General features: G+C 40.2%; 1 protein-coding gene across 1 annotated transcript; it reads left to right on the plus strand.

Moving 5' to 3' along the window:
* Positions 1 to 10447: 10447 nt before the first annotated feature.
* Positions 10448 to 57130, plus strand: DPY19L2 (dpy-19 like 2). The gene is made up of 22 exons (XM_066353963.1): positions 10448 to 10826; positions 13475 to 13499; positions 14836 to 14923; positions 17729 to 17866; positions 19440 to 19560; positions 22744 to 22837; positions 24857 to 24914; positions 26542 to 26633; positions 27191 to 27290; positions 28925 to 29002; positions 29741 to 29827; positions 32833 to 32892; positions 36348 to 36428; positions 38892 to 38993; positions 40018 to 40089; positions 41414 to 41460; positions 43471 to 43495; positions 46673 to 46792; positions 47649 to 47823; positions 51823 to 51922; positions 55031 to 55156; positions 56973 to 57130. Exons 1-22 carry the CDS (start codon positions 10448 to 10450, stop codon positions 57121 to 57123), a joined length of 2319 nt encoding a protein of 772 aa, XP_066210060.1. The 3' UTR covers positions 57124 to 57130.
* The last annotated feature ends 3818 nt before the right edge of the window (positions 57131 to 60948 follow it).

A 60948-nucleotide genomic window follows, 5' to 3' on the forward strand; every position in this document is an offset into this window, starting at 1 on the left:
GTGGCCAAAAGTACTTGCAAGAACTAGCTAGTTAGCGGACAGCCAACTGACTACTGAAAAGCATGAGTTCTTGTACATTTGGAGTAAATTCAGGGCTTCCCCTCCAGGTTGTGACGGTATTGACAAGCGTGGCTAACGTCCGGGTGCTAGACCCTGCCAAGGCGGCTTTATCTCACCCGAAGAAATTAATTCATAACTTAGTAGGGCCTGCGTATGTGATTTGTTTTTCAAAGCATTTATCCATAATCTAAGTTCTGTTACTGCCTTTACTTAGTAAAGCTTCCCCCTCCTCTGCCTTCCCTTAGCAGTATAAGGATAAACATATCCAGCTTTTGTCTAAGACATCACAGATTGCTAGGCGACAGGTCTACGTTAATGAGTTGGTAGCAACGGTGTGTTTTCTGAAAGTTCTACCACCAGTCCTGGTAGGTGGGAAACATTCTGATGATGACTCATCATCTAGCAAAACCCCTGGGTAGGGCTGTGGTGTCCGAGTCACACTGATTTCTAGGGTATTCCATGATCTCCCCTCCCCCGCCCTTATGCTCATTGCTGTCATTGCACAACATCCCATCCCCCCAGACAAGAAAAAGGAAGCCCTGGACAAGCCCAGGAAGTAACTATTCCTGAAAATAAAGTCCCCGCACCCCCCACGCCCATGCATTTTTCAGAAAGACGTGAGGATAGTTATCCCAAGTCTGAACTTCACATTAGCTTCTCAGGCTGTCCTGCTTATATTCAAGCTGACCTTTCTTGAGGAAATGAACCCTCCAATAATGTGGGCGAAGTGACTTTACCATCCCATGACATACGTAGTCCAGCTTGGCCATGACTCCGTAACTCAAGGTCAAAAATTCAGTTATGTAACGTGCAGGGTCCCATGTAAGGAAAACAATATTTTTTACTCAATATTCCTGTCCAGTAGGTAAGGAAAACTGTCTCCGTTATTAAACATTTAGGCACTTGATAATTATTACTACAGGTAAACAATGTTATACCCCAAATCTAGCCTGCGCAGACCAAAATACCTGTACAGCACTGGACAGAAAGGATTTTCAGTTGGGTCCGTAGAGAACCACTCTGGGGTCAATGGTGGATTTTATACATTTCTGTGTTTCAGACTGCAAGGATTTTATGTAAAGAAGCAAAAGGAAGGTAACACACTTAAAACTTGAGAAAATCAAAATCCTTTCCTCACCACTGTTCATTCCCTGCCAGTCAGGAAATATTCCAGTACTTTCTCCAGCATGCTTAAATGTGCAAAGGTTCATTTATAAATATTTGATAGGCAAATGTTCCAAAAATATTTCCTGGCCCTTCTTTCTCTGTCCATGCCTTAAATAATTCCAGTTCCCTCACCCTGATGATAAGGAAATAAAAACATTTTGGTGAAATAATACATCTGGACAAAAAAATACGATGTGTTGTATTTTACTTCTGGTACATTATAATACTGTATTTAGTTGTTTTTTTTGGTGTGTGTGTGTGTGTCTTTCTTAATTTCAGAAACCTAAAAGAAGGTCTTTGATTTCCTAAAGGAAAAAAATTATATTAGCCTTTTTAGGAGATTCTCTCACCATTCTTTGTTTGCTGTGTCCATTTGCTTAATGAATTGCGTGGGAACGGTCACTGTAATGAAGTGTGTGTGTGTTGGGGCCAGGGGAAGGGCATGGGAAATGTTTTATGAAGAAAAAAGACATTATAAGCCGAATACAATGGAGTAACATCTAACGGAAGTTCTTTTTAAGTGCAATATATTTATTTCTGCTAGAAATGTATTATCAACACTATGTAATATTTGAAAGCATTACCTGTTATTTGTAAACAGCTTAAAATTATATATTACCCAAAGTTGTACAGGAGTACAAATGTGTGCATATTAATTTCTTTCATTAAAAATGGTGTGGTTTTGATATATCATATATATATATATATATACACACACACACATTTACACCTTTCATTATCTGACACAGTTTGCTTCCTGACTTTTGGTACCTGTTTTTCTCATCTGAAAAATAGAGGAGGATTAAGTAAGATCAGAGGTCACCACTGGCCCCTTCCAGGGCATACACAGCCCGCTGGATTACTACACGGGGTTTTAGTTTTGCCTTTGAAAACCTGTAGAGAAGACTTGGCTCTCAAGTCCACGCCAGTTCCAAATTTCCTACACCCAGCCCCCTTGACTTCCTGCTCTTTCCCCGATGAGCCCTTAGAAAGCTGGGACTTTGCACCTTTCTGCACAGAATGATAGGAAGAGTCCAGAAAGCCCCAAGGGCTCCTACCTCCCATTCCTGTCCCAAGCACTTGGATGTGATGTAATGACATTACACAGCAGGCTGACACAAAACAAGATTAGCCAAATTCAGCCTTAATCCTTCTTCCACATGACAGTCCTTCAGACTAGCTGACGTTATCATGCCTGCTGCTTTCAGAAGTCTGCTTGATTACCCTTCATTTTCTGTGCACGCCAAACACCATGCTTGTAAAAATCTTTTGTTTGAAATAATTCTAAGCTTCCAGAGAAGTTGCAAGAAAAGCATAATAAAGAAACCCTGTATTCCTTTTTACCTGGATTCACCAATTGTTAACCTTTTGCCTCATTTGGTTTATCATTTGCACTCACACTGAGTACTGCACACACACACACACACAATATATATGAATTGTTTTTTGAATCATTTGAAAGTTTTGCATGTCCTGCCCTATTATCCCAAAGTAATTCAAAGCGTATATCCTAAAACCAAGAAGATTCTATGAAATAGCCACAGTAGAGTCAGCAACTTCAGGGAATTTAACAAAGGTGATTCACCATCCGTGCTCCAGTTTTGTCGCAGGACCGGATGACGTCCTTGGTAGCACGTCGTTCCCTTCGCCACAGATCACGGACTGCATTTTGTGCTGTTTCTTTAGTCTCCTTTAATCTGATACAGCTCCTCAGCCTTTGTTCGTCTTTAATGGCAAAAAAAAAAAAAAAAAAAATCCTATTGTTCCACGGTTTATCATTACAATCCTTAGTAATCTTGACACATAAATCATCCCAGATCTGGCCATTGGGAGCCCCTTGGACTGGACCCTGTGTCCTTTTGATACGCCCTGGGTTGTTGTTTTTTTTTTTTTTTTTTTTTAACACTTCTTCGGTTTCTGGCACAACACGTTTTCCAGGCTCTTCTTGAATCTTTTGTGTCCCAGTTCTGGAACCAGCCATTTTCATAAAAAGCCAAGATTCCTTTTACTTGGGGAACTGTATTAGAAACTAACATCTGGGCGCCAGAGATGCGCAATGGGGTATATGTGCTTCGAGGCCCCTTTTCAGCCAATAGGAATACATAGATGTACATAAGCATATGCATTTAAGTGTGTGTGTGTGTGTGTGTGTGTGTGTGTATAAAATGTCTTGAAAGTCATGAGTTTATGCCAATACCTCCAATCCCGTGTGCCCCATAGAGCCCTTCTTTGCTTTGCCCCATTCTGTACCTGTATCTGCCTTCCTCCACAGTGAGCACCTCACTTCCAGTATCATCAACGTGCCCTTTGCTCATTTCTACCATCCTTCGCACCTAATCTGACATCGCCTTGCTCATGCAACCATAATAATAAGCACACCTCCTACAAAGAGTTGGGGGTTTGTTTAAAGCTTTTCTCTTCCTTCTCAACTAAGGGTCTATTGTTAAATGACCTGTTCTGCATTTTCTTGAATTAGCTCCTTTTTTGCTGTCCTGCGTGGTCAGGTTATTCATTTGCAGTACAAGTGGGTTCCTTTGTTCAGCTTGCTTACGGTTTTAAGGTTGTTTTCTTCTTCTTCTTCTTCTTCTTCTTGATTTCTTTTTTTTTAAAAAAATAACATCAACATGCTTCCAACAACAACAAAAAAACTAATAGAACTAAAAAATAATTACAGCAACATTGTAGGACACAAGGTGAATATAAATAAGCAACTGCTTTCCTACCTATCAGCAATGAACAATGGGAATTTGAAATTAAAAATACAACACCAGTTGTAATAGTAACACCAAAAAAAAAAAAGAGAGAAAAGAAATACTTAGATATAAATATAATAAAATGGTATGTACATGACCCATATGAGGAAAACTATAAAACACCGATGAAAGAAATCAAAGGCGATGTAAATAAATGGAGAGAGTCTGCTTTTGTGGATAGGAAGACTCGGTATTGTCAAGATGTCAGCTCTTCTTCAATGGACCTGGAGATTCAATACAATCCCATTCAAAATCCCAGCATGCATTGTGGCCATCAACAAAACTAACTCTAAAGTTTAGATAGAGAGACAAAAGACCCAGAATATCTAACAATATCAAAGAAGAACAAAGTTGGAGGACAGACGGGACCCAACCTCAGAACTTACTATAAAGCTGCAGTAATAAAGACACGGTAATATTGGTGAAGAAATCGACAAGAGGGTCAACAAAACAGAATGGAGAGCCCAGAGAACACGCCCACATGAATATAGTCAACTGATCTCTACACAGACACTGCAGAAGATAAACAGACGGCAAATGAACGTGAAAAGACGCTCCACATCACGTGTCATTTGGGAAGTGCAAATTAACACAACAATGAGATAACACTACACAACTATGAGAAAATGGAACGAGAGTAGATAGATGCACAACCTTGTGGATGTACCAGTCAGTGAACCCTACACTTAAAAGAGTGTATTTTATGGTATGTGAATTATATCTCCCTGAAGCTGTTAAACTGTAAAAAAAAAAAAAGCCAGCAAATCTTTTATTTTCATTCTTTAGGGCCCAACTTGTCAACTTTGAGGACTTCCAGGGGAGTAAGTCTTGTGTACTTATGAGTTAAGAGTTGTCTAAAATCTTCTCCCTGCCTCAATTTATTTTATTATCTGTTGTTGTTGTTTTTTTTAAAAAAGATAATATTGCCTATTTGATAGCATTGTGTGACCTGGGGCTCTCAATTTATATTAGTTTATTTTTACCCCGTCATTTTATTTTTCAGGAAGAATAAAGTTAGTTCTTTGGATTCTCTGGGAAAGAAAAAGTTCATATAAATAATCCTCCATCCTGAGTCTGATATGGTAATAATTACTGTCTTTTATGAAGCATTTACTATATCTATACACATTATATACATTATCTTACTTAATCTTTGCAATGACTGATACGAGGTTGGAGCTATTATTATTATTCCCATTTGAAGTAGGAAAAAACTGAGGCTTAGAGAGATAAAGTGACCCACAGCAAGTGGGAAAGTCAGGATCGAAGTCCTGTCTGTACTCATAACTAACGGCACCAACCCCAGAAGCAACTATTTCTAAATTCTAAGAATGAAAAAATCTTGCCTTTTGTGAACCCAGGTACCCAGCTTTAATTAATAAACATAAAACCGGCATAACTCAATGCTTTTTATCCTGTGGATTATAAATGGCCACTGGTAAGTGTCTCAGGAAGAGTTTGAACAGATGGCAGGCCAGAAGGGAATTTTACAGTTCCATAGTCATCTTTTGTGGGTGGGCAATATCCACGTGGGAGCAGGACCCTGCTGCCCTAGCAATACTGTGCTGGTCTTGGTGTGAACATTTACTACTTAGGGACATGTTAGTTAAGGACATGTTTCCCTCCCCCTTATACTCTAGCTGCCAACTAGGCATCTAGGGCAGTGGTCCCGAACCCCCGGGCCGCGGACCAGTACCGGTCTGTGGGCCATTTGGTACCGGTCCGCAGAGAAAGAATAAATAACTTACATTATTTCCGTTTTATTTATATTTAAGTCTGAACGATGTTTTATTTTTTAAAAATGACCAGATTCCCTCTGTTACATCCGTCTAAGACTCAATCTTGACGCTTGTCTCGGTCACGTGATACATTTATCCATCCCACCCTAAAGGCTGGTCCGTGAAAATATTTTCTGACATTAAACCGGTCCGTGGCCCAAAAAAGGTTGGGGACCACTGATCTAGGGGATAGAAGTGTTTAGGAAATCGGGACAATGGAATCCACTGTACTTAGAGACTGGACAGCAGTAAAGGGAGGGACTGGAGGAACAAAGCCCGGGATGCGGTGGAGGCGGGGTTGGGTTGAATGGGCTAGAGAAAGAGGAGACACATAGGCTTAGCTCACGTGGGTTGGCAGTGAGAGGTGTAGCTACTGGAGGTCTGGATGGGGGATGGACTGTGAGGTGAACTGCAGAGAGACCCTCCGGGAATCCGTGCTCAGAGCTAGAGAGAGGGAAGTGCTAACAAGAAGAGAGTTTGGTGCAGGGCACCGCATGACTTGACAGGTACATCTTTCCAGCTACCTAAGTATATATACATATCCCAAGACTCATTTAAGTTTAAAAGACTTATGGTAACTACAGCCATGTAGCCCAAAGACTTTATTTCATAGTTGAGGAAATAGGAGATAGTGAAATAAACTTCCCTGTACACACTGGGCCTCCTCCAGCGATATTTCTAGACCACTAGGTCATAATCAAAGTTAAATCTTGAATCAACCATAAATATTATGTGATATAAAACATAGCACAGATGCCTTGTGGACCATTGCTGTTTTTGCTGTTTTACACTTAATCTGCCCATTTATAGTATAGTCTACAGTTTACTCTTTAATATATTCTAAGACTTCTGGTTACTAGTATTGAATGTAGTAATTCTTGGATTAGTCACTTTGGTGGTAAATAAAAATAACCTCAATATGTTAGCGTTTGTACACAGAACTGTCATCACTGAGTTCATGGAACAATAGACTGTAGGGGTGTGGTGTATGTATACAAATACTGGTTGTCATTTAACAATGCGGTGGAGGCTGGGTGGGTTGAATAGGCTAGAGAAAGAGCACTCTTCTGCTGAAATCGGTGTGTAAGTAGGTAACTGGGCAGTTCCCCCATGTAGGGGGTAAAGGAATTCTCCTTATTCCATTAATTCATAGATCGCCTCCCTTCCTTTTAATGAAACATGCCTGTTTGAGGCTGTTCACAGTCAACAAGGTCTCATATCATCTTGATACCGGCTTGGGGAACAAACCAGACTGTGGGTGTAGGAGAAAGCCTCAGTTTTAAAAGGAGAATAGGCCCCTCATGGACACAGAAAGTAGACCAGAACTCCTAGAAATTCCGACTGATTCCAGATGCCTTTCCTCCTTTGAACATTTGCATAACGTTGCGGTGGTATGCAAAGCACCACACACAGGTGCGTTTCCGTTCAAGCTGTTGGCTCCACTTTAACGTGGGGAGTTTCCATTTCCTCCTAGGAAGAAGCGTCTGCATCCAGCTGGAGCTGAAGCAGCTCTACAAAGTAATCCAACAGCAGTAAATGGACTATTTAAAAATGAGCCAATCAAAATATGGAATGGTTTTAGACCAGAACAGTTATTTTATAAAATATGCCTGTGCAAATCCATTTATTTCAGTGGGGGTAACTGACCTGGAGAAAAATTTTAAAATAATCTTTTAACAAGTGAAGACAGACAGACAATTAAAAAATAAATAGACACCAAGAGGCACATACCTGTGGCTATTCTTTTTTTTTGGAGACAAAAATAAAGCTCCATAATTGAGCAAAAAGGTTTTTTCATCGTTGTGAATATATAGGAAGTCTTGCAAAAGTATAAGATATGAATCTCACTTTACCTTTTTAAAACTTCTTAATTGAAATGAATAATATTACTGAAGAAATTGCTCTAAAGGAGTCTTGGCTATGTGGTTCAATTCTAGCTAACGTAATTATGAGAGCCTAAGAAATCAGTTACCATCTTTGGGACTGATGATGACAGACTAGAGGTAAACACTTGGAAGCCAACTCCAACTCACTGAACCATAAAAGGGAAAAAGGTATTTCACTGTAAAGGAAACTGTGAGACAACACAAATAAAAACTAATCTTTTATGCAGCAGAGTAGCAATTATAGCAGGGGTCGGGAACCTATGGCTCACGAGTCAGATGTGGCTCTTTTGACGGCTACATCTGGCTCACAGACATTTTTTTTTTTTTTCCTGAAGCTGGAAATGGGGAGGCAGGCAGACAGACTCCCGCATGTGCCCGACTGGGATCCACCCGGCATGCCCACCAGGGGGCGATGCTCTGCCCATCTGGGGCATCGCTCTGTTGCAACCAGAGCCATTCTAGCACCTGAGGCAGAGGCCACAGAGCCATCCTCAGTGCCCGGGCCAACTTTGTTCCAATGGAGCCTTGGCTGTGGGAGGGGAAGAGAGAGACAGAGAGGCAGGAGAGGGGGAGGGGTGGAGAAGCAGATGGGCACTTCTCCTGTGTGCCCTGGCCAGGAATTGAACCCGGGACTTCTGCACGCCAGGCCGACGCTCTACCACTGAGCCAACCAGCCAGGGCCGCAGACAAATCTTTAATAATAAAAAAATAACGTTAAAAATATAAAACATTCTCATGTATTACAATCCATTCATTTCCTTCTGCTCATGTTCATAGTTGCGGGTGGCTGGAACCAATCACAGCTGTCCTCCAGGACAAAACCAAATTTTTATTGGATAATGCATAATGTACATGGGTCGTTGTATGGCTCTCATGGAATTACATTTTAAAATATGTGGTGTTCATGGCTCTCTCAGCCAAAAAGGTTTCCGACCCCTGAATTACTGTGAAATTAGTGTTTTAAACGATCAAATTTCAGGTGGGAAATTTTAAATTTTCAAAATAATGTTTATTGAATTACCTCCCATATAAACCAAGCTAGACAGAGATGCAACCGAGCTATCCACTTAAATTTATATCTATATATTTGTGCAAAGTTAAACATTTAAAGTCAATTTTAAAATTATCTGAATCAATTAAAGCAGAGTCATTACTGTATTAAATGGAAAACCAAATTTGGCCATGATAAATATCTTGATTACTTTGATACATGACATATGCAATGTAATTATTTTTATGCAGGGTTACATTTGGAATGTCCCTAAATTTCATATTTAGTAAACAAATTTATTACATGAACAGTGATTTTTCTTTTAAATGTGAATTTAAAAACTACCTAAATTTTAAATTCTCACATGCAAGTCATTATTGCCATCTGCTGGTTATATAGTTTCATTGCATTTTTTTCTTTTGCAAAAGTTACCTATCAGCAGCACTAAGAGACAAAAGGGAAACGAAAGTGAGTTTTAGATATAAATGACTGCGTTCAAAATCTCTAAGTAAAAGAAATAATTTGCTAAATCAGGAGGCATCTCCATTTCAAAGAGGATAGGCTATATTTGTATTATATCAAATTTAGAAGTATTATATGAATTGTCAGTTCACCGCAGAATAAGTATCGGGCATACTGTTTTTTGTTGTCATTAATAAACATATAGATAAAATATGACTCAAACAACTGTCCATTCAAAATTGCTAGGTCAAATTAAGTGACGACTGTTAGACAAGTTGTAAAAAGACGAACATGTGCCAGGGTTCTATTTAACCAAATAAAAGCTACTGAGTGCCATGTTTTCAACACCTCACATAAAGGAAATCAATTCTCTCCTTAGTAAGAAAATGCATAATTATTTAGGCAACTGTTGGACAGTTTATTGAGTTAATTAATAAACCTAAAACTTGTATTACTGTTTAATAGTATAACTTAATGATGAAGCCAGGTGAGGAAAAAATTAAAAGTAATACTTGTTATACTCTGAATATGATCCATCTAGAGCAAGATATAGGAACTTTAAAAAAATTAGCACGTACTATGTTTTGGGTGCTTCTTCAGCATTTTTCAGACGAGGAAATAAGTAGAAGAGTGGCTAAGTTCTTAGCTGAAACCACACTGGTAATCTTCCACAGAGGAGTCCTTTACGTGAAAGTCAAGATGGAGCCCAGCATATAGTTCATTGTGTGTTTACCGTGTGACTGAGTCCTATATCCTGCTTCCCTTCCCTTTACTGTCCCATGAGCACTTTCCTTTATCATTAAATATTCATTCAAGATGACTTCCATCCATTTAGTAATGAATGCTGCACTGTATGAATGTTCTACAATTTATCTTTTGATAGTGAGGTTATTTCTCATTTTAACTCACAGAAAGAACAGTACAATGAGCCTTCTTATAAAAATATTTCTAAAGGATACATATGGCCATATTCGTACTTTCAAAGGGTAGGCCAGGGTAAGATTATAATTTATTCTGTTAGGACACAGAATGACCAAAGGCAATTGGAAACTGCAGGAAACACACTGATGAAAAAGGAAAAGCTAGGAAACAGATGCCGCGCACGTGGGCGCCTGGCGCGGGGCGCTGCGCACGTGGAGCCGCGCTCGAGGACGGCGCCCGAGCGGCGCGGGGCCGCCTGGACCTCACACCCCCGCCCCTCCCGGGGGCTCGGTCGCCTTGACGACCGGGCGGCGCGCAACGGCGGCAGGACCCGGTCGTTGAGGCTGCGAGCCCCTGAGGACGCGCCCGACGGGGCCGGGTCCGCGCCGCACGGAGAGCCCGCCGCCTCCGCACGGGGACTATGAGAAAATGGTCGGGCCGACGAGGAGTAAGTCCAGGGAGGCGGCCCCGGAGCCGCCGCAGTCCTCCGGCTCGGCGCAGGCTCGGCGGCGGCGCCGGGCCCCCGGGGCCGGGGAGCCGGAGGGGGAGGAGGAGCCGCAGGAGGCGGCGGAAAGGCCGCGGCTGGCCCGGCCCGCCAGCGGCGGCCACCTGCCCGGGGGCGCCCGGCCCTGCGCTCCGCGGAGGACCCGGAAACTGAAAACGCAGAATTCCGTGCAAATGGAAGGGGTCGCAAAGACCCTTCTTTTCCGTCGCTTCCAATTCCTCATCTATGTCCTGGATCAGCTCCGCGACAAGATGCACGTATTGCGGAGACGTCAGTACTCGTTCCGGGTAACCCTCGGCATAGGTGAGCCCAGCAGGCCGGGGAGAGCCGGGGAAAGCCCTTGGGTTTGGAGGGCGCTGGGTGCGTCTTGGAGAACTTCGCAGCTGAACACGCAAGCCTAGTAGAAGTAATGACAAGGGTCAAGCTCTGGAAGAGCGCTGACAAGAATCCCCAGTCCCCTTAGTTCTTGTTTTACAACATTTCCCAGGGTTTTCAGGCATGGTGATCACCTGGAAGTCACCAGCAAAACAGCATCTTTAACCAGGGCTGTAAAAGTGAGAGAGAGGCTAGCTCTTGAGGGGCAGATGTTGTGAAGGGTGGAGTTAAAGACACAAATTTGAGACGCTAACTGGAAGAGAGAAGAGATCGATTCTCTTCTGAAATGGTAGGGAATAGAAAAGCAAAGATTACAGGGAAACATTGAAGTGAATGTAAGAGAAGTTTGGGATGCGTGTGTCAAATGATCTTTGTTTCAGTATAGTGTAGCGCTGTGTCACTTTCAGACGTGAGGTTGGTGGACAGGATACAGGAGTCTGAGAGACATGCTTTTTAGGACACCTTATGCATTTTGGATATTGGCATTGTTACACCTTATTGTTTTATCAGGTGTGGAATGTGGGGGAAGGGGAGGGAGAGACACAAGCATATTTTGAGGATTTTTGCAAAGCTAGACAGATTTAACGGTATTTTACTTGTCCCTTTTCTTTAAATATAACTTTTAAGAGTTTTCACGGGTATATGTCATTGTCTGGAGAATAAGAGGATACAGATGAAGTTGAATAGGACAGGCTCTGTGTATTTAGAGGGGCATCTCTTTCAAGGTGAGAGAGAAGGTAGAGGTTTGATTTCAAAGTGGTTCAGAGTATAGTATATATTGAATATTAGTAGAAGGAGTTAACATCTGTAGTGGATATATACTTTTTCTGTAAAGAGCCAGGCAGTAAATTATTTTAAGCTTCAAGGGCTACGTACAGTCTTCATTGCCTATTCTTCTTCCTCATTTTGATAGCCTTTAAAAAGGTAACAACCATTTTTAGCAAGTAGACAAGATAGACAGTGGGCTGTAGTTTGCTGATCATGGTATAAAACAAGTAAATCTTCTGAGATGTTTTGAACAGTTGTAGAAATGAGCCCTGGATGGTTAGGAATATGGAAGAAGACCCGGAAAAATATGATTGGGAGTCTTCAACATTGCAGTGTTTTAACGTTATTATTGAGTTGTTGACTAATTTACACTGGTTTTGTTAGCCAAGTTGAGTAATTTTTTGAATTTTTAAGAGGTTAATAATGGTGGTAGTGTGTAAAATGACTTGACAAGCATATTTTGCGACAACCATAAGAAATACTATTATGAAATCTTGGAGGGGGTCTTGGAGGAGGGGACAGGACATCAGAAACAGCTGGGCACATTCACTCCTCCGTGACAGTGTGAGAGTTCATTGTATCCAATCTTTGGAAATCAGCCAAAGGTTTACAACAATCTAGAGCACATTTATTCAGGAAAAACTGCTGAAACTCTGTAAGAACAGCAGGTTCTGTGAGGTTTTAAGTTGACCTCCTCCCATTCCTTCTCCCCAACTCCATGCTATCCCTGAAAACAAACAGTCCCAGCCGCGGGAGGGGACAGACAGGGTTAGAGCTCCTCAGAAAGCCCATCCCCACAGCAGGTGCCATGATGTCATGGGCGGACCTGTCTGGCAGCTCCCTGATCCAGCTTCATTACTAGGACATTGACCTGGGGATTCCAGATGAGCCTCCCAGGCAGGAGTCTGAGAGCTCTTCAAGGTTCACTAAAGGTTTGCATTGCCCAAAGGGGCTTCCAGGTCTGGTGCGGAGGAAGCATCTTGTGCATTCGTCACATTCTGCTGAGCACGGCGAGAAGTGATCTAGTATAGCTTCTGTCGGCAAGAGTCACTTCTGAAAGGAATAACCAGATCATGAAGTGTATGTGGGCTTCTTTTTAAAATTTTATGGAAAGTTGGCCCTGGCCAGTGGCTCAGTGGATAGAGCATTGGCCTGGCATATGGACATCCCAGGTTCGATTCTTGATCAGGGAACACAAGAGAAGCAACCATCTGCTTCTCTTCCCCTACACTTGCCCCTTCACGTCCTCTTCCCCTCCCACAGCTAGTGGCTCAATTGGTTTGAGCATGGCTCAGGGTGCTGAAGATGGCTCCTATGGAATCAATCAGCCCCAGGCACTAAAAATAGCTCGGTACTAGAGCATCAGCCCCAGACAGGGTTGCCAAGTGGGTCCTAGTCGGGGTGCATGCAGGAGTCTGCCTCACTGTCTCCCATCCTCTCACTTAAAAAAAAGTTATGGAAAGAAATAGAGAGTAACAGGCAAGTGACGTGAAAGTGAGACTGAAAAACCAAAAAAAAAGTAAAAATCATCAATAATTTCATCACTCTTTTGCAAATGATGTGAGACATAGTCTTCCAGGTCTCTTCCTTTGCTCCTCAAATCCCCCCTGCAGAGGTAGCACTCTTCACAGTCTGTTTTATGAGCTGGAATTTTTCTTATGTTAGGTAGACAAATTTAGTTAGCCATCTTGCTTGTGTGTGCTCTCTCCAGACATATTAAGGAATGCATTTGAAATAGTTGTTAAGGATATATTATAATTACCGTGAGAAAGCAGCTTTTAATGACTTTCCTTTCTTTCTCTTTCCAGCTACCTTTGTGGGAGTTTTACACTGGTAAGATCTGTTTCAGTTTGAAGTAAATAGATAAAAGCATATGAATTAAAAATTGCTGCCACTGTCCGCATGCAGTAAAACCATAACTGCTGGGTGTGTGCATCGAATATCTATATGTGCACCTGTATCAGTTGACACATGCAGATTACTCGTTTTTGAAAACCTCCTATATGAAGCAACATTTATAGAATGAGTGCATTTGGGGAATAGCAACATGCCTTACAATACTTGTGCTTTACCAAAGGACCCACTACTGCATTTCTTCAGTATCTAGATGTTCTAGTGGACTCGGCATGTTCACTTCATCTAAAAAACCCCCTTGTTTTACAACAATGGGATGTTAGCTGCCATAGCTTAGAGATAAGGTTTTAGTGGCACCTGTCAATTAGAAATGAGGTAGAAATGACGACAGAGATTCTGCAATGGTAATACCACGTTAAATGGGGCTTCCATGCATGGGTGCCTTATTTTACACAAGTGGTTTCTTTGTGACACTCATATGTAATATTATATTTTTCCTCATACATAATTGTATTTCTTCCTGACCTCAGGGATTTCTCTTCTTGGGAGGAAGGGGATTCTCTTCTTGGGAAGAAGGGGATCTTCCCCTTGTCCTGTTGGGACAGTGCTATTCTGGCCATTTGGTCTGCAGGGACACTTTGACATTAGAACTAAGGTGTAATGGTAAGAAATATTTCCCATAGCCATTGGTACCTGGGCATGTACCCCATACGTAAATAAAAGTGAGTGGGAGACAGGGTTGATATATGGAATTTTACTTTTTTTTCTCCTTCATTGGGAGGCATCTGCTATGTAAATAAAGGAAAGCATAATTTTGCTCACCACATATGTTCTTTACTGCCGACAGCTGTTTGCATCAGTTGCCCTGGTAAGACATCTTGACGTGCAGTTCTGTGTGCTTTGACACTTGACAGCTGATTCATTGTATGGAATTATCCTTCTTTATGATTGCTTTCATGTAAAGTAGTTTTATTGAGAATTATATTCCAAATGCTTTTCGACAGTTGCAGAGACATTTTTCATACGTGGTACATTAGAAGCACTTGTGAAACTTAAACCCAAACTTACCTCTGTTCTGATAAAGAGGCCCGGAGTTCAAGGATCTGGGCTGTGTGCGGCACTAGATTATAATAAATGCCTGAAAATGTGCAAGGTAGAAAGCAAATCATCACGTTATCTCAGTATTCATTAGAAAGGTTTATTCCTTTTACCTCTTTGTGGTTTTCATACTTTCTCTATAACTTAGTTATTTTAGGATTTATTCAAAACGTTCTCATCCTTACAATATGGTGTTTTATTTATTTTTTTTTTCTAGGATACATTTGGAAACACTTTTTGAAAATGATCGACACTTTTCTCACCTCTCATCTTTGGAACGGGAGATGACTTTTCGCTCCGAAACGGTTAGGTTCTTTTCTTTAATGAATTAATTTGTGGTTTACTAATATTAAGTCTATGAGGTGGATATTGATTACGAACTGAAATTCTGGTAAACTGCACTGTCTCTCAAGCTAAAACTTAGGTTTATTACTCAATTAGAAAGTGTTTTAGGATGCTTTTCTTTTAGCTCATTTTTCTCTCCTTTCCTAATACAGACTTCTTAAAATGATAATAAAGACCAATTATAATATTTGAGGAAGAGGAGAACAAAGGCAACATTTAAAAAGTGACATAGGGGTATCAGATGTGATCAGAAACTGCCTTCTCTTGCGTTAGAGTTGGGCAGCCCCACGTTATACGTGACATTTTTTCTTTTTTTTTTCTTTTTAGCTCTCTTAATTTCAAGATCATCTCTTTTAAGAGGTGACTTTACAGCCTCTTTAATCATTGTTCTGTTATTTCGTACCTACTCTCTAGAATGGAGATAAGACCATCTGCCATACACATGTCACCTAATTGTCGTGATGATTAAATGGGATAACAAAAGCAGAATTTGGCAATTAGGAGAGACCAGGACGGTCCTCCAGAACCGCTGATTAGGGGCCGAGTGAAGAACTCAAACTGATGCTCTGATTCTATAGCCACTACTTTTTTTAAAAATTGTGGCTCAATTAAAATAAAAATTTGAATTCACATTGAAAAACTTAGAAGTCAGAATTGACCATTATCACTTTGTATGTGTGTAGTTCTGTAGCCTTACATACATTTCCATTGTGCAGCCTCCCCGCCCATCTCCAGAACCTCTTTATCATCCGAGAGATCTGAGCTCAGAGATTCTAACTTCCCCTCCCCTCCCCCAGCCCCTGGGAACCCCCATTTCACTTTCTGTCTCTGGACTTTCCTGCTATAGGTATGTCAGCCACTACCATCCATCCATTCATTCATTCATTCATTTATTTATTTTGACAGAGACAGAGATAGAGAGTGAGAGAAGGACAGACAGAAAGGAACAGAGAGAGATGAGAATCATCAACTTTTCGTTGTGGCACTTTAGTTGTTCATTGATTGCTTTCTCATATGTGCCTTGACCGGGGGGCTACAGCAGACTGAGTAACCCCTTGCTCAAGCCTGCGACCTTGGGTTCAAGCTGGTGAGCTTTGCTCAAGCCAGATGAATCCACGCTCAAACTGGCGACCTCGAGGTCTCGAACCTGGTTCCTCCACATCCCAGGCTGATGTTCTATCCACTGCGCCACCACCTGGTCAGGCTATTATTTATTTACTTATTAACTTTTTAAATTTATTGTTAACATGGATTCAAGTGTCTCACTCAATATAACACCCTCACCTCCAGCAAACGTGCCCCCTATTATACCCCTTCTGCCCCCCTCCCTGGGTTTCCTCCTCCTCCCTCTGGGATTTGCTGTCCTGTTATCTGTATCTCTGTGTTATGTATATATAATTTCACTAATCCCTTCACTTTCTCTGATCCTGTCCTCTCATCCCCCTTCCCTCTGCTCCCGTGACCCCGCCTCTGCCTCTGTTCTTTTCCTCAGTTCACTGTATTTATTAAATTCCACATATAAATATGAGATCATATGATATTTGTCTTTCTCTGCCTTGGCTTATTTCACTTAGCATAATAATCTTTAGGTCCATCCAGGCCATTGCAAAAGGTAAGATTTCCTTCTTTTTCATGGCTGCGTAGTATTCCATTGTGTATATGTACCACAGCTTTTTTATCCATTTGTCTACTGATGGACACTTGTTCTGCCACTGCATTTTAAATCTCACCCTATCGCTTTCTTAAAGCTTTGAAAAATTGACTGCATGAGCATGTGTATGGCATTCCCATTTTTAATATTTTATAGGCATTATTTTCAAAGGATAAAAAAAGGTTGTTAACTAAAGCATGTAGCTGTGGCAGTGTGGACTTTGATGACAGGTCAGTGGCTGCAGAGGGCAGCTCTGTGCTTCCTTGCATGACGGCCGCTCAGTGAACCTCTTTGGTTCTGGGTAACCTCATCTGGGCCCCAGACGCGACGCCAGCCATACAGGGGTTTTATTGAAAATTAAGGAGACAGTGAACGGAGCACACAGCACAGCTCCTGGCACACCAGCAAAAGCTGCCGTGAATAAAAACATAATTATGCATTTTCTCTTTCGGTAAATAACGCCTTGTGCCTGTTAGAGATCCTGTCGTTGTAGTATTGCCTGTTGTCCTCATGAGCAGGAAGAAACATCCCTAAATGAATTCTCGTCATTATTGCACACGCTGGAATGATGCACTAACTAATCTCCACAGCGTCTGCGTCACAAGCGCAGTCAGTTGATGTCTGGTTGGCGCTGACTCCGTGCTGAGCTCTGAGGCGAAGCTAGGCAGCAAGTTGGGAGCAGAATTTCCGTCTCATGATGTTCATGTTCGTTGTATGTTATTTCATAAAGAGCTGGGGGAAAAAAGACATGAAGATCACTCTGTTAATGCCAGGATTAATCAGATCTGAACCTTAAGGCATCTAGAGTGGGGGTAAAGTTAAGCGTGGTGAAATTGAAGTATACACATTAAGGCATGGAAGAAAAGTCCTTAAAAACATCCAACCATCCCCTCCAGTGCTCTTTCAAACCCACACAACTTCTGAAACAATAGGACAGCGGCAACCTAAAAGGTGTGCCTTTTGCATCCAAGAACGCAGTCTTAGCCAGGGAATGTTAGGAAGTCTTATTATTAACCCTTTCCTACAGGAAAACAAAACACCTGTTCTGAAAGGAGTTATAAAACACAAATCATTTTCAGATTTTACTTACATTGACCATTTGTGTCTTTTAAAGGGACTTTATTATTCCTACTTCAAGACCATTATCGAAGCTCCTTCGTTTTTAGAAGGACTGTGGATGATTATGAACGACAGGCTGACTGAGTATCCCCTTGTGATCAACACAGTGAAGCGATTCTATCTTTATCCAGAGGTGAGTCAGATTGCGGATAAATGCTTTGAGGGTGGTTCTTTTTTCTTAGATAAAATAGTAAGTAAACACAATGATGTTATTTATAAAAAGGAGGGGACCTTAAAGGTTTTTTTATGGCGTATGTCCTTACAGTTGAACAGATTATCAAAAGTTCTTCTACCGAATTTGTTTTAAGTGGCACTTTTTACTATATCAAGCTTCATCCCAGAAAGGAGTATAATTCTAGATTTAGTGCATACATTTAATCCAGTAATGTTTTGTATATGTATGATAAATACACAGGAACAAAAATTATAAATTTTAACAGAGTGTCAGTTTTATAAAGTTAAGTCATAAAATAGTAAATGTATACATTTTGGACATGGAAAGATGTGTATGATGTTTCTCAGTGATGTATGTCACAATAGTAGTATAATATTTATACAGAACATTATGTAATACTGAAAGACTCGAGCTGTGTGTTTCTATCTGCCCAGGGAGAGACTGGCGGGATGACCAACATTTTAAAGCAGTTAGCTCTGGGGAGTTTTTACTTTTACTTTGATCTCTCCTTTTTAACTTTTCAAAATCCTCTTGTATTATTTTTCCCAACTATATAAAATAATTTCTTTAAGTCTCCCAAGTTATGAGCATTTTGTTTGCAATTTCTTGTTGTTCTTTTCCTTTGTCTTTAAACTTTTTTTTTTTTTTTTGTATTTTTCTGAAGCTGGAAACGGGGAGAGACAGTCAGTCTCCCGCATGCGCCTGACCGGGATCCACCTGGCACGCCCACCAGGGGGCGACACTCTGCCCCTCCGGGGCATCGCTCTGCCGGGACCAGAGCCACTCTAGCGCCTGGGGCAGAGGCCAAGGAGCCATCCCCATCGCCCGGGCCATCTTTGCTCCAATGGAGCCTTGGCTGCTGGAGGGGAAGGGGAAGACAGAGAGGAAGGAGGGGGGGAGGGGTGGAGAAGCAGATGGGCGCTTCTCCTGTGTGCCCTGGCCGGGAATCAAACCCGGGACTTCTGCACGCCAGGCCGACGCTCTACCACTGAGCCAACTGGCCAGGGCTGTCTTTAAACTTTGTAAAGTGGGTTACAGGTAGGGGAGAACGGGTTACACTGAATCTGCTTGGTTGGAGTTTTAATGGGCACAGGGGCTATTATTCCATATGTAGTTGGTTTTATATTTTTTTAGACCATGAAGAAAATAAATTCAAGGACCTAAATGAAACGTTATGAAATATTTCTATAAATCTTAGTATTTTTCCATTAATCATCATCTTTTAATATATAATTTTATACTTGATTTTACAGTGATTATTTATATAGAGTTGATTACAGAGTATGTTATAGAGATGCTGATAAGAACAAAAATTTTTATAGGTGTTCATTATTCTTTTCTACAGAACTTTTGTTTATAATGTGTGTGTGTGTGTAATTTTAAAATGACTGTTTCCCAAGTGAAATAATTTAAATGAATTTGTCAAAGTTTATAATGTCAACAGCAACCACCATGAAATGTTATTTGAACAAATTGTTATGAAGGTAATGTGGTTTCCTTCAGTACCTCTTTTTGCTTCTATCTTTTGCAGGTGATTATAGCCTTCTGGTACCGCGCGTTTATAGGAGTAACAAATTTAGTTGGGCTGGAAACTAAGACCTGCTGGAACGTCACCAGAGTGGAACCACTGGATGAAATTCAAAGCTGTGAAGGTGTGTCTTCCTCCTGAAATGCTGCTGTGTTGTCATTAATGTTTATATAAACAGCTTACACTGTTATGACTTATTTCAAGAATTATTGTGGCCCTGGCCGGTTGGCTCAGTGGTAGAGCATCAGCCCAGCATGTGGAAGTCCCAGGCTCAATTCCTGGTCAAGGCACACAGGAAAAGCGACCAACTGCTTTTTCCCCCGCCCCCTTCCTCTCCCACAGCCATGGCTCTAATGAGCAAGTTAGCCCTGGGCACTGAGGATGGCTCCATGGCCTTGCCTCAGGCACTAAAATAGCTCAGTTGCTGAGCAACAGAGCAGTGGCCCCAGATGGGCAGAGCATCACTTGATAGAGGGCTTGCTGGGTGGATCCAGGTCAGGGCGCATGAGGGTGTTTGTCTCTTCGTCTCCCTGCCTTTCACTTGATTAAAAAAAAAAAAGAATTATTGTAATCTAGTGATTGACTTTTTAAAAACACTATACCTGATTCACCTAAAAGAGTATTTAACTATAAAGTAATTTTCTGAGAAGGCTATGTTCTTACTAATTTAGAATTTGATAATTACTATGTCCTGACTAGAAGCTTGAAGTTATTTATTCCTTCCAATTCAGAATAAGAAGTTACAAAAAAGTTTGGGGTAGCTTGAATATATAAATGTGAGGATGTAAATTAAATGGTCAAATAGCTACCTGTCATAGTTAATGTAAAAATTTAGTTATAGAATCATAAAATCAGACATACAATAATATATTGGTTTAGAAAGACTTGACGCTCTTTGTATATATATACCTTCTCCATTGTATCTGAGCCACAGGCCCACTCTGAGAGTCATCTAACAGTCTTCCAGGGTCTGCCATTCATTATTACTGCTAATCAGGATGTTTACAGTTTAGCACTTTTACAATCTAGGCATTATGCTCTCCCTTGAAACTTATTTGAAGTCACATATATCTGCTTGCATGGCATTTGCATAGTTGTGTTTTTTCTGTATTTCTTCATATTCTCTACAGAAAGACTACCTGGTCTATTTTATAAACATATTTTTATAGACTTGTTCTCAAGAACATTCAGCTCTCAGAATATGTACTAAATCTGTACATTCATATTTCCCTTATGTTTTTACTGCGTCCCTCGGGGGAGCTCTCTAAAATAGCACCCATACGGGACATTTGAAACATGATTAGGATTTTCGTAGGCAAAGTCAAGGAATGGAGAAAATGCCTCATCAATGTAATGACCCAGTCGGCTTAGAAAGTGTAGCCTTTTCTGAGATACGGGGGAAAATCACCTTATATATGTACATTTATGATATTTATTAAGTCGCCATAAGGGTTGGGTTAATGCTGGCCCTTAGGACCCCAAGATGCACCAGTAAATGTGGCGCCTTGCCCTCCTAGACTTTAAGTATGAGACAGGTATTGTCAGTTACAACTGCTGGACATTACCTATAAGAAAATAAGTTTGCTCAATTGAGGAGTAAGAGAAGAAAGTGCTGGGGGGCAGGGCCAGCGTGTCAGAATTCCCGAGGAGCAGGGAGCGGAAAGAGGGACCCGTCCCGGGGCAGAGGGAGAAGCAGAGGGAGAAGTGGCTGAGACGGCGCTGGGCCCGTGAGCAAGGGTGGGGGGTGGAGGGCCAGCCGCGGGGAAGGATTTCGTCCTTGATTCATGGGAGACTTTCACAGGTGTGCATTTTAAACACATGACTTCGGCAGGTCCGTGGGAGAGATATTATAGTAAAGGCCAGAACGGGGCTCGGTGAGGCCAGGCAGGAGACGGCTGTGAACTCAGCAAGTGACTGTAGGAAAGAGAATGGAAATGCGTGAATTTGAGACGGATTTTGGAAGCCGAATGGACAAGACTTGGTGATTGGTCGTTGGGCGAGGGGAAGGAGAGGGAAGTCATGTAACTGTCTGGCTTCTCTCTTCAGTACTTGAGTCCATTTGAATAGTGAAGCGACTATTCAAGTAGCAGGTGTGAATTGCTACATTCGGGTCAGACATCCGACGGGCCTCAGCGTGGGGAGGGCAGGGCCTGCCTGCGTGTATCCATGGAGGAGCGAGAAGAAGGCTGCGGCCGAATGCAGACATGGAGTCATCGGTACGCAGGTGCTGGCTGGAGCTGCGGCAGCGGAAGAATTTCCTTAAAGAGACTACAGAGCCCGAGAAGAGAGGAGGGCATATGGCCGAGCTTCCTTGGGGTCTGCATGGCAGGAGTGTGCAGAGGAAGGGAAGTTACTAGGACAGACTGGAAAGGAATGGTCAGAGAAGCAGAGGGATCAGCAAGGCCAGCCTTCAGCTCTTGGTGCCATCAAAACCTTTTATAACTCAGTCACTTTTGGCAAATTATTTACATTTTCTTCTGTTTTATTCAACCATTAAAATATTATTTTCATACCAACTAATCCCATAGATTTGTTTTGAGGATTATGTGACATTAAGATTTTCAAGCACCTAGTAGACTAGCTAGCTAGCTGGCTAGATATCTGGTCTTATACATGGCAATTGTTAATATTAAGGTTGAAGGTCCTGGCTATATGTAATAATGGATCAAATAACTAGATTAGCTTATAGACGCAGGCATCCCCAAACTATGGTCCGCGGGCCGCATGTAGCCGCCTGAGGCCATTTATCCGGCCCCCTGCAGCACTTCCTGAAGGAGCACCTCTTTCATTGGTGGTCAGTGAGAGGAGCACTGTATGTGGCAGCCCTCCAACGGTCTGAGGGACAGTGAACTGGACCCCTGTGTAAAAAGTTTGGGGACCCATGTGAGGCTCACGCTGCTCCTTGAGGTCTGGGCCCATAGCTTACTCATCCTAGAACCAAGCAAAAGATGAGAATGCAATGGATTTTCTCTTGTAATTCATCCAATGACTCTGTAGACAATTCTAGGTGCTGATCAATAGCAGCATCTCCTACATAAAGTGAAGCACCAACTAATTATTACAGTATAATAGTACTTAATTGGGGGAAAGTATAAATCTAATCACAATAAAGTATAAAATCTGAATGTAACTAATAACATCTCATAAGAGGAAAGTACTAATGTGACTATTATAATAGAACAGCGGTCTCAAGCAAATGCTTCTGCAAATTCATGAGCTCTTGATTATAAAGCACTGTGATACTTATGTTCAGTTACTTTCTAGTCATTTGTTGGCTAAATACTGAAAAATCTGTATCTTTTTAAAGGAATAGGAGACCCTGCTTGCTTTTATGTTGGTGTGATTTTTATTTTAAATGGAATAATGATGGCATTGCTATTCGTATATGGTGCATATCTGAGGTAAGACTACTGTATCGGAAGATCCTTTATGGGCTGTAAGGACTGGGTGACATTTTCTGATTATATGAGAAGGATAATTGATTATATTAATCGATCGATAGTGGGAATGTTTAGAGATTTTTTTTTTTTCCAGAAGTTTATCCAAAATCATGCAACTGGAAAGTAGAGTTCTCACTAAAATAATAGCATGAAGGCCTTCCTTTTATCCTGGTGGGGAATTTTTTTTTAGATACTTAAGATTCCTTAACAGTTTTTAATGACAATACCTCTAGGTCATGTGTAACATTGTAATGGAGGGGATCTTTGTTTGGCATTTGTAGCCGATAATTTCTCAGTCTCTGTACATGTAAAATGAAGAAAGCAATAAAAGGTCATCTTGATCACATGCAGCAGACGCAGCCCCAATAGCCTGTCTTTCTTGATAACAGGACTACAGTTTAGTTTGGGGTGACACTGTGCTCAGTGTCAGCTGATAGGTTGACATTAACTATGACAGTCATGTACAGTTGACCCTTGAACAATGCAGGGGTTAGTGGTGCCAAGCCCCCTCCGCCCCAACACACACACACACACACACACACACACACACACACACACACACAGTTGAAAATCCACATATGACTGGATTTTAACTTCCCCAAACTGAACTATCTTGCTGTTGACCAGAAGCCTTACCAACAACATAAACAGTTGCTTAATACATAATTTGTGTGTTACACATATTATATTATATAGTTTGTATATCGTATGCTTTTTTGAAATCTGGAAAATGTTACACAAGGCTAAAACTTTTTAAAGTTAATGTTTTTTCATCGCTAGAGGAACTCGAGTTACCTTCTCTAAACTGGTTACATAGACTTCATATGAAGCTTCAGTCTTTAAGGAGGATATACATATAGATGCAGCAAATACTGACTATAAAAGGTCTCTGAAACTGTGAGGATGTTGAGTGGCATATGAGAAACAAAGACAATAGGAGTCGGTGGGGGTCGTTTCTGTGTCGTAATTGTGGCCACCCTCCCCCACAGGCACTGCCTTGGAAAGCAGATACTCCATTTTTGTTCTTTTGGTGGTTAACAATAAAATGTTAACATGCACACCTAACTTCATCAAGTCTACAGTTAATTGTTTTCCTGTTCTTACAGTACTGGGGTTTTTGGAACACCGCTTCAAAACAGCCCCTGGCATCTTACAATTCTCGCCAGTTTCATGCTCCTGTTGCCCCTCCACAGAAGTCATTACTTTTATTTTATTGTTCACATTGTCAAATCATACTTAGCTTTGCCCACGTGTTCCCCGTTTCTATATGCAGTATTGTGCTTGCTTCTCAGATGGTCTTTCTCTCAATTTCTTACTTTTTGAAGTGCATCCTTTGAATTTCCTTTGGTGAAAAGTCATTAGTGGTAAATCACTTCCCATTGGCTTTCTACTATTTGTTTTTTTTTGTTTTTTTGTTTTTGATCATTCAACCAATATTTATTATCTTGCGGTTGTGGTGCTATGGCTGTAATTCATGAACAACATACAAAGAAAAGGCAGCTTTAAGAAATGGTTTTAAGCTTTGCTGGTTATCTTTGCTTGGTCTAATTTTTGGATTCTACATTATTGTTTCTTTGGGACTCAAGAATATTTGCAGTAATTTAAACAGTTTAAAGTTACTGCTAACTGAAACCGCTAGACTCTTGTTTTCACCCCCTAGTCAAAAGGCAAAGATCAGCCTCCATTCTGAACATTCAGAGAATGCAACATAGACTCTGAATCACTGGCCTGTTTGTTAAATATTATGTGTTTTATTTAGAAAATACTTTAATATAAAATTCAGATTATTTTATATATACATTTTATATGCTTATACATTCAAGATTTAAACATCAACAACCTGGGTACTTTTGAAAATTTTACTATTATTTTATATGGTTTAGTACTATGACATTATGACTGTGATTTTAAATTCTAAGATAATTTTCTGAATAACTCACCCTATTTTGCATGAATTATGATTGTATACTTTCTTTACAGTGGGACTCAACTTGGAGGTCTAATTACAGTGTTATGCTACTTTTTCAACCATGAAGAGGTTTGTTTTCTAGAAAATAATTTATAAGAAATAGAAGGGACTGTATAGGAACAAAGAAATACATTCATCAGAACAATTTATATTGATAATTGCGTGTTACTTAGACTTCGCAATGTTTTAAAGAACCTGGTGTTGTAAGTTGATACTTCATCTTGATGATCCGCATTTTTACATAATAATTAGAATTTATGATGTGAGCTGCCTTGCGTGGTTTTTTAGTGTGCCTGTTCACACACACACTTGTAGGAAAAGGACACGCTGGGCTTGCTGAGTTAGGCACTTTATACACACTCACTCTCACTCCTAGACGCGTTTGGGAAATGGTTGTTCTCCTCACAGAAGATAAGAAACTGGCATTTGGAGAGGTCAAGTTACCCAGGATTTCACATTCACCGCATGATGGGGCTGCCTCTGCCGTTCACATCTGTCTGAACTCAAAAGCCTCGTTTCTCCTATTGCGTTATGCTGCCAGTCCATTAACACAAGGTGCTGACTCAGAATAGAAACCAGCTAACTCATTCAGCCCGACACCTAAAAAGAATTTGTAGAAATTGATTTAGAAGAAAAGAAATTCATCCAACAAAATACTGAGTGCATAATATGTGCCAGCCTCTCTGTTAGAGGCCAAGGGCGTGGCAGTGAGAGGCGGGGGTCTGACTGCTGGTTTTTAGAAGCAGAATACGTGATACATTAGGCACAGCCTACCAACGGTATGATCTTGATTCATTTCTATTGGGAAAGGTAGATATTTGGTTAATTTCAAAAATCTGTTAGACAAGAGAGTCATAGAAATTGCACATAAGTATCTTAAATATATTAGTTCAACAAATGCATTGTCATTCACCAGGGCGTTAACAGAAAGACAAGATGTTCTTTTTGAGTGAGCCAGACAGCTGGCATTATGAGTTGACTTTCCCATACATATCACCAAACCAGATATTTATCATTCTGCTTTTTTTAGAAAAGGAGCAATAACTTTGAAGACTCCTGCAAGGTTATAAGAAGTTAGATGCTTTCTAGAATTTTAGAATTCTTGATTTCAGACTTTATAATATTCTCACCTATATGTCTTAAAAGTTTTAAAGTCTTTAAATTTAATACTTTTATCATATGCACCCCATTAGCAATTTCCAAATACTTCCAGTTGTTTTTAGAAATCGGTAGGTAACTGTTTTAAAGGTATACATCACAAATTCAGAAACAATCATAATTACTTAAAATGTGTGTCTGTGCTCATGAAACTTGTTACATATAAATGCTCCTGATGTGTGTGAATTCCCTGGGTGGCATTTGTTTAGCTCTTTTCCTGGGCATGTCTACATCTCCAAGCCTTGGGATTCCAGGCCGTCACCGCAGCGCTGGAGTGTGGATCTGTTTCTCTGTCCTCGGTTCTTACCGCTCCCGTCCCTGCACCTTGTCCTTTGCCTGACACAGCTCTCCCTCGTTTCTGGACCTGTGAGTTAACAGCCCTCCGTCAGGAGAGCTCCGGGAACTGAGAAGCTGTACCAGGCGTTCAGAAGTGAATGAGCCTAGTATGAAAATCATAAACACCAGCCCACCCGTGATTAGATTAAGAATGTCCATTGCAATGGAATGTCAAGTGAAGCAAGCGTTGTATTAATTTCAGGCTACCCGTGTGATGTGGATGCCACCCCTCCGGGAAAGTTTCTCGTATCCGTTCCTTGTGCTTCAGATGTTCATTTTAACTTTGATTCTCAGGTAATTTTTATTTATAAAACAAATCTAAATAAATTATAAGTGAAGTTTCTTAAAATATACTTCAACCTAAGTTATAGTTTGAATTTAGGCGCTATTTTTTTTTTAGCTACTTTTAAAATAAATTGAATGTCCAGTTAAGAAAATAACCTAAAATATTTTGTAAAAAAATTACTTTTCCACTTAATCATATCAGGCAAACATCTTGAGGGAGACGGTCAGTTCACATGCTGTTTTCTGACCTTGCTGGAGTATTAAATTTTGGGCAATGTCAGGCTCTGTTAGAGGAAAATAAACATTTATGTTTAAAATAATTTATTTACTAATAAACTAGGTACAATATTTCCTTTAAAGCTCTAATTCTGATTATTTTATGCTACTAAGCATTTTTATAATCCAAGTAGTATTTTAAGTTCTTTTTAATGAGCTTTTAAAAGGTTTTGCTATCTTATAGCCAAGATAAAGAATCATTAGATGTGGTCATTTTGTAATTAGTCTTTCTGTTTAGCAATAGGTTACTTTTATGGTAAAACTGATTGGTGTCAATTCTCTCCCTTAAGGACCTCGAGCAATAACAGAAAGCATTTTGTTGCACTCTGTCTTTCCAATGTTGCTTTTATGCTTCCTTGGCAGTTTGCTCAGTTTATACTTTTTACACAGGTAAGATGATTTTAACTAATAGAAGTTGAATGCAAGATGGACTCGGTTGTTTCTATACAAGTATTAAAATGTGTATATTTGTGCCCTAATAGATTTTCAAAATATAGAACACTTGTGAAATTTACATACATGTGTGATTTTTAAAAAATAAAATACTATACATTCTACATATAATCTAATGTATTACTTAGGCAGATATTAGTGGTGGCTCAGTGGATAAAGTGTCGACCTGGGAATGCTGAGGTCGCCGGTTCAAAACCCTGGGCTTACCTGGCCAAGGCACATATAAGAGTTGATGCTTTCTGCTCTTCTCCCTTCTCTCTCTCTCTCTCTCTCTCTCTATCTATCTATCTATCTCTCTAAAAAAAACTGAATAAAGTTAAAAATAAAATATTAAAAAAAGATCAACAAGCAGAAGACTTTTTTGTATTATTTGAATTCACATTTTTTCTTGTTGGTATTTGAAATGAGCTCTATCAATCTGCCTGTAGATTTTCCTTTTGCCTTAGGATTTTGGATGCCAAGCTACACAGCATGGTAAGGGCCAATCCTAATAAAAACATTAAGTGAGAACTTAACTGTATACAAGAGACTATATGTGGCCCACAAAGTGTGACATATATACTGTCTGGCTTTTTCTGTAAAACATTAACTGACCCCTGAAGTAGATTCTTTATGGATCTATTTCTTTTGCATTTGTAATAATGTCTTATCTCTTCCTATATCTAGTTAGTTTTGATGTGGTGTTGGACATTGTACGTTAACAGGTATACAGTTAATATGAGACTAGGTTGATGTTAACATCTACCAGAGAAGTTAAATTTGCTGCCAGCAGGCAAATAAAGATACTAACAGTCTCGAATCACCCTCATGAGGTCAGAGAATGAAATAACGTATTTCCCCATGTATAAGACGCACCTTTTTGGGAAAAATTTGGGGTCTAAAAACTGGGTACGTTTTATACAGTGGTTGTAGTTTTTTTACTTGCATTTCCCACTTTGTCGCACTTGTTTTTGTGCTCATTGCTGTAGATGAATAGAACTTGAGTTTAATAACTTTGTGCAATACTTTTTTTTTTCCAAATTTCGGGGTCCCCAAATGAAGGTGCGTCGTATACATGGAAGCGTCTTATGCATGGGGAAGTACGGTAATTCAAAGGTGGGCTTTCTTCTTCCTGAGGACTGCTTGATTTCTGCTCTCCCTTTTAGGATGGCCCTCTGAGGCCCCAAGCCAAAGCCCGGGAGCACTTAGCAGGGTTCCTGTTCTCGATGAGTCCTTACTGCTGAGTCTGGGAATTTCTCAGCTGCCTCTCAGCTGCCAGGCATCTGCTACTGTTGGAACTGGCAGATGCCTCTGGGAGAAAAATGACCCAAAATGTCATGCTCACCCCTGTACAATTCTGTCTTTTCTCTGGTTTTAGCTTCCTAATTCCTTTTTGCCTTGTTAGTAATATGTAGGTTTCATACAGGTATTCTCGCTAGCTACTCCAGTTCCCAATGAGAAGGTTGCTTGAAATTACTTAGGTATCAGGATTAAAATTATAACTCTCCCGTTACATTTACTTTGCTTATGAATAATCAAGTAGTTGTTTTGTACATTTTTTCACTTTTGCTTTTTATGTATGTTTATTTCAGACAGCCTCATTATTTCCCATGTATGTTGTGGGGTACATTGACCCAAACAAGTTTCGGAAGATCATTTATATGAACATGGTAACATTTTTCATATTTATAAGTCAAATATTAAAATAAGGTCTTGGGTCCTTTCAAGTTGTATTTAATACATATGCTTTTGATAATATCCAGAAAGAAAACAGGAAATGCACATTATAGATACCATATTTTAACATATTTCAACGATAGTGTAAACTATCTGAAACTTTTATTTCTGTTACTTTATTATAAGTCACTACTTTTGAAATTGTCTATCCCCCCTGAGACTTGAAATTTGTGATTGTGCTTGAATATGACATTGTGTAAATTTTATGTGTTTGCATTTTTTGTTTTTATCTTAGTTTCCAAACATGTCTCCCTTAAAAACATAAAAATAAACATCTTTCTGCTAAGAACATCAAGTTTTCTTAGTGATAGAAATCCTCAAGTAGTCCTATAAAAATAAGATTAAAGAATTAATACTTACAACTGTCTTTTTTATTATATTACTCCCATTATTGAATCAATAGAAACAGGTTTTTTTCTATTTTCTTTGTACCAAATAGCAGATAGAGAAAAAAATTTTAAAAAAAAATTTCTGTATAGATTTTATGGAGTTGAAAATACTTAGAACCTGTCAGTATGTTGAAATTCTAATCATTTGGCCAAGATCTATTATTAATCTTCTTTACGCATATGACATTTGTGTTAGAATGGTTATATGCTTGTAGACAACGTATGGATTACTCCACATATCTAATAATGGTAAAACATGTGTTACTTTTCTTTAATTTCCAGGTTTCAGTTCTCCTTTGTTTTGTATTAATGTTTGGAAATCCAATGTATTTATCTTCTTATTATTCTTCGTCTTTGTTAATGATATGGGTAAGTGTTTACTAAGCTCACATAGTTGTTGTTTTTTAATCTGTGAGATAGTAGGTGTAACCCACCTGATACAGAAAATAAGACTGACTTTTAAGCCATAATTTATGATCAAACTTAGTTATTTCCTTCTAAGTCACTTCAGTGGGCTAAATGCTTACTGTGGTGGCCCGCCATTGCTCACACACACTTTGGAACGCCTCTGAATTGCCTCCACAGATTGTGGCACATTCTGTTGAATATCCTCAATGGTGGTACACTTCGTCTTTCGAAGATGGATTTGATTTTTGGAAACGACTAAAGTCTTATGAATAAGGTGGATGATGGGGCTGGGTAATATATAGATCTTGACCAAAATGTGGCATGACGTTAAAGTAATAAGACTTATTTTCTTGCACCATAACTAAATACTCTTTGGAGGTAGTTTATTAATGGAGTTCCAAACTTTTGAGCAATGGTAACATAATTAGAATAAGTGTATAGTTTCCTCAGTGTGACTTAACGTTCCTTGAATAACACTCATTTGGGTCAGTATTTGGAACTATGGTTCAGCAAATCGGTTTTATTACTTGACAGTCACACCTCTGATATTCGTAAGCCGGACCCATAATGTTCTCCTCCATTGAACATCCCTGGGACGTTCTCTTCCCACAATGATCAGAAACGATACTAATGACAGTGGTGACAGAAGAGGGCACTTTTCCATGCATGGGGCATTGATTGGATCTTTTGGATTGCCCTCATGTTTAACAGTTTTGCTCCCCACACCTTTTTTTCTGACAATAAGTAATCCCTTCTCTTTCTCATTCCCTCCAAAACACAAGCTTTTCATTTTCAACATTCTGTCAGACTTTTTCAGCATGACGTGATAGAGACTTATAATAATGTGCTCATCCACCTCTATTTTTGAAAACTATTTTATTTTGAAATACAGACAGATGCAGAAAACTGCATAAAACAAATATTTTATGTATTGACATTAACCAACTAGTACCGATTAATGAACTGTTATTTGGCAAAAATACTTAAACTACCATGAAGTTAAAATCAGAATGTTTCTAACCATTCTGTCCCAATTATAATTCCCTTCCCTGTTTTACAACAGTAATGACTTGACTCTGGTAATCATTCCTAGCTTTTCTTTATGGTTTCATCACTTAAATTTCTGTTTTTATCTACAGGTTTCCTATAGAGCCACCTGTTTTCTTTCCCAGGAAATATATTTGTTGAAGAGCCTAGGTCATTAAACACACGGAGGACTATGTGGTCTAGATTTTACTCTTTGAATCCTTATGGTGTAGCTTAACATCCTCCTCTGTCTCTATATTTATAACATATCAATAATTGAATCTAACACTTGGACATGTTAAGATTTGATCCCTTTAGCATACATCATTCTTCCATTAGGAGGCACATCATATCCAGTCCCTCTCTTTTTATGATAGCAGCCATCAGTGCTTAACACCAGATCCATTAATTCAGTAGGGATTACAGAATAGTGATATCCCTGTCCCTCATTTATGATTAATACAGGAGAAGTAAAGTACATGTCTAAATGAGGGAGTTGGGAGGAAGTAGAAACATACTTGAAGAAATAATGGGCACATTTTTTTTTAATTTGATGAAAATGATTAACTCAAAAATAAAGAATTTTAGTAAATCCCAAATGTAGGAAAGTTATAGTAAGGCATATATCATAATCAAATTGCTCAAAATCAGTGATAAGGATATAATATTAATAATAGCCAAAGAAATGACATGTTAAATATAGAAGAAGAAAGGGTAAAGATGTCAGTAGATTGTTTTCACTAAAAAATTGCAAGACAGTTAAACAATATCTTTAAGGTACTTAAAAGGTACTTATCAATCTATAATTCTATACCTAGCAACATATGGCTCAAAAATGAAGGCAAAACAAACACTTCATGACCAGATTTGCACCAACAGAAATGTTAATGGATGTCCTTCAGGTGGGAGAAATGTTATATTAGATGTCGACATGGCACTGCACAAAGGAAGCACTGGAAATGGTAGCTAGAGGTGCTGCTACAACAAAAATACCATAGACTGGGTGGCTTATTTCTCACAGTTCCAAAGGCTGGGAAGTCCAAGACCAAGGTGCCCGCTGATTGGGTTCTTGGTGAGCGCTCTCTTCTTGCTTTGTAGACAGGTGTCTTCACTACAGCCTCACATGTAGAGAGAGATTATCTCTCTTATGTCTCTCCTTATAAGGAAACCAATTCCATTCGTTTGGGATCTTATTTCCTCCCAAAGGTTTCATTGCCAGTATGCTATGTTGGAGATCAGAGTCACAACACATGAATTTGGTTGGGGACGTAAATATTTTGTTGCTAGCACTGAGCATATGTTTTTTGAGGACCCTGGCTTTCTGCACGAGTCTCAATTTCAATTTCTTAACCTCTCATCTGTCCCAGCCCTCTTGTGTGGTCCTCTCTTTCAATACTAGCATGCAGATGTGACTTCTCTCTGCAGTCCTCCTTAAAGACAGTCGTCGGTGCTCTCCTAATTACTGCTTTAGTTTTTAAAATCACCTTCTTTTATCTGGCATCTGGAAAGTTGTTTTTCTTCTTAAAAGATCAGTTAGGTTTTGGTTATTTTTTCTCATTTTTATTTGGGAGTTTGGAGAGGAAAGATTTTCATGTTAACTTAAACTGTTAATTTTTCTGGATAACTCACATACACACTTGCATGGAAACACCATCTACACAGCATTGACCTCATCAGAGGAGCTGCCTGCGTATAACACTGCAAGTGATGCAGTGACGGATTAAGTTGGTCCTAGATGCAACTCTTGAGGACACAAAGCATTTAGCTTTCACCACAAAGAAATTTTATCATATTCAAATTTTGAAAAGTCAACAGTTAAGGAAAATGGCTGGTGATAAACAAGATGGAAGGGGGGGATGGCTATATAATTTTTGAAACTTACAATTCATATAAAGATATAAATGTTAATTCTGTTTCATTTTGTACCACATGAATTTTAGGTGATAATTCTAAAGAAAAATAACATTCAAAGATTGAGAGTATCCGAATTCAACTTTTGGGTAAGATTCAACATCTTTAACAATTTCTTCTAATTCTTTGTTTCTAGAAACTAAAATAAGACAAGGTCCTAAAAAATGGAATAATTTAGAGTTGATAAGTCTTGTTAATATATAGTTACTTGCTTAAGGTGGGAAATAGTCCTTGGCGACATCTACAAGTTGTTAAGAAACTTGGTCATTTATTCCAGTGCTGCCGTTTGCACGACCCTCAGACTTTCTTCTTCTACTTTTTGTTCTGCTCTCCCCTGCACTACCTTACTTTCAAATTTTCTGATTGCTTTGAGCTTCTCTCTTTAGATTAACTTTCCCCACTTCTTTTCTCTGCGTCTATTATCTGTCTTTCCTTCTGCTTCCAACCTTAGACTAGTATTTTTTTCCATTTAGCATTTCTCTACAATCTCCCAGCCTCTTATTATTTCAGCTTAGACACTGCTTAATCTTTGGCTTCCTCCCAGATGTACAAAGGGATGGGCATTACCTCTATGTTTATGTGTTTTGCTTCCAAGTAAAATAAGTATATTAGGTGGGCACTGCAATCACTAATTATTATATCAGCAGACAATAGTCATTCCTTTTCTCTGAAGTGCTTCCATTAGAAAATAAAACCTGTTATATTCAAAACTATGTGATTACGTATTACATATTGATAGGGTAAAACTGGAAAAGTTACAGGAAGGTAAGAAAGTACATTTGTACTCAGAATACAAAAGAACACAATGGAATGAGTGCATTGACAGTTTCACGTTGCTTAAGGCATTCTCCATCCCTTACGGCAAACACATATTTGTCCACTGAAGTTATTGGGGCCCGGTCTGTGGTGGCGCAGTGGATAAGTGTCGACCTGGAACGCTGAGTTCACCGGTTCGAAACCCTGGACTTGCCTGGTCAAGGCACATATGGGAGTTGATGCTTCCTGCTCCTCCCTCCTCCTCTCTCCCTCCTCTCTAAAATAATAAATAAAAAATAAATAAGTTATTGGATGACATGACTCTTCTAATATATGATTTTTTTTTACTTTAGAAAAAAATAGTAATGGTTGTTTTTTAAAAGACTAAACCAAGAAACCAACAGAAAATTCAAAGATTTTTATTAAATAACTACTTTACTCAAAATGAAATTTTCAGTTACAAACTACTGAAAAATGACAACAATTAGATATTGAGAGAATTCTCCAAAGCTGTTCTCTGAGGGAAATTTACTGTTCTAAATATTTTCAGTTTTAGGCTAGAAATAATAAAGGTTAACCTAAGCTTTTAATTCAACAATTTCAAAGAAACAAAATTCTAAGGAGAGACAAGTTGAAATGCAATGAATTATATTTTGAAACTTGTATAATTGCATTATCAGTTTCTTGCAGCAGGGAGAAATAAGTGCTAGTCATCTAAACAGACAACACAGGGGTCATCTGGCTTTTCTTAGCATTTTTTTTATTAACAGAAGACAGTCAAAAAGGAAAAAGGCAGTATTTTCTGAACTAAGACTTTTTCTTACAAAAATAAATCCTATTTTATTCTCAGTGAATTATTTCACAGTAATGGAATAAAAATTATATTGCATATCTTACCCTGTCATAATTAGCAAATTTGAAAACAAGGCATTTCTTATTTTATATTGAATGATAGTAAAAAAATTCACAGAAAAATTTTACTTGTGATTAATCAAAATCTATTTTTAGTATTTTTTACCATCATGTGGCAACTTGGGAGAAAGATTAGCAACTCAAGAACAGCAATATATATATTTTCTCATTCTGATCAAATTGGGTTTATCCCAGGAATTCAAATATGTTTCTGAAAATCCATAAATGTAAATGATCAAACTAACAGCTTAAAGGAAAAAAATAACTTATGATCATTTCATTAGATGCAGAAAATGAATTTGATAAAATTGAACACCCATTTATGATAGAAACTCTTAGCACAGAAGAAATGACAAGAGAGTTTTCTTAGCCTAATAAAATTCTTAAGCATTCAGTGGTCTTTTAGGTGAGGTATTTGAGTGTTAGGTTTAAAATAAATATTAAGATGGTATGTTTTTTCACATTTCATTAAAGTTTTGAGCTAACACATTAAAGCAAAAAAGTAAATAAGAATAGGAAGGAAATGGAAAGGAAGAATTGAAAGGCATTATAATATTATTTACATAGAAAACCTTAAAAAAATTTAAGACAAATTATCAGAAATTATTAGAATTTAATAACATAGCTAGATAGAAAATCAAAAGTAATTACATTTCTATTTTTTGGCAACAGTGAGAAAACACATTTTTTAAATTTGTCATATAAGAAGGAAAAAAAACAGTTATCAATCTAGCAAAATACAATATTTTCTTGGGAAAAGTTCAATTATTTAGACATGATAATATCAAAGTAAAGGAAAAGATATACCATGTTCATGCATAGGAAGGCTCTATGTAATGTCAGTTCTCCTCACTCGATGTTTAGATTCAAAGCTGTTACAACAAGATTACCTTATAGGTCACTTTTCAATGAATGATTTGTTATATCTGTATCTATATCATATACAAATTATATCATATATAAATATCAATTTCAGACTTGGCCATTATGAATCTTTTCAAGCTGGACTTTATCCCATTTGATCTATCTTCATAATTTTTTATGTGCTTCCTTCCAGTATGCCTCAGGATACTCCAGGCTCTTCTTATACTTTTCTGCCCCAAATCTGGACCCAGCTCTTCCCCCAGGATCCTTAGTTCCTGTTAGTGTAGAATAGTGTTTAGAAACCAAGATCTGAGAGCTGAGTGTGCTCATTGCTGCCAGCGCGTCCTTGATTCTAGACCCTTTCACTGTATGTATCTGTATGTACACTCACATATGTCTATGTATTTATATGTAGAAAATGTGTAATTTCATAACTGCACCTCCAGTTCCAGTCCAATGCCATAGGAAAATAGAACAATAGAAAGAATTTACTCTAAATGACAAAGGAAAAATAGACTGGAAAGAAATCAGAGGCTTAGGGTCCCGTGGGACAATAACAAAAGAGCTAATATTTGTATCATCCAAGTTCCACAAGGAGAGGAAAAAGAGAGTGGGACTGAAAAAGTATTTGAAGAAGTGGCTGAAAACTTAAACTGTTAAAATGTAAATCTGCAGCGTCAAGAAACAGAGTGAATCCCAAGTAGGCTAAGCCCAACAAGGTCCCGTGGCTAGACACATCATCATCAACCTTTTGAAAACTAAAGAAAAGGAATTTTGAAAGCAGGCATAGAGAAATGATGCATTGCCTGTAAGGTGCGGCTGACCTGAATCTCAGCACCCGTCTCGAAGGCGGTGGCACATCCAGCTTTCCATAGGGACATCCTTTTATAGACCTTATCACTTGTATACCTCCCGTGACTACAATCTTTCTGTGCCATTGTTGATATAACTGAGTATCTTAACTGGGTAGTTTTTAGTACCTGATTTCTATCTTATTTCATTTATTTTTTAGCTAATTCAAGGTTGTGGTTGGTTGTGTGGAACAATCATTTTGAAATTTCTGACATCTAAAATCTTATGCGTTTCAGACCATGTAAGTACTTTCTAATTAAAACAAAAAGTTATATAAATATGTATACCTGAGTGAAAATGTTGAAACCATCTCTTTTTTTTTTTACCTCTTCATTTTATAGAGAGAGGGTAAGTACCCTCTTCAAGGTCCCCAGCTAGTTACTGGCAGATTCAGTATGACAACTCTGACGTTCAATGACCTTTTCAACCCACTAAGAAAAATGTATATTGATGAGTGCTGGCTTAGCCTTCTAGGGAAAAATTAATAATATAAGTAGTTATTTGTTTATATTATTTGTTTAAATAATTATTTATTGCAGGTGTTGATGTATGAGCAGACTACTCAGCTGCAGAACTCTTAAAATCTTAGTATAGCTATCTCTATAATTATTTATTCAATTTAAGATACTTGATGTTTTTAAAGATTTTTTTTATAAAGAGAAAATGTTAAAAGCTATCTTTGTATATTCTACGAAATATATGGATCACTTATCCTTCATGGGTGGGATTTGTTTGTTTTAAGGTTAATGCTTTAAATAATGACCCTTTTTAAAGCATGTGTCCCTATTTAACAAATTAGTTTAAGGAATAGAAAACAATGCATGAATTTATTTTTGAGTTTTAGCACTTTTTGCCTGAATATGAGGATACATGTGAGTATCATACAGTAATCCACCCTGACATTTGCCTTGTCTAGTACTATCCAATTAGCACCCTGTCTGATGTTCAGATTACTTCCACTTTAACAAGGGAATACGGCATTTACTCTCTAAAAGGTCAAGTGCTGTTACTATCCAGTACAATTGAACTTGCATACGTGTTCATATTAAATAAAATTTCAAACTGTAAGGACTTATTTGCTATTTGTTGCTAGCTTTGCATGGTGGTCCATTAGGTTTATTTGTTGCTGTTGTTCTCAGGTATGTCTGACACATTTTCCTTTTTCTTTTCCCTTTTATTGTTATTAACTTTTTATGCCATAAGGAGTATATATATTTTATGATAAACTTTATTTAGGTCTTCTAAATTATTTACTTACCTATTAAGTTGGTCTGTAGTTTTCTTTCTTGCCTTGCTCCACACTGTCATCCAACCCTTCATAAATTTTATACACACACACTCACACATGTACACACATGCACACGTACACACACATACATACATCCTTGGTACTCTTAAGTGACTTCCTCTGTGTCATAGCAGTGAGAAAGGCTTGAAGCTAAAGCTTTATTTTTAGCCCTGGCTGGTTGGCTTAGTGGTAGAGCATTGGCCCAGCATGTAGATGTCCCAGGTTTGATTCCCGGTCAGGGCACAGAGGAGAAGCACCCATCTGCTTCTCCACCCTTCCCCCTCTCACTCCTCTGCCTCTCTCTGTTCCTCTCCTCCTGCAGCCATGGCTCGATTGGAGTGAGTTGGCCCCGGGCACTGAGGATAGCTTCATGGCCTCTGCCTCAGGTGCTAAAAACAGCTCAGTTGCTAAGCAACAAAGTAGAGCCCCAGATGGGTAGAGCATCGCCCCCTAGTAGGCTTGCCAGGTGGAACCCAGTTGCGGTGCATGTTGGAATCTGTCTCTGCCTTCCCTCCTCTCACTGAATTAAAAAAGAATAAATAAAATTTTGTTATTATTAGTCACCAGGCATACTCTAAATTAGCAAAATAAAGGAAACTTTAAATTATCTCTGTATTGGTAGATAATGGGAACCATGAATAAAAAAAATCATAGATAATCATAGAAAATATAAAATAATTTGTTTCTATAAAATATTATGAATTAAGATTTTATATGCCAGATATTTTTCTTTTCTCCTGGCCCGAGAATGCAGTGGAAAAAGAATCGTCTCCCTGACGGTAGGTAACAGATAATCAGTGGAATAATGAGCCCCACGTTGGCCTTGTTTGGTAGTGTCTATTGGAAAGGCCTTGGAGATCCAGGAACTAAGTAGTATGTAGAGTTGTTGGAATTCCCATGAAGGACAGCGCTCACATTTAGTGGCTGTCCGAAAAATTTAATGCATGTCTAAAAAATTAAGAAGTACCCCAAATTGTAATCAATGTATGAGGCTTTGTGAAAATGACAACGCATAGAAAATTTGTTCATGATTTACAATGTGTGGTAAAAGGGCTTCACATGAAATTGTTTTTTTCTTGATAAATGATATGATTATAAAATCTCATGATTAACTGCCTGGTGGTTTCTGCCCAGCAAATATTGATTTTTAGCTTACTCTTTACATTATCATCTCTGCTTATTTTTTTCTGACCTCTTTCAGCTTTTCATTTCTCTCAATAGTTCTCTTTTTTTTTTATTTCTTCATAATTCAGCATACAGTGTGTCTGACTGGTTGTATATTATTTTTCCTTTGAGGGGCAGGCATCCATGTGCCTTGGCTGCATGGGCTCTGGAGATTTTATTGGACCGTATCAAGTCGGTTGTTACTGACTGGAGAACCCGTGTAATTGTGATCTGCTCTGCTCTCTTTTCCAGATTCGCCTGAGTGACCTTATAGCCGCGAGAATCTTAAGGTACACCGATTTCGATACCTTAATTTACACCTGTGTTCCTGAATTTGACTTTATGGAAAAAGCGGTATGTTTTCTTTATTTCTCCTTCTCTACAGGTATGATGGTTTTTTGCTCTTTTCTCTTGAATCTGAAACTCAAAAGTTTTCATTCGGAAACATCAACTTACCCTATCATTTTTTAACTGTAATGTTTGTTGATCATGTGGCCTTCCTCAGCCCGTTATGTATAAAAGCAGTAAACAACGGCTCCTGTCTTAAAGCGTTATTGAGGATGGTTGGGTGAGATAATCCAGGGAGAGCACCTAACGTATTTTATGATCCACAGTGAATTACGGTTATGACGGTTCACTTACTTTTAATAATCTTGGTCTGTTGGAAGTATAGGACCACTCAGGAAGACTAAATCCAAATTCTCTAGGTTTTTAAAAAATTCAGTATTATTTCATTTAATACCCCAAATATTATAAAAAATTTAAATAAGATGCTGCCAGAAAAGATATACTAGTGATCATACATTATTCTCTTATCTATCCAACCAGTCATACATTCACTCAAAAACTGTTGTTGGCCGCTCATTACCCGTGAGGCAGTTTGTTGTTGGACTACACAGGGGAAGGCACCTTCGTTCCTGCCTTCAAGAAATAGATCATGTAGTCACATGGTAAACCACTCCCTATCACAACAGGTCATGAAAATTAGTTAGCTGCTATTACCTAAGTAGTTATTCCTACTTACAGCTTTCCTCCTCCTTAGTTCTAGTTTCACAAATGAAAAATAATGGAACCTTGCAGCCCCAAAAATAATAATGTAGGATAAACCCAAAAGAAAGAAAAAATTAAGTAGACATAGAATAGAGATAATTAACTTTTGGCTTAATACTTTTATCATTAAAAATTTTGATAAATTTGTATAACTTTTTAATGTTGATTCTTATATTAAAATATGAAAGTTGATAAATGTATATTCTGTTAATAACAGTGGTAGTTCTCTACCTTTAAGAAATTTCACTGTGACACTCTGACATGGATTTTTACTCATTGAATGTAAAATTTAATAAATGACTATTTTGAATAATTTGTTTTATTTCAGACTCCGTGGAGATACACTAAGACATTTTTGCTTCCACTTGTTATGTTGATTACTTACTTCATCTTTAAAAAGGTATTTTTAAAAAGTGTATCACTTTGGGTTCAAGATAAGGACTTATAATAATAATAGATTAATGATAATAGTTTAGAATTCTGTCTTATTTTTAGGATGAACTCTTCCCCTCTCTAAATTTTTTTTTTAATTAAAATCTTTATTTAGTGTTATATGATTTTTTTTTTTTTTAGAAAGCTACATTAGAAAAAGTATTCTTATATATTCTCTCAAGAGAAATGTATCTATTACCCACCATGTGGTAAGAACTATGTTAACATCATAGGTACACTGGGACAAAAAGGCCCACGCCTTAGAACTTACAGCCCCCACCGGGACATTATACCACCGCACAAATGATTACAGAATCATAATCAGCATGGATTCCGGGAAAGTCAAGTGCAAGGATGGCTTTGGTATCTTTCAAAAATAAAGCATGTTCAAAGAAATCTTGATCCATTTTGAGACATGCACAGGAGAAATTTGATAGCTATTTTATTATTTTTTATTTTAAGGTCATAAAACATCTCTATGTGTTCATTGTTTTCACAACAAAAGAACATGTTCTCACTATAGAAGAAATAATGTTTAAACTACACTGGAAGGTTTTCTTGGTCTCAGTGGTTTATCTGAAAGTCTGGCTAAAGACAGCGGGTCCTTAGTTTTTATCGATTTTGAAGCATCTTTATATGGTTTACAAGTTGCCTCGCCTTAAGTCAGTATATGTTTATTTTATCCTTTTGGGCGGATAGCAATAACGTGATTTCCTACCCCATCCCGTACCAGTTTTCGGTATTTAGAATCAAATTGCTCTTCTCTGCAGTCCCAGGCCCCACGTTTCCCATTCCTTTGTTTTTGCACAGAATGTGAATGATTTATGAGTGAGACAGGCATCACCTCCACATGTCTGTGGTCTCGCCCCTGCACCAGCGCAGAGGTGATGAGAAGGATGGGTGAACTCCACGCAGGATTGCTGCTCTCCACCCCCACCCCCGCCCTACCTCCCCGAAGGGGCGGGGTTTCTCCACCAGCGGTTTCTAGTGCATCGGGGAACACTGCTGTTCCGCCCAGGCTCCACGTGGAGGGGCTGATAATGCAGGAATTAACCACACACAGCCATGCCAGCCCCGCAGCCTCTGCTGCTTCCATGGAAACCATTGGGAGGGAGTTAAAAACTTCAAGATATTATGTGCCTGTTGCAAAGCTGGGACCACAGTGTTCCTGAGGACCGGCTTTAGCAATAAAATAGTGCTTTCCGCTGGTGTGTTTCTAGTAATGAATCAGGGCATTTTAAATGTTGCATAATTTCTTAGAAGAAATTTCATTGATTTGATTCTGTTCACAGGCTTTCCGTGATGTTTTATGTGCCTTATCTACAAACACTTATCTAAGGTAACTATATCGTAGCTGTCTCTAAATCATACTATAGTCAGTTATTAAATAATTTATTGTCACATCAGTTTTTCAGAGGAGTGGACATTAAACTTCAGCATTATGACTAAGAAAGGAGATATGAGCCAAATTTGTTTTCTAAAAAAAAAAAAAAAAAAAGACTGCATGTATTAGTCTCATGGGTCTCTTCTATATATTTGGGCCTGTTTTGGAGTTATTTCTATTTTAAAACTAACTCAAAATTTAAATTGATTTAGTTTAATTTTAATATATGACGAGAATTTAAAGTCAATGAACAGAAGTTTGCGGAAGTTTTATTTGGGCAATTATTTTTTTTTAATTTTGTAGAAAACATAATTATTTGTTTTTCTGAATATTTATGAAATAGTTCTTTCTACTTTCATCGTTAAAACTATTCCATCACATTTTTTGTGATTTTTGTAAAGTCACTAGATTTACAGCATAAACACATGCAAGAAAAATCTGACATGAAAATAAATTGGTGAAGAAAACTTCCTTCAGAGGAAAATCTGAACTCTAATTGCCTTGTATACACGTAGCTGTGTCAGTAGATTTGTTGTTTTCAAGGAAACAGTATCTTTAGGATTTTTTTAGATTTACAGAACAATTGTGATGATAGCACAGTGTTTTCATGAACCCCCCACACCCTATGTTTATACTTTCAGTAATTAGTTGTATCTGGTTGCCGGAAATGCTAATTAGAATTTTATGGATGCAGTCGTTGAAATGGTAGAATCTTATTTGTTGAAATCGTTTGCAAACCAGGGGAGCTGATGGACCCGCTCCACTTTGCTCTGTTCAGACGGAGCTCTTGACATTCTAAGGAGAGAGCGCGAGAGCCGGGGAACTGTTCGCTGGGGGAGGAGCCTGGGGTAGTGACTAGAGAAGAGGAGCTTGAGGCGTGCATAGACGCCGCCTCCACACATTTAAGGGGTGCTGTGGGAGGGGGGCCCACCTGAGCAGGACGGTGGGTGGGAGATACTTAGCTCACAGTAAGGAGGTCTTCCTTAGTGATTAAACACCTGAAAGCAATGGCTGTGTGTGCGCGCGTGCACACGTACAAAAACAGTATAGAGAACAGTGTATCCGGAAGTCAAGAAGGAGAGGCAGTGGAGACAGCGTAATATGGTGATTTCACTACTATCTGGAGAGGTCTTCCCCCAATGACCCATTTCTTTTCTAATCTCTGGATCTGTCTGTGCCCTTGAATTTCTTACTTTTTTACTAAACTTTCCAACCCCAAAGTACACATTGGAAGGCCTCCACATCCGGTCAAGCTTTGTTATGAAACTAAAATACCTAGTATTTTTAACAACCCAAAAATAGACTTCTACTCTTGTATGAGTCTAGTAGACACTCTGTGAGGGCAAAACCAGTGTCAGTGCCCCTCATTCTGGGGCCACTGCAGGATCATAGTAATGACGACTGCCATAAAAACTTAGTCAATTTTTAGCCATAAATATTATATTTAGTAAAATTTTTAGACTACTTTTCTGGAACTAAAAATACTTATAGGCTTTACCCAGTGACTTTTTTTTTCAGAGATTTATCCTAAGGAAACAGTCAGACGTACACAGTTTTATGTACAAGGATGCTCGTGGTATTTGTAATTGTGGACAATGTGTACAATTCAGAAGTCCCGCAATGCTTATTTAAATACTGTGTATACCGTACATGGCTAAGTAACAGACATTCCTTTTATTCTCTTATCCTCTCCCAGCTGCCCTCCCCATCAGTTAGTAAAACCTCTTTTATCTTTAGAAAGAATGGCTTTGTGAGACACCTTAAGTAGGATGACTATAAATCATGCCTTTTAAATTGCTGTGATTTTCAATAATAGGATCTAATACTTTTATTTTTCTCTGTGCTGCTAAGTAGTTTAGAGAGAATCAAAGTTTTAAGACCTAAGAAGAAATAAAGTTTATTTTTTTATGTGGTCAGAGTATAACGGACACTTAGTAAGCAGAGAATGTTTTTGTTTTATTCCAGAAAACAGCTCCTTGAACACGGTGAGGTAAAGCCTTCATTTTGCTCTCTGGTGGACTGTGGGTTACATTCGAGTTCGAAGCCGATTCACAGAGGGTTAGCCTTGCTGCCGACAGCCACTGGCTTGGCTTGAGCGGCTCCGCCTCGTGACACATTTCTGCTGGTCCTCCCCACAGTTTAATCCGCTCCGTTGTGAGCAGTACTAAGGCTTGGAAAGCTGGAAGACTGACATATGACCATGGAGCATAATTAAACTAACGTACCTTCACTCACTAGTTCTTATGTTCGTTCAGCAAGAACGGGTGTTAATTTCTCTCCTGCTAAGCTAATCAGTCATCAGGACCAGCGCCCGTGGCCCTGCGACAGGTGGCCGGCTCCTGCCCCACACAGATGTGGTGCTCTGTCAGCTCACAGGCTTCCGCAGTGTCACAGGGCACAGGAGGCAGTGTGGCAGTGTTCCTGTCCTCCGGTATTTGTAAGTTTTCAGTGGAGACGTGAAACAAGGCAGTGTTTCTTACGGTACTAAAATGGGCTGCATGTGTGATTTCCTAAGTGAGAACTCTGAGTCTTAAAGGAAGGGGCCAGTTTACCAGACAGGGCGACTGAATTTGAACTTGGTAGGACTAGCTTAATGATAAGATTTTTTGAATAGTTACTCTGTGCTACGTACTGTGCTGTTTAATTTTCATAGTCTTATTGTGCAAATAAGAAAATGACGCTCATTAGGTGAGACTGCCTGTTACGGAGATAAACGTTAACATGACTTAGTAGTAGTGTCAGTCTTGGCTCACGTGAGGTGACAGGCAGGAGCTCCTGAGGGGCAGGAGCGAGAGACCCAGCCCCCTCCCACCTGCCCTCTGCCGTTTCCGCACGTAGCCTCCGGGGCTGCCGTGCAGGACAGCACGGGAGTGGCGCTGACCCAGGGCTCTCAGCGGACTTAGTGACGCTTGAACTTGAACCCGAGCAGTCCGTTTCCTGGGCTCTCAGCATCACTCAGCACTTAGCGCCTCCTGACTTAAAGATATTCGTAACTTCTACCCCGCACAGCGCACTGAGGTTAAGTACTGTTATTGCTGTATCACAGATGAAAAACATGGTGGCGTAGAGAGGGTAAGTGACCGGCCTGTGGACCCAGGACGATGAGCCCAGCTATGCAGTCCAGAGTCCACGCTGCTGGCCAGTCACTATGCCGCCACCCGGTGTGACCACATCTGTGTAAATCGGCCATGTCAGATTGCTCAGTTTAACCGATCAGTGCACATTCATACTTTATGGTTTTATCACACAGTATTTACAACCTACTCTTTTTAGAAACATAGCATTCCTTCATTCTCTGCCTTTCCCGTTCCCTTCACAACATGCCCAGTTTTGCCCAAACATGAATCTTACTGAAGAAAAAGTGAAGGATTGATTTTGAAATAAATGTTTCACATTCCAGTTTTGGGTCCAACAATTAGGAAAAAATTAAGTAATTTTATTTTTAAACACAGCTCTGGATACAGTTTTGCCATCCTGTTTTACATTAAAATCATATATTTCTTTGTATAAAAATGATACGTTTAAAAATTTTGGAAAAATGAAGAAAAATAAGCATCCAGAAGAAACCTTTGTTAACTTTTTAGGCCTATGTTCTTACAGGCCCGCCCCCTCCATGCATGTATGTCTGTGCATGTATGTGTACACACACTGTTTTCATAGAGCCCGCATCATTCTCCGTGTACAGAGTTTTATACTCTGAAAACTTTGCCATGCCATTCGGCAGCCCTCCAATGTGTAATCTTTTAATGGCTATATATATGTGGAAATGCAGTAATTTAATTACTTATTCCTCTTCATTAATCACTTAGGTTGTTTCTTTTTAGGTGAGAGGAGGGGATTTAGTAATGCACCCAACAACCCTATCTGGGGCCAGTGCTCGAGTACTGAGCTATTTTTAGCACCTCAGGCTGACATGCTTGGACCAACAGAGCTGTCCTCCGCACATGGGGCCATGCTTGAACCAATTGAACCACTGGCTGCAGGAGGGGGAGGAGGTGTGAAGGGGGCGAGGGATGAGGGAGAGAAGAAGATGGTCTCTCCTCCTGTGTGCCCAGACCGGGAATCAAACCTGAAACATCCCCACGCCAGGCCGACGCCCTATGCACTGAACCACCGGCCGGGGCCAGGTTGTTTTCTATTTTTGCTGCTAAAAAAGTCACTTTTGTGATCATCTTTGCAGAAGCATTTTTATGTTTTTATTATTCCCTTCAGCTTAATTTCTAGAATGGAAATTTAAGTGAAGGTTTGGCTTTTTTCTAGAGTCTTGATGAATTATGCTAAATTACAGAAATGTACCAGTTTGTCATTTTACCGTGTTCATGACATACTCTCAAACACTCAGAATTAATTTGTCAATTTTATAGATAAAAACACCTTATTATCTGTAACATTTCATTTTTCTAAATGTTAAAACATGACTGTTTAGTTGCCCCTTACTTCTGGTGGCATTCTTTGTCCCTTTTTCTAGTGAGGACTTGGTTCATATTTTAACGAATTACATCTGTTATGTTTGAAACCTCTGCTGAGTGGAACTCCATCTAAATCAGAATGGGGTATCCTGCTAATCAGTAAAAATATCTATGTAATTTCACTACTTTGAAAATAACCTAGTTTCTGGTTGGTCCTACGTCTGCTGCCGTCTGAATGATGCAGGTTTGTGCAGCTTTGCGTGGTTTTCTGTCTCCGCGGCTCCCTCCCTCACCCGGTACGAGTCCTTGCTCAGACACAGCCTTTTCCCCGAGGCCCAGCCTGGTGACCCCACTGCACTCGCAGCCACTCCACTGTGGCCTCGCACACCCTGTGCACTCCCGGTCTCTGTCCCCCACTCCCCGATCTCTTCTGCCACACTCAGCACTTCCTGAGAGACCACGAAATGGACTGATTTTTGCTCTGTTTTCTGTCTGTCATTACCAAATACACTAACGTGAACCTCGCAAAGGCAGCAAATGCTCACTGTTGTTCTGTTCACCGTTGAGCCGGAAGCACCCAGAACAGTACCTGGCATGCAGTAGGTGTTCAATTAATCTTTGTTCACTAAAAGAATATCAATAGCCTCCTTATTACGAAGTTATACAAGATCTTTGTCATAATGAATAATAGTAGTTCATGCTTTGTGTTTATTCAAGAATCTGTAAAGTGAAACTGTCATTCTGTTTTGTGTTTATAGCTCATTTATCACACCTTGCAGCTGTTCGCATTTACTGCTCTCGCCGTTTTAATTATGAGGCTGAAGCTGTTTCTGACTCCTCACATGTGTGTGATGGCGTCCCTCATATGCTCTCGACAGGTGAGGCGTCCATTCTCGTATGACCGCGTGACAACACTGGGACTGTCTTAAAAGAGTGAGAATGTCAGCTCGCAGGTCACTATAGAGGAGGAGAAGCAACTTCCAGTAGCTGTGAAGATCACCCCTAGAGTTGAGCTGAGACGGCTGAGATGGCCACGAGGCACATCTCTCCCCTCTGTTAGTAGTAGCCTGTCCACAAACAGTTTTGGGAGCTCAGGTCTGTGCGAGAGATTCCTGACTCATCACAGCTGTCCTCAGGGGGTCTGACGCCCAGTGTCTGCAGTGCGGGTGCCGCGGTGCTTTCCTGCCGGGCTCGGAGGGTCCCTGGGAAAAGCTGTCCCCTCTGGGGTCCCACCGCTGCAGCCACTATGCAGAAGAGCTGGACAAAGTAGCTAGGATTTGGGGACTAAAGTTCTTCTAGAAGCACCTTATTTAGTTTTGATCATGAGAGTCTTGTCTGAGACTGTCGGGATGCGTGTTTTCTGAGAGGAATAGACTTGTCCGTACCAGGGGGTTTCCCTCGTTATCCCAGATGTCCATAAAAAGCTGCCAGTATTACAGCATTTATTTCTGGAATGTTTCAAAACTGATTTGCTCGTCGTAATCCCTGGAGGTGATCAGTACTGGAAGGATCGGGTGTTCCTTCCTTAGTTTTTTCGAGAGTTTATACTGGACCCTGTTGTTCCAGAATATTGGCCGTTTTCAAACCATAGCTGATGAGAGTTCTGTATGTTACTATACGTGATAATATCAAGTGGCTGTCCCTCTTGGGTTAAGTAGCAAGGTGAGCATTTATTACTGACCCTATAGTACTCTTCACGTAAGAATGATAAATAAATGGTTTCTTTTATTTCAGCTCTTTGGCTGGCTTTTTTGCAGAGTTCGTTTTGAGAACGTCATCTTTGGTGTTCTCACGGTCATGTCACTGCAAGGCTGTGCCAACCTCCACAGTCAGTGGAGCATAATGGCCGAGTTTAACAATTTACCTCAGGAAGAACTGATAAAGTGGATCAAAGACAATACCAGACCAGGTGCGCAGCTGTTCAGTTACAGGTGTAGTTGGTTTTATACACACACCTTTAAACATACACACATGCACACACAGAGTCCTTTCCAACTCACAGATTTTGAGCATGCTAATTTCAGTGTCCGCCAAATCAAAGCTTTTCAAAAAGTGCTTTTGTGCCCTCTTTCAATCCCTCCTAGGTAACCGTGATAAAGAATTTTCATTGACATCAGGAATTAGGATTGTTCACAGTTATGTGCCGCGACTCTGAGATCATTATTACATTTAAACCCTAGGAAATTACAAATCACATACTGGTACAGCTTTCATAGCATAATTTCACACCTCGTGACAGACAGTTGGAGAAGATACATGATTGTGGGGAGATTAAGGTGACACGTTAGTCACTGTTGTCCGTTCCGTCTCTGTCAAACCGGGCACAGGCAGGAGAATTAACACCTTGAACATTCTGTTTTGTTCACCAAATAATTTCAGAGACGAGTATTCATCCTACTGTCTCTAGCTTACTTTTTTTTCCTCCTTTTTCCAAAACCCCCTCAAGCAGATAGATCTTTATTTCACATTTGAATACCTTATTGGAGAATAAGTAGGTTCTATGGTATTTCTAGAAGTATCTATAATCTTGTCCAAGACTAATTTTGATATTTAGTAATTTTTCTCCAGCACAAATTCTTTACTGTGGTTCATTTAAATTTATCCTGTGATTCCTGAGTCAGTTTCCTCTTTTCCCTTATCTGACACTCACCACTTTACTAATTGGTCATCAGGAAGGTAGACTTTGATAAGCTTCAGCTCGGACATTTGGTCTGTGGCTTTCAAAGGGGTACCTCATCACTCAAAAATCCCAGGCCAGCCTGACCAGGCGGTGGTGCAGTGGATAGAGCATCGGACTGGGATGCAGAAGGACCCAGGTTCGAGACTCCAAGGTTGCCAGCTTGAGACCCCGAGGTCGCCAGCTTGAGTGCGGGCTTATCTGGCTTGAGCAAAGCTCACCAGCTTGGACCCAAGGTCGCCGGCTCGAGCAAGGGGTTACTCAGTCTACTGAAGGCCTGCGGTCAAGGCACATATGAGAAAACAATCAATGAACAACTAAGGTGTCACAATGAAAAACTAATGATTGATGCTTCTCATCTCTCTCCATTCCTGTCTGTCTGTCCCTGTCTATCCCTCTCTCTGACTCTCTCTCTGTCTCAGTAAAAAAAAATAAAAAAAATCCCAGGCCAGTGGAAGCAGAATTCTAAAATTAATCCTCTACTGAACTTTTCCCTGTAGGAGTCCCTGGTAGGCACAGCTCGACCCCTCCCCAGTTACAGCTGATTTAAGTCTCTCCTGGTGTCTGTGTCTGTCGCAGTGTTTGTGTGGGTTCCTGTCAGAGAGTGCCCGTGCTCGGCACCGTGTCCTTCTAAGATAACACTCACAAACGCCTTCCTCGTTTCCAGTCGCCTCTTCTCTGATCTCCTCATGCATCTTCTGTGCGCCTGCGCTATGGGTTCACTGAGGTCCCCGCAGGTTTACTGAGAGCATGAGAGCAGCGTGGAAGGCGGCCCCGCAGCGCGGGTGGGAAGAGTGCCCACGTGGAGATCCACCGGGGAGGGCTGAGTGGGCCGCACACCACACAGGTGCTCAGGACAGGAAGGCGGCCCCGCAGCGCGGGTGGGAAGAGCGCCCACGTGCAGATCCACCGGGGGGGGGCTGAGTGGGCCGCACACCACACAGGTGCTCAGGACAGGAAGGCGGCCCCGCAGCGCGGGTGGGAAGAGCGCCCACGTGCAGATCCACCGGGGGGGGCTGAGTGGGCCGCACACCACACAGGTGCTCAGGACAGGAAGGCGGCCCCGCAGCGCGGGTGGGAAGAGCGCCCACGTGCAGATCCACCGGGGAGGGCTGAGTGGGCCGCGCACGGGTGGGAAGAGCGCCCACGTGGAGATCCACCGTGGGGGGCTGAGTGGGCCGCGCGCACCACACAGGTGCTCAGGACAGGAAGGCGGCCCCGCAGCGCGGGTGGGAAGAGCGCCCACGTGCAGATCCACCGTGGGGGGCTGAGTGGGCCGCGCGCACCACACAGGTGCTCAGGACAGGAAGGCGGGGCCTGCAGGCCATCCCCAGGCCCCTCCCCACGATGTGTGTTAGCTGTTAGCGAGGCCCTGTCCGTCAGCGGGGACTCTCCTGACACAGCCGGTAGGCCCAGTAGAGACTTCAGGGTGTTTATAGGAGGAGTTCCTGTTCTCTCCCTGCCGTGCTCTGATTTCCTCTGCCTCTCTCAGCCATTGACGGCTTCTCTGCAGTGGTTCCAGCGTCTGCCGGGCAGGCCGACGTCCTGTCTTCCTGGTGACTCCGGCCCTGGGCTTTGGGTCCCTCCAGCCCGGTGTTCTCAGCCGCGGTTGGCACTGTTGGCATTGGGGGCTGTCCTGGGCATTGCAGATCACCAGCGGGCTCCCCGCTCTCTGCCCCACAGACGCCACAGTCCTTGTCCCACCCAGTGGGTGGCCGAAGGGTCTGGGGGGGGGGGCTGACATCACCCCCGGGAAAGAGTCAGCCTGCTCGATAGCCAGGGCTCCGGCCCGAGAGCTTTTCACGCTCAATTACTGCGTCGTGTGATAATACACGCACATGTTTACTTCAGTAGACTTAAATATTTTCAAGTCTAAGGCGTTAAAGAGATTTTAATTCAAAGTTATGATTAGAATGAATGCTTAGTTATATTTGAAAGTAAATATTTACTTAGAGTAGATCTAAATAACATGTCCCTATTAGTGATTTTATTGTGCTCGTTAAAAATGATAACTGCCATGCCCTGGCCAGTTGGCTCAGTGGTAGATCGTCAGCCCAGCGTGTGGAAGTCCCAGGTTCGATTCCCAGCCAGGGCACACAGGAGAAGCGCCCATCTGCTTCTCCACCTTTCCCCCTCTCCTTTCTCTTATCTCTCTCTTCCCCTCCCACAGCCAAGGCTCCATTGGAGCAAAGTTGGCCCGGGCGCTGAGGATGGCTCCATGGCCTCCGCCTCAGGCACTAGAATGGCTCCATTGCAATGGAGCAACACCCCAGATGGGCAGAGCATTGCCCCGATGGGCGTGCCGGGTGGATCCTGGTAGGGCGCATGCAGGAGTCTGTCTGCCTTCCTGCTTCTCCCTTCAGAAAAATACAAAAAAAAAAAAAAGATAACCTTTATAATGACAGGGTCATTTATTATACATAAGTACGTAAAAGTAAGCACTTGGTCTCTTTGTTGTCCGGGGACAAAGCGGAAAGGGAGGTCAGGTAGTAGACTTTGGTGCATCCCGAGTTCCATGACAGGCAATATATTTATACATGCCATTGCTGCCAACATGCTACGAGCAAGTCATCAAATACTGGATGATGAACAGAGGCTAAGATGCCCTAGCGATGGACATTTCAAGATGACCTAAGAGAAGAAAGCAAGGATGTCCTGGGGCAGGTCCTGGCGACCGCAGTTGACAGTGCGCAGAAGTCGTTTTAAGAAATGAACCGTGGGGCTCGCCTTTCACCCTCCCTGACAGTCCCTCAGCTCCCAGCACTGTGAACTGTCGGGACGAGACTGAAATTCTAGTTCCCTCCAGCCCTCCGTGTCCCTGCAGTGCTGTCTCTCAGCCCAGTGCAGGGCGGGCGGGGCTGGGGTGAGGTGGCGAGGACACTGGGCTCTGACACTCCTCGCGGTGGCCTCGGGCATCGCATGTCACCCTGCGGTGTCTCAGCTTCCTGATCCTCTGCGAGGGTCACAGAGGACCCACCTCGCGAAGTCACGCAGCTTCCACTGTGCCGTCCCAGTAACGCCATTTAGCACAGTTCCAGGCACCATGCTGACACTTCACCAAGGGCGGCTGCTGTTCGGGGGACAGTCCGTCAGTGCTGATCGGGAAAAGTAGCAGTGCCAGTGGTTATTGTTTAAGGGTACTTATTGTTCTTACTTTGGGTTCAAATGTGATAGAGACATAGCTTTGGGTTTTTTTAAATACATGTTATTAAGCAGTAAAATCTTTTTCAGACGCTGTGTTCGCGGGGGCCATGCCTACGATGGCCAGTGTGAAGCTGTCCACCCTCCGCCCCATTGTGAACCACCCGCATTACGAGGATGCAGACTTGAGGTTGGCAGCTGGTGGGCTGTTCCCACCAGACACACAGCTCACACTCACTCGTAGGGATAGGAAAATGTTTTTATGCCCACACATGCGCGCGCACACACACATACACATGCATGCTGTCATCTTCACATCCATGCTAGAAGTTAAAAAAAATGTGTAATACCCATCCAGAAATTACATGTACATCTTGACTCTAAAGCAAGTTTAATAAGCTCTGGGAACAGACAAAAGCAAAAGCCAGTTCTTCCAAAGTGATAAATGTGTCACATATTTATGATCAGCCTCAGTGTGTGTACACGTGGGTGCGTGCATGTGTGTGTGCACGTGCACACGTGTGTTCATTCCAGTAAAACCCCTCAGGGGACGCGGTGGGAGCTGGGTGAGTTTGGGCCCTGGCTATACTCCCCAGCCCCTGCTCTGAGTTCACAGTCCCTCCGCCCGACTGACAAAGCCGTTTTCTTCTTATCGCTGGCTACTGGCGAGCCTTCTTAGCAGGTAGAAAAAGTTCATGGAACTTGCTGTCGGACCTGCTTTTATGAGAACTTAGAGTATTCTTCTGCTAGGTGATTATGAGCATTCTAGTTTCCATTGAGGTCTGCAAATCATGTTTTTCTTAAGTGACTTTAAAAATTATTTTAATCATTTCTAGTGATTTGTCAGGGCAGTCTTTTCCTCTGCATGCATTTCTAGTCTGTTGTTAGAGGTAAAGTTTTAAATTATGTCAAGTTTCACGGCTGGTTGTGGAGATTGGGCATCCCACGCGCTTGAACTCCTAAGCAACGTTATGCATCAAGGGTCATTTGTTCAGGTTTTCATAAAAACTCCCATGTAGGGCCAAACCGTGTATTATACCATATCTGGGTGAACATCCCTGTTTCCCAAGCTTCTGAGAAGGTGCTTGATCTGCCTGCCACCCTGATGCCCACAGTCTGAATGCTCTGTTTCCTGCATTCAGCTTCAGCTCATGCTTTTCGGAGAACCTGTAGATGAAATTATCTACTGACGTCTACATTTTCACTGTATTTAGCCTCTACCTGAATGTGTTCCATGAGCAGTTAATTTCTGAATTATACAGAAATATATACAGGATTTTGCATTCTAAATGATTTTTCTGCTGTCCAACTCGAGATTCTAAACTGGTTTTTATAGAAGCAGTACACGCAAAATTTAAACTGCTGTGTGTGTTGGCATGTGCAAAATATAAGGAGTGTGGAAACCACTATCTCCAAATTAATTCATGCTATTTGGAGTCAAGTATATAAATGCTCCATTCAGTGAGTATTGAGATTTCAATTTGCTAGCAACATTTCTTTACTCCATTTTATCATCATATATTAAAATGTCTTTAACCTGGTTTTAAAATTTATTTAGAAAATTAATTTTAACAAGGTGACATTGATCAATAAATGTACATAGATTTCAGGCACACATCACTCCATCATTTGATTATCCATCACCTACTGCCAAATCATTTTCTGTCACCTTACACCGGCCCCTCTCTGCATCCTTCCCACCCCTGTCCCTGCATCTCCTTCCCCCTGGTAATCACTGCACTTCTATCCATGTCAGGAATCTCAGCTCTGTGTCCCACCTATGTGTGAAATCATACAGTTCTTAGATTTTTCTCATTTACTCATTTCACTCACTATAATGTTCTCAAGGTCCATCCATGTTGTTGTAAGTGACCCTATGTCGTCATTTCTCATGGCTGAGTAGTATTCCATAGCATATATGTACGTACCACATCTTCTTTGTCCATTACTCTATCAAGGGGCACTTTGGTTGTTTACATGTCCTGGCCACTGTGAACAATGCTGCGATGAACATGGGGGTGCATGTGTTTTACATACCAATGTTTTTGAGTTTTGGGGGTAGATACCCAGTAGAGGGATTGCTGGGTCATATGGTAGTCCTATTCTTAATTTTTTATACTTTCTTCCATAACAGTTGTACTAATTTACATTCCCACCAGCAGTGAATGAGGGTTCCTTTTTCTCCACAGCCTCTCCAACACATTACCTGTCTTGTTGATAATAGCCAATCTAACAGGTATGAGGTGATATTGTAATTTTGATTTGCACTTCTTGAATAGCTGGTGAAGATGAGAATTTTTTCATATATCTGTTAGCCATTTATATGTCTTTTTGGGAGAAGTGTCTGTTCATGTAAAGTTCCATTCTTTTGCATGTGGCTCTCCAGTTTTCCCAGCACCATTTATTGAAGAGGCTTACTTTTCTCCATTGTCAAAGATGATTTGACCATATAAATGTGGTTTTATTTCTGGTCTCTCAGTTCTGTTCCATTGGTCTGTGTGTTTATTTTTCTGCCAATACCATGCTGTTTTGATTAACGTGGCTCTGTAGTATAGTTTGAAGTCAGGTATTGTAATACCTCCAGCTTTGTTCGTTTTCCTCAGGAGTGTTTTGGCTATTCCAGGTTTTTTATGGTTCCATACAAACCTGGTTATTTTTTGTTTCATTTCTTTAAAAAATGATATTGGAATTATGATGAGAATTGCACTAAATTTGTATATTGCTTTGGGTAATATGGCCATTTTAACTATATTGATTCTTCCAATCCATGAACATGGAATATTTTTCCATTTCATTGTGTCTTTTTCAATTTCAATTTTTAACACTGCTTTGTACTTCTCAGTATATAGATTCTTTACATTCTTTGTTAAGTTTATCCCCAGGTACTTAGTTGTTTTTTTGTTGTTGCAGCTGGAAGAGGGATTATTTCTTTGAGTTCATTTTCCAAAGTTTCATTGTTTACATATATGAAAGCAATAGACTTCTGTATATTTATTTTGTATCCTGTGACCTTACTGTATTGGGTTATTGTTTCTTTTGGTCTTTCTGTGGAGTCTTTGGGTTTTCTATATACAGGATCATGTCATCTGCAAAAAGTGAAATCTTTATTTCTTCTTTTCCGATCTGAATGCCTTTTATTTCTTTCTCTTGCCTGATGGCTAAAACCTCCAGAACTATGATGAATAGGAATGGAGAGTGTGGGTAGCCTTGTCCTGATTTTAGAGGAAAAGCTTTCAGTTTTTTACCATTTAATATGATATTAAAGCTGATAGTCTTTAACCTGTTTTTAAATTAAAAGGGCCCGGACAAAAATAGTTTATTCTGCATATAGTCGAAAATCTGTGAAAGAAGTAAGAGATAAATTGTCGGAGTTGCATGTGAATTATTACGTGTTAGAAGAGGCGTGGTGTATTGTGAGAACTAAGTAAGTATGAGCCTTATGATATATTTTTAAGCAACAACTGTTTTACTTTATTAAAGTAGACCTGATTCTTTAAGAATTTTCATTCTAAATAAATCTCAGTAAAATATTTTATTTAAAATTATTTCACATAGGAAACTAAAATTATACTATCACTTAAGTAGAATTTACTTTCACAAAATTATGGTATGTTTTAGTTTTCTGATTTTTAAATTTTAATTTAGTATCTCAAATGTAGATTTTTTTCCTATTTTCCCATGGTTTTTTTTTTTTGTATTTTTCTGAAGCTGGAAACAGGGAGAGACAGTCAAACAGACTCCTGCATGCGCCCGACCGGGATCCACCCGGCACGCCCACCAGGGGGCGACGCTCTGCCCACCAGGGGGCGATGCTCTGCCCCTCCGGGGCATCGCTCTGTTGCGACCAGAGCCACTCTAGCGCCTGGGGCAGAGGCCAAGGAGCCATCCCCAGCGCCCGGGCCATCTTTGCTCCAATGGAGCCTTGGCTGCGGGAGGGGAAGAGAGAGACAGAGAGGAAGGAGAGGGGGAGGGGTAGAGAAGCAGATGGGCGCTTCTCCTGTGTGCCCTGGCCGGGAATCGAACCCGGGACTTCTGCATGCCAGGCCGACGCTCTACCACTGAGCCAACCGGCCAGGGCCTTTTCCCATGTTTTTATGATAATTTCTAATAGTTGTGTGAAATGCAGATTTGAACTTACAGTCGAGTGAGATATTAGTGTTCTGCTGCTATAGGAGAATTACACTGGGTGTGTAAGATTTATGAGGAGAGTGTCACATAACTCAAAAGGATGTACTAAAAACATTTTTAATTAACACAGTGTTGAAAAGCCAAGTTCAGAAATATTAGGAGCTTATTTTTATATGTAATTTTAATATCTAATAAATATATCTAGGAAGAAATGGCATCTTGCAAAAGAAGTAAGAGGAACATCATAGTGTTCATGCATGTGCCTATCACATTAACTTAAAATTTAATAAAACCAAGGATACTTCAAGACAAGGCTTATCAACCACAGATATATAACCACTTTATAATTGCAAAAGGATTAACTTATCAAAAATACAGAACAATTATAAATGTATATATCTCTAAACGGTGCTTCAAGGTACACAAAGTAAAAATATGCAGAACTAAAAAAAAACAAATCTTTGATCGTAGTTGGAAATGTTAACATTCTTTTCTCTGCTGAGAAGAGGAGATGAAAAGCCAGTATGGACATGAAAGATATGGGGTCCGAATAGTGTCACACAGCCCAGCATTGACGGAACACGACAGGGAACAGCCGGAGAACATACTCTTTTAAAGGGCCCATGGAATGTTCCTCAAAAGGGAATGTATGCTGGGCCCTAAAAGCAGTCACAAATATGTTTAAGTGGTTTGAAATTATGCAGAATTAACTTAGAAATTGATAATAAATAGATACCTAGTAAATCCATACAGGTTTGGAAACCAGGTGATAAACTTACGGATAACTTATGGATCAAAGAAAATATCACAAAGGAAATGTAAAAAAGAATGTATTTTACTTGAATGGAAAAAGGAGTCTTTTCTTGCTGATCTGACCAGATTATTTGGTTTAAGTGGAACATGAATATGCAACATACTTCATTTCACTTTTACCTCTAAATATTGAATTCATGCTTTTTGAAATGGTGCCTTAAAATCTTTAGTTTGTTGAATAAATTAGTCTCTCGGAGTCTAGGAGCTGTTTTAAAAATACTTGTGTATGTTTCCCAATGTGTATGTTTCCTCTGGATATGAATGCATTGTCAGTATGTTCCCTGTGCCTTTTTTTTCAGGCCTGGTTGCAGCATGCTTGAAATCTGGGATGTGGAGGACCCTTCCAACGCGGCTAACCCTCCCCTGTGCGTCTCCTTGCTCGAGGATGCCAAGCCTCACTTCACCGCAGTATTTCAGAATAGTATGTACAGAGTACTCAAGGTTAACTGAGGCTGCAGCTACCCGTGACCCTGTGGTGCAAGGAAGTGCATTGAAAGCTTATCCACAGTAGTAAAAATCACAAGAAGATAATAAAATGACTTAGTTTTTCAGATTAGTCAAGGGTAAATTATTTCATTGTTTTCCATTGAATGCCAGCGTTATTAAGCTTATTGTTCATCTTAAAGTTTTTTTAAAAACCTATGTAAAAGAACCATGAAATTTCAGGAATCAAATATATGTAAGCTCTTTTGACTCCAACTAGGCGAATTGCTTCAGATTTTGTCTAGTACCAGGAAACACTGGTTCAGACTCTTGAACCCACTTGGATAGGCTAATGCCATTTCTGAAATGGCACTTCCGGTCTTGATACTGACCACAGCTTCTTAACCTCTGTGAGGAGATTTGTTTATAACCATGCCATTAGTAAGGTTGTTTCTGCTTTTACTAGCCTTCAGGAAAGGTCTTTAATCGCTTTTACTAACTTTTTACCACTTCAAGTTAAGTATTTTTAAAAGCAGCTTATTTTGTAATGTTTTGAACATTTCAAATTTATTTACCCAACTAGATAAGTATTTTTCCCATTGATTAGCTCTCGGCCTAAGTTCAACAGGTTATTAACCTGTCTTTAGAATCCAGTGGTTTTTCTTTTAAGATCCCGGTAAAATAAAAATTGTTATCATCCCTGATGTAATGTGGGGCTCAACATAATCAGAAAAGAAAATCCAGTTAAATTTACCAAATGAGATTTTAGTATTCTAGATCTTGAATGAAGCAAAGCAGTTCATCTTGGTACACCAGCTGGGCAGTTTATCAGACGTAGTCTTTCTTCCCGGTCACCGTCTTTTGTAATAACATTTATTTTTGGTTTTAGATGAAGAAGGTGATGTTCTATAAATTTTCTCCCCTAATAGAAAACCTACCCAACAATAATGCTTTGAAAAGTGGCAGTTACTGTTGCTAAATGCAAAGACAACCACTCTCTCTTGCTTGATACATATTAAATATGTCACATCTATAGTATTTTAAATGTGCATTTATTTTAACATCTTGGAGTTTTTATAATTCCCTCATGCTCTTGGCCCTCTCCATTTGAGTTAACGAAATGACAAAATTCCATATATTAGTTCACTTATCGTACGTAGGAGATGACAATTATAGCCAACACAGTTATTTTTCAACTTTTGTAGTTGTAAAATATTTTAATACAGGACACAAAGCAGCTAAGAAAGCATGCCACATTTTACTTACTTTAGCATTCTCAAATAATTTGTTTTGGTGTGGGGGGCAGTGAAGGAAAGGAGACATAACACCTAACATTCAGAAAATGAATGTAACATATTGTATGGTATTTTCATAGGAAACATTTTTTTTAAGTTAACAGATTTCAACAACAAAAGAAATGGGACAAGCTGTATTAACTAATGAAATGTCCCATGTAACTATAATGTAGTGATTGGATTTATTTTCATGTGCTGTGTATGTTTAAAAATTAAAAGACACCTTGTAGATATTGTGCCTGTGTTCCGTCATCCACATTCTTTACCAAGCACACATTTTGAAATTGAAATGGTTCTGATATGAAGGCAGAAACCACAGGTTCCTGGATTTACTAACCATGGTTAACATTGACACTGATATTTCTTAGCCGGTTTAAAATGGTTCTGCAGAGTCACACACATGGAGACAGTATGGGCTTTGTAACCAGACGGATCTAAGTTTGAATCCCGGCACTTCTGTTTACTAGGTGTGTTTCCACCCATTCAAGAGATATTTGTGGAGCACTTACTGTAAGCCAGGCACTGCGCTAAGCGTGGTCATGTCTCTGGACTCTCCTGTGAATCGGAAGTCACAGGACCTACTTGGAAGGGTCACCGTGAGGACTAGTAGGAATGTGTGAACGCGCTGGGCGCATGCAGGACTCAGCCAATGTCAGCTCTTTGCTGCCTCTCCCCTGCTCACTGAATAACCAGCTTGGTGATGTCCAGTTACATGGTAGCTTGTCTCATCTCCGAATTCCAAGTAGGACGCCTTGATTCTGTGTCAATAAACAGGAATACTGCATTCTAGCCCCCGTATAATGAGAATTCTGCTTTTGCAATCCAGCAAACACGTCTGTGTATTTGATAGTGTTTGTTTATGGAGAAGAGTCCTTTGAGAATGGTCAAGTCCAGGCATGCAAACCAGGAATGCATAACATACACATTGTATATGTCTATGAAATGATCGACACTGAAATTTGGTTGTGGAATTAACTCTAGCCAAGTCCAGTTATTTTAAATGAGCACTTGGGCTTTACCAGACTCTCTTTGCAATGTAAAAAACAAAAATATCTTAATATGCAACACAGTTATTGTTTATGTTGCATACTTAATGAAATGACGTGTACTATATTATAAAAACTTTTTAATTAAGCAGGAGGAAATGCCCACTAAATGTAAATTAATGTACTAAATGTTTATTTCATATACACTTGGCGCCATCTGCTGGGTATGAAATATTATAACATTTGTCATGAAATAGCTACAAAAAGTGTTAAGGAACTAGATAGTTTGCATGTTTTATGAGCAAAGGGGAGAAATCCGGGGAGAAGCAGAGAATGCAAGGACACGAGCTGCACTTTTGAGTTGTGACTGTCTCTGCAGGTAGTGACGGAACAGTAATTCCTGGCGCTTCTCTCTCTTGCCCACCACATCACTGCTGTTTCTTCCACCTCCCCTCTCCGGTGCCTGAGAGGTTCTCGGCTTCGTTCCCTGCCTCCTGTCGGGGCTGCTGGACACGCCCAGCTGTTCACTTCAGCAACAGTGGACTGCCCATGCTGACACTGTCCCCTCAGTCTGTTACGTCTTACCTGTCCTCCCACTGCCTCTTCCTGCTCATATGTCCTGCCGGCTCAGATGTCCCCTCCTCTCGGAAGCCCACCCTGATCATCTCCTTTGTGGTCTGCTAATGCCACTCCACTTGTCACATTGCTTGACCATTTAAAACTTTTCTCTTTGGGACTCTTTTATTGATCTAAGAACTACTTAAATATAGGGTTTGTGTCTTACTTATTTCTGTGTTCCACCTAGCACAGTGCCTGGCACCTAGTAGGTGCTTAGGAAACGTTGCAAGAAGGAATAACATGGAACATAACTGGTGGAGACAACAGGAAAAAAATTGAAGATTGAGTGGTTGGTGATTCCGTTGGGTAATTTTTTTTTTCTGTTTGGTGTCCCTGCCATCTACCTAATTTATCCCCCAAAATGGGTCAACTTGACTTGAAGGGTTCCAACACCGTTTGGGGCGCTCTGGGGACCAAATACAAAATATCAGTATGTAGGTTGAGATTGGGTTTGAATCCCTGCTCTACCACTTACTAGCTGGGCAATTTATGTAACACTAATTATTTTTCTCATGTGCAAAATGGAGACATAAAAGGTATACAGGAGTGGGCAAAAGTAGGTTTTTAGTTATAATACAAATAGTGCAATAATTAATAAGAAATAATACAAGAATAAACTTTCGCATGCTCACAACTAGAAACCTACTTTTGCTCACCTCTGTTAGAAAACCACAGGCCCAAAATGGATTCACTTGTGCCAAAGCCCATTGATACCACGCCTAGATTTAATACCTGGCCTGTTTCACTGTCTCCCAGAAATATAATCTTAACCAGTCTGAAGTTTTCTAGTCATCAGCAATAAGGTAATCTGTCACATGCCCCAGAGAAAGGAGAAGCAATCTGTGCGATAAAACCCAAGAGAGGATACTGTAGTCTAAAAATAATCATTTCTCCCCCTTCATTAGTAGCTGCCCTGCGCCAGCCTTCTCCCTATAAATCCTTCCATCTGTGCA

This window comes from Saccopteryx leptura, chromosome 12 (genome assembly GCF_036850995.1).
Source record: "Saccopteryx leptura isolate mSacLep1 chromosome 12, mSacLep1_pri_phased_curated, whole genome shotgun sequence".
Classification (NCBI taxonomy): Eukaryota; Metazoa; Chordata; class Mammalia; order Chiroptera; family Emballonuridae; genus Saccopteryx; species Saccopteryx leptura.

What these genes read in the sequence shown, in the direction of transcription:
- DPY19L2 (XM_066353963.1), top strand. Translation starts at nt 10,448, where the DNA reads ATGGTCGGGCCGACGAGGAGTAAGTCCAGGGAGGCGGCCCCGGAGCCG. An exon ending in TTTGTGGGAGTTTTACACTG is followed by an intron (nt 13,500 to 14,835) that starts GTAAGATCTGTT and finishes TTTTTTTTCTAG; the next exon opens with GATACATTTGGAAACACTTT. An exon ending in CTTACTTCATCTTTAAAAAG is followed by an intron (nt 40,090 to 41,413) that starts GTATTTTTAAAA and finishes TTCTGTTCACAG; the next exon opens with GCTTTCCGTGATGTTTTATG.